Consider the following 64,983-nt stretch of genomic DNA (forward strand, 5'->3'; position numbering starts at 1 on the left):
TGCAAATTATTCAACTAGCTGATAAGTACGTATCTATTCGAAATTCACATATAAAAAGGGTTCTGGGGGTTTGAGGTCCTTTGTGATTTGTGTTCATCTGTTTTTTATAATAGGTAGTTTATTAATAATAATTAATTATAAATATTTTGTTTCAATTGAATGAAAGAATAATTTTTTTGTTAATTTTAGTAGACTAACTTTTTTTTTGTTACCATCTCACAGTAAATTTATATTAAGCTACTAGCTGACCCGCGCAACTTCGTCTGCACCAAATCGCTTTGATATCTTAAAAAAATCTAGAAACTAATTGCAGCACTACCTACGAGGGTCCAGTTTTATTTCCAAACTATGTTATTCGCGGCCCGTCGTCGCCGTACGTGTTATTCTATACCCGTCGCACCTTCTAAGCGATAGGTTCAATTCGAATAATTTAAAAATGAATTTGCAGGTATATAATGAGACTTAATATTTATATTATTTTAATTCTTTCGCATTTATAATATTAGTAGGATGATACGCATGCATTCGATCGCTGTCCCATAAGCCTTGCGACTTGCTGTTAACTGTGAAGAGTTATGTTCTTTATCTCCGACAATATTTAACAGATCTTCATTAAAATTAGGCAATACATGCTTGATAGTATACAGTTTCAAATATAAAAAGAATTATTAAAATCGGTTCAAATTTAACGGAGTTATGAAGTAAAATTGAAAAAAAAATCCATCCCATTTCCCAGAGGAAACTTATTGTTTATCGGGATAAAAAAGTATCCTATATGTTGACCCGGAATATCAACTACCACTATACCAAATTTTATTAAAATCCGTTCAGTAGTTTTCACGTGATGCCCGGACAGACAGACAGACAGACAAAAATTAAAAAAAAAATCTGTTTTGGACTCAGTATCGATTATAAAGCATCCTCCGGTCAAAATTTTTAAAATATATTAAATGTACAGAAATCTTCCAGTTACAGTTTTATTATAAGTATAGATATAGATGAAGCTAGGGCAATTCACACCTAAGCTTTTATCGTTTAAGTAATCCTTAATATTATAATAAGATTTTTCTGTTAGCTTACGATTTATTTAAACTTTGAACTTATTGAGAGACATCTCAAAGTTTTCATTTAGTAATTTGTTATAAAATATACAATTGCCCTTGAATGAATTTGCAATTTTGTGTAACCTAGTAAACTGCACAACGAGTTGATTTTTGCTTCTAATATTAATATTGTCACAGTCCCATTTTCTTTTTAAATTTTGTTATATTTTTATGGACATAAATTAAATTTTCAAATATGTTCTGACTATGCAACGTTATTATTTTAACTTCTTTAAATTTATCCCTTAAACGTTAACGCAATCACGTTTTATTATATATTAGACAATATACCTACTTAAAATTCGTTGTTTTGTGAGTTATCTTATCATTATACATGAGTGTAGATTTCTTAATAAGTCTCATGCCATCGAGAGAATCGACCATCACACGTATAACTAACAAGTTCATATAAAAAACATGTTTTCGACCAAATATTTGCAACAATAGTATAATACCATCGATCAATAAATAATACCCACCTAGATAATTGCATTGTTTTAAAATATTTGACTTTCTTGGGCCCATTTTATATATCGTACGAACAGCCCTTTTTTTCAGGACGAAAATAGAATCTATATCAGCAGCATTACCCCATAGTAAAATGCCGTAGGACATAATGATGTTAAAGTAACTAAAATTAATATATTGCGACATTAGCTTTTTGCCAAAATCATTCCAGCATTTTTTACAAAAGACACATTTATTTATATAGATTAAACCAAACCACGATTTCCGAATTTCTCACAGGAAATTCCAGAAGGTAACTCATAAAATAGATTTATGTAAATTTATGTAGTGTATTCATAAAATTCGTACATGTCTACAAAATTTTTAAATAAGTGAAATGTAGAAGCTTGCCATGTATAGATCATATACTTCTTATTCCTTTTTATATAGCAGCGAGGAAAGTATCAGAATTTTTTTACATTTTACTTGACACCAACTTAAAAATGTTGTAGAAAATATTTACTTCTAGCTTTTTAGTTTTATAACAATTTGTTCTTATTTGTTTATAATTGGTTCGTATGTGTCAAAAATTTATTTTTCACGTTTATTGAGCTAATAAACATAAAAAAAAGTTATACAAGCTTCCTAAGTGCCTGTGAAGAGGTCTACATAAATAAAAAAAATTGAATTCGAAATTTATTTCATTCGATTTTATCATCCCTTAAATTCATGTAGAAAAGAATGCAATATGTATACAATACCTTATCTGAAAACATCTTTATCAAATAAATTCTACTGCTTTCTCGGCTGCTTATTATATAATAGGATTTGTAAAACCCACAAAATATCAAATTTAAATTCATACCAATGTAAATCCATTATTCAAAGGTGGTTGCCGCAATTTACCTACGATAACACAGAAAACTTACTTGTTATTCTAAAGTAAACATTATAAAACCTCAAACAATCACAAACACACACTGATAAACACACACATACAAACATGATTTTTTACACGACACACTTAATGCATGATCCTTTATTAAAAGCTTGGTTTAGTTTATTAATTTTATATCCGTTATTTCATGTTCTGTTAATGTACAGTAACCTTTTTCATGTGAAGGGGAGAGCGCTGATGACTATAATACGAGAATATATCAATACTTAGTGTAATTTTTCTGGCATTAAATTTTTTTTTTATAACTATACAGTGACTTGATCTGAAACAAAAAGCCAAATTAAGTGATAGTTTTTAAGTTTTATGGTTTAGCATAGGCATGTATATAGTATTATGTGATCAAAGGTGAATCTGGTAGTAATAATATTACCGAATGCTTCCTTCTTCTGCTTCAAAATAAGCTCAGCAAGGTCCGCTTTTGCTGTGCTTTCCCTGAGCTGCTCTTCTAGGATCTGTACTTCCAAGTTATGTTTTTCATTTGTTCTTAATACGCTATCTTGATATTCCCTTTCCATAATAATATTTTTAAAGTTTATTTGTGATGCTGTTTGGTGTTCAAAAGGTGGTGATGTGGTTCGGAAGATGAAAGGTGAAGGAGTTCTGGTTCGAAGTGCGGAAGGTGGAGGGGTGGCACGGGTAAACAGAGATGGTGATGTCAGTGAAAGGTGCATATTGATTGATAGGTTAGAATAATCATCATCTGGTGCAATGACCACATCTGGTTCCACTGAAACTAATTCCACAGATGGACTGTTTGACTTTACAGGTACAGAGGAGCCTTCCATTGCTAAAACAAAGAAAAATAAAATTAAGTTATTTTAATAATTAACTAGTCCTACTAATTACATAAATGTATGTATTTGTTTATTATTTTCATGAATATAATTACATTGGACTGTATCTGAGTCATTCCCATATATCAAAGCTGGTGTGCCTACAGCCACATCTGGGTCAATCGCCTCAGACTTGCCTACTCGAGTAGCGAATCTCTGCCGGCGTTTCTTTGCCAATACCTCTCGCTGCCTCTGTTTTAAGTTGAACCACAAACGCCGTAGCTGCTTAGTAGATGCCTGTAATTAATAATTAAACATTTATTTAACATTAAGCCAGACTCATTTCAATATTATGGAGCTAAACTGGCGTTACAATATGTTAAAAAGCATTTTTATGTTAAGTATTAATAGCAAATGTTTTCATACTCTGAAAACATTCAACATCATATCACCCACTACAGGGCACGGGTCTCCTTCCACAATGAGAAGGGTTTAAGCCGAAGCCCACTACACTGGCCCAGTGCAGAATGGTGGACTTCATATGCCTTTGAGAACACTGTTGAAGAAACTGCACGCACGCACCTAACTTAGAAAAGTTAGTGATGAGTGCTGGTATTTGAACTCAGGCCACGTCCTAACCACTAGCCTAGCACCACTTATATTACTTTATTCCAGCAAAATAGTCAATTAATAGAGCAATATTTAATTTGCAGGCTACAAATGTTATTAAATCTCAAATTCAAAACCATGCTTGAGGGATAAAAACAAATAAACTAGCCAGACCAAGGTAAATACGCATACGCATTTTTAACAAACCTTTTCAACTAACTTACTATATAAAACATTGGAAAATGTGTTTGGTGGTTCATTCTTTGATCATGCAACAAAATGGCAATGGACTGAGGAGATTTTATCATTTGCATGATTTGAAAATCATAGTATGAGACAAGTTATTTTTATTCCAGATAATAAATTTTGATATTGAAGATGAGGTTGGCAATGATAATCCTTTTAGGACTTAATTATTTACATAATTTACCATTATGTGATGTTATTTGTAACATTAAAGACTGTAAGTAACTATATATTACATACTAGTTGTTGCTTGCTACATTTTCTGCGATTGTTATGAAATTCATGCTGTGCAAAAATGATAGTAAAGTTTTACACAACAGACAACACGCCTGTTGTAGTACTTATAAATACTTAATATATTTTAATTCTTGATACTGTCACTGCCTGATATTCAATTCTATTGAAATTATTAGTCCTGCGGGTGGGTGACGTGTTCAATGCAATATTTCCTTTTTAATGGGAAAGTATGGATCTGACTAACAATCCATTGTCTTGCAGTATCCACAAGTTCAAAGGATACAACTGGAACGTAATAGTACACACCCAGAGATCCTGTGGTCATGTCATATCATATGTTTTACTAATACATACCTGACGACACTACACCCATGGTTAATGTATTAAAAGTGTAAAATCAGCTGATGATACCATACTGTCTGGGAACGGAACCCTATTATTTTTCAAGATAACAGTCTTAACAGTTAACCCAGAGTAGCTATATATATACTTATTGCAATTAATTCAGGTCATTAGTATAACAGACAGACACATAGGGTAAAAACTAAATAATAATGGTTTTCATGAAATATTAAATGACAGGTAGCATCCAGTTACAGTTTTATTATAAGATTTAGATATTGTTTATGAAATAATTAAGTGCCTTAAGGCCAATTTACATCAAACAAGCAATCGCCACACTATTAAATTCTTTAAGTATAAACAGATGTATTCTGTTGCTGTTCTATCTGCATTCAAAAGGTTCTATGGAATATTCTAAGAATGCTCGGTTGCTGTATGTAACAACATTAGTGTGTGAACAGTTACCTAGAGCGTTCTTTCTTTTTCTTATAGTCTTGCTTCCCGGAGCAACTCTTCAAAGCATTATTATGTTTAAGCCCAAGAATTATAGTTCTTGGTTCTTATTCTAGAACGTTGTTACTTTGGTGTGAATGCTGGATACTTGTCGTTGTTTCATTCACACTTAAAGATCAAGAAAGAATGCTCATTTCTTGCTCTGGCTGTTTGTTCGTTTGGTGTAAATGCACCTTTACACAAAAATGTTTGTGACGACTGAAATGTCATAAAATTAAACTGTCAGAATTCCACCCAAAAACCTACAATGTAAATGTTCATCATTTTATAACATCCTGTAATGGTAGTAGCACCATGAAACAGGTAACTTGATATAATAGTTACCTTGCTAGTTGCTAGAGGGCTTGAGTTAAATTCTCCTGTAAGCAATGCCCAAGCATAATTTTTTTTCTTCAGGGAACCTCCATCCGTGTACCTGTTTTCAATTATGCTTCTGAACTTTTTAAATATTTCTACGAACAATTTTTTTTCAGGGGGTGTAAAAACATGCTTCTTATCCATTTTAACCTTATTTTTATTTGAAACCGGAATTTAACTTTTAATTTTCAAACTGTAGAGACCTGCGCAAACAATGCACAAAACAGGGATTAGATCATAGAATATGCATGACAATAAAAATAAAAACCATGCTATGGTTGAACATCGTACAAATATATTCGAACACTACTAACTATTGTTAATGAGGATTTCAAGCATTGGAGTCACTGACCTAATATGAAAAAGGAATCGGGACAGTGCTCAAAAACGTCCGAACGAAATCTATAATATGAAAATAATTGAAAACGCAAAAACGGTATGAATTTCGCGCCAGTCTTCATTTGTTCGACTGACAGATTACATGTACAAAATGGCATACTGTATTGTGAAACATGCAAAAGTTACTCAACTTAAGTATGAAAAGATGATGGCGTTTTTTTCAGGAAGTAAACGATTGTTTTATTATTTTAAACTATTGTTTTGCTTAGAAACACTGTGTTTAATTTTAATTTGCATTAAAGCTGAAAACCGATCACGTAACTTATCAAAATAAACGAAGATAATATATCTGTCCTTTTCGTACGCGTTGCGCTGCATAGACAAAAAGAGACCAATTATATGTTGATAATGTAGTCTAGTCGACAAGTTGAAAATGGTATAAAAAAGAGATACTGCTCTTAAAATTATGTGCTTATTGCATTCGGGACGCCTAGAAAGCACATAAAAAATGGCAAAACTTATAAACGTAATATAGAAGATGAAAAAAAATGGCATTTAATTTTTTGCCAATATTTCATAAACTATTAATATTCAAGAAATTTCAAAAAAGATTCTGGAAGAGGAGGAAATTTCCAATAAAAAACTTCCAACTCCCGGAAGTCTTTCTCCATTATTTATAATTTTAATTTAACGCTGAAAATAGGTCTGCGCTCGACCGGCGACATTTTTAGATTGCGCGCGCGACGTCAAAAGCACACGCTTTTGCAAATTAATTTATTTATTTAAAAGAAGGTATTGAATATATTTTTTTTTATTTGATTAAATTTTTCTTAACACCGGCGTCGCGTCAGTCCAGATCCAATGAGCTATCGCACATAATTTTAAGAGCAGTATGTCTATTTTGTACCATTTCCAACTTGTCGCCTAGACTAATATTCGGGTGGATTTCTAGAGTCATCGAATGATTTGAACAAAGTTAACTAAGTTCTAAATTAATTCGTTCTAAATAATAGAACTTAGTTCTATGGTATGGTATGTTTTAATTTATTTTTTTCCTCGAGATCTATACGTGGCCAGATACCAGAAGAATATTTTGATCTTAAAGAATGCCACGATATTTGCCTACGCTACTGCTAACGGTATTACAGTTTAAGTATGTTTTTATAATTTGCTAGTAAATTGATCAATGGAATAAAATATGTGTTATTAGAACATAAACTAATATTAGTAATAATATTTTGGTAACATGACATTTAAAATATGGGGTGCTCTGATGCGCCACTCCTTCTCTAAGACCCCATACCTGTTTAGAAAAAATCTAAATGCATATGGCATATATTGAGACATTAGCTTTTTGCCACTTTTGCCAAAATCAGTCCAGCTTTTTGTGAGATTAGCCAGAACAAGCAAACAGACAAATATATAAGAGATATAGACAAATAATATTTTTTTTTTGGTTTTTATATCTAATTCATTTTAAACTTTCATCATATAGTAAAAAGCTGTTATTTTGACATTAAAAAAGACACTTTTATTTATATAGATTAAACCAAACCACAATTTACGAATTTCTCACAGGAAATTCCAGAAGGTAACTCATCAAATAGATTTATGTAAATTTATGTGGTGTATTCATAAATTTTTTACATAAAAAAATGTTTTGACAAAAAAGGAACCAATCTTGTTATACAAGTAAAAAATAAATATTGTCCACAATTGTTTTAAGTAGGTGCCAAGTAGAATGTAGAAAGTTACCATGAATAGATCATATACTTCTTATTCCCTTTTATATAGTAGTGAGGAAAGTATCAGTATTTTTTTACATTTTACTTGACACTGACTTAAACGTGTTGTAGAAAATATTCAATTCTTGCTTTTTAGTTGTATAATAGGGTCGGTTCTTTTTTGTCAAAAATTTATTTTTCACGTTTGTTGAGCTAATAAACATAAAAAAAATATTTAAAATACTACCTAATTGAGAACCTCATCCTTTTTTGTAAGTCTGTTAAACTTGCACAAGATTCTAGATTAACATATAATGAGTAACATGAATAAAACATTTTTGAATTCGAAATTTATTTCATAAAATTTTATCATCCCATAAATTCATTTAGAAAAGAATGCAATATGTATACAATACCTTATCTGAAAACATCTTTATCTCATAAATTCTACTGCTTTCTCGGATGCTTATTATATAATAGGATTTGTAAAACCCACAAAATATCAAATTTAAATTCATACCAATGTAAATCCATTATAAAAAGGTAGTTGCGATAATTTACCTACGCTAACACAGAAAACTTACTCGTTATTTTAAAGTAAACCTTTTAAAACCTCAAACACACACAGACACACACTGATAAACACACACACGTACGAACATACAAAGTTTGTATGTTTGTATGTTGTTTTGTATTACAAACACGATTTTTTACACGACACACTTAATGCATGTTCCTTTATTAAAAGCTTGGTTTAGTTTATTAATTTTAAATCTGCTATTTCATGTTCTGTTAATGTACAGTAACCTTTTTCATGTGAAGGGGAGAGCGCTGATGACTATAATACGAGAATATATCAATACTTAGTTTTGGCATTAAATTTTATTTTTTTATAATTATACACTGACTTGATCTGAAACAAAAAGCCAAATTAAGTAATAGTTTTTAAGTTTTATGGTTTAGCATAGGCATGTATGTAGTATTATGTGATCAAAGGTGAATCTGGTAGTAAAAATATTACCGAATGCTTCCTTCTTCTGCTTCAAAATAAGCTCAGCAAGGTCCGCTTTCGCTGTGCTTTCCCTGAGCTGCTCTTCTAGGATCCGTACTTCCAAGTTATGTTTTTCATTTGTTCTTAATACGCTATCTTGATATTCCCTTTCCATAATACTATTTTTAAAGTTTATTTGTGATGCTGTTTGGTGTTCAAAAGGTGGGGATGTGGTTCGGAAGATGAAAGGTGAAGGCGTTCTGGTTCGAAGTGCGGAAGGTGGAGGGGTGGCACGGGTAAACAGAGATGGTGACGTCAGTGAAAGGTGCATATTGATTGATTGGTTAGAATAATCATGTTCATCTGGTGCAATGACCACATCTGGTTCCACTGAAACTAATTCCACAGATGGACTGTTTGACTTTACAGGTACGGAGGAGCCTTCCATTGCTAAAACAAAGAAAAATAAAATTAAGTTATTTTAATAATTAACTAGTCCTACTAATTACATAAATGTATGTATTTTTTTATTATTTTCATGAATATAATTACATTGGACTGTATCCGAGTCAATCCCATATATCAAAGCTGGTGAGCCTACAATCACATCTGGGTCAATCGCCTCAGACTCGCCTACTCGAGTAGCCAATCTCTGCCGGCGTTTCTTTGCCAATGCCTCTCGCTGCCTCTGTTTTAAGTTGACCCACAAACGCCGTAGCTGCTTAGTAGATGCCTGTAATTAATAATTTAATTAATCTAATTGACATTAAGCCAAAAAGAGACTTATTTCAGTATTATGGAGCTAAACTGCAGTTACAATATGTTAAAAAACATTTCTATGTTAAGTATTAAAACACACGTTTTCATACTCTGAAAACATTCAACATCATATCACCTGTGTCACTGTGGACTTCATATGCCTTTGAGAACACTGTTGAAGAAACTGCTTCAAACGCACATAACTTAGAAAAGTTAGAGATGCTGGATTCAAACTCAGGCCCCATCCTAACCACTGGCCTAGCACCACTTATATTACTTTATTCCAGCAAAATATTTAATTAAATGAGCAATATTTTATTTAAAGGCTACAAATGTTATTAAATCTCAAATTCATAACCATGCTTGAGGCATTAAAACAAATAGACTGGCCAGACCAAGGCAAATACACAAACACATTTTTAACAAACCTTTTCAACTAAAGATCACATATTATTATTATTTTCAACACTTGACTACTAAATTTTATATTGACCTTTAAATCTTGATCATTTCATTGACACATATCCTTACTATATAAAACATTGGAAAATGTGTTTGGTGGTTTGTTCTTTGATCATGCAACTAAATGGCAATGGAGTGAGGAGATTTTATCATTTGCATGATTTGAAAATCATAGTATGAGACAAGTTATTTTTATTCCAGATAATAAATTTTGATATTGAAGATGAGGTTGGCAATGATAATCCTTTTAGGACTTAATTATTTACATAATTTACCATTATGTGATGTTATTTGTAACATTAAAGACTGTAAGTAACTATATATTACATACTAGCTGTTGCTTGCTACATTTTCTGCGATTGTTATGAAATTCATGCTGTGATAAAATGATAGTAAAGTTTTACACAACAGACAACTCGCCTGTTGTAGTACTAACATGCTATGCTGTTGTTGCATACATATGCTGGTGCATATATTTATGCAACAGCATTTGGTTATATCACAAAATATACATTTCATTTCTTGATACTGTCACTGCCTGATATTCAATTATATTCAAATTCTTAGTCCTGCAGGTGGGCAACGTGTTCAATGCAATATTTCCTTTTTAATCGGAGAGTATGGATCGGACTAAGAATCCACTGTCTTGCAGTATCCACAAGTTCAAAGGATACAACTGGAACATTATTGTACGTTTTACTAATACATACCTGATGACACTACACCCATGGTTAATGTATTAAAAGTGTAAAATCAGCTGATGATACTATACCGTCTGGGAACGTGTTAAAATTGGTTTAGATATGAGAGTTCTGGTTTCTGGTTTCGTGATCTTTCCCAAAGGAACCCTATTATTTTTAAAGATAACAGCATTAACAGTTAACCCAGAGTAGCTGTATATATACTTATTGCAATTAATTCCGTTCATTAGTATAACAGACACACAGATAGGGCATAAACATATAACAGATAATTAATAATGGTTTTCAAGAAATACTAAATAACAGGAAGCATCCAGTTAACAGTTTTATTATAAGATTTAGATTTTGTTAAAGAAATAACACATTAGAGCATGTGAACAGTTACCTAGAGCGTTCTTTCTTGTTCTTATATTCTCGCTCCCCATAGCAACTCTTCAAAGCATTATTATGTTCTGGCAACGAGGATTCATTTGGTTGAGTTAAGCCATTTTATTCATGCCCAAGAATTGTAGTTCTTGGTTCTTACTTCTTGATTGTTGTTACGTTGGTGTGAATGCTGGAGACTTTTCATTGTTTCTTTCACAATTGAAGATCAAGAAAGAATGCTCATTTCTTGCTCTGCCTGTTTGTTCATTTGGTGTAAATGCACCTTTAAACAAAAATGTTTGTGACGACTGAAATGTCATAAAATTAAAACTGTCAGAATTCCACCGAAAAACCTACAATATAAATGTTTTCATTTTATAACATCTTGTAACTGCGGTGTAGTCGCACCGCAGGTAACTTGATATAATAGTTACCTTGCTAGTTGCTAGAGGGCTTGAGTTAAATTCCGCTGTAAGCAATGCCCAAGTATCATTTTTTTTCTTTAGGGAAGCTCCATCCGTGTCCCTGTTTTCAATTATGTTACCGTACTTTTTTAATATTTCTACGAACAATTTTTTTTCAGTGGGTGTAAAAACATGCTTCTTATCCATTTTTATTTTGATATGATTTAACTTTTAATTTTCAAATTGCAGGGACCTACGTAAACAATGCACAAAACAGGTATTTGATCACAGACTATGCATGACAATAACAAGATACAATCAATGAAAATATAAACCATGCTAAGGTCGTACATCGTGCAAATCGAGCTATCCGAAGTCCGAACTATATATAGTAGTGTCATCTAGTGGTTGTAGTTGAAATAACTATGTATTTATTAAATTAGTCACTGTTGCTGCAACTTAAAACTATTTAAATATTTATGATGGCCACATTGTCATTTGTCAAATTTTAAACACTATTTAGCGGTAATTCGAACTAAGCGCGCTTTTTAAGTTCCCGATATTATTTTACTAGTAAATTAAACTAATTTTGTATCTAAATACAGCAATTAACACAGCAAAATAATATGTGGCCCCAAAATGTGGTCGGATATCGACGAGGACGAGGTACGTCCTCAATGCGAAAAAGGAAGAGAGCCAGAGTGGCAAGCTAATGAAGCTAAGTACAGAATGTATTTTATATCTAATTATACGCGACTGTTTACTGTATATATATAGTCGGAAGAAAAGGAAAAATTGAGAAAACAAATACCCAATCAAACTTACGAAAATGTTCAGTGACAACGTGAAAGGCGTTTCTAGTACGGTAAGTATTAATGCCTATAAAATAGGTGTCACCTATAATTCAATAAGCGGCTTTAGCCAATAGTTTTTTGAAGCTAGAAACTTTACTTAATACTAATAAAATAAGAGCATTTATGCCAGCTCACTTAGGTAGTTGAAAAAGTGGGAATTTTAAGTTTGTACATACCAATATGTCCGATGAAGAAATTTATATGTGATGCAGACATAATTTCTATCAAAAGAATCATGAAAAGAGATTCTCAAAAATACTTTTAAATATAAAGTAATCCAAATTTCTTATTAGTTGCTATAAATGTTAAAACTAGTGTAGGTCATGTCTTTATTTAGTTCATATAGTCCGCCGAGAGGAGGTTGATTTAGATGCAGGAAGTTAAAACTAATTATTGATAATTTACCCAAGCCTTTTATGTCATGTGGTAACTTAAATTCACATTATGTTGCATTTGGATGCATGTCATCAAATTCCACAGGTAATGACATGTATAATTTGCTAGATCAATGTGATGTAAATCAAATGTGATCTTTGCCTTTTTGACATGAGTATCAACTACTGTAGGTAGAATTCATCACAATCCTTCTGTGATCAATACTATCTACTTTGTCTGAAGTCAGTAGATGAACTTTGGAGGCCTACAGGAGAATTTAGCGTTTAAGCTTCGATCAACGAGCAATAATATAATTGCTTATTTCATAGTTAATATCGTAATCTTAGTTGACTCTTCTTAAGCAGATGCTGTCTGCTGAAGAGTTTCAATATCTTTTCCTAATGATATTCACCAAGTCTACACAGCCGATTAGGCATGGCGCAGTAGGCAGCAACCTGAGTCCAAGGCCGTGGGTTCAAATCCCACACCTAGAAAAAGATTTGAATAAAATATGTAGTATTGTACCCATATTATATATATGTATATATATAATTTGGGGCTAGATGGCGATGTGTGTTGTTGTAGCATATTTATTCACAAAAGGACATTGGCAAGGTTTAAATTTTATTATGAAGAAATCTATTCGGATTTATTCATCCAGGTTTAAGAGAAATGTTTGTTTAAGTTGCTGAAATTGAGCTTATATCTTATTTTTCTGTTATTATCTATGATGTAAACCAAAACAACTTGTCGCAACCGGCTGAATGTTTATATATGGTGTTGCTAGATATAACACACTCGATTTTTGAAGTTGTATTTGTATTTAGGAAGTTTTATTATTAAATAATACCGTAATTAGTATTCATTACTGCATTATTTTTTAAGGAAAAATGATATTTGAGTCATTGTAGCTTCCTTTGATTAGAAAAAGGTTAGTAGAACGTAATTCTCAAGCAATTTTCGATTTCACGTTATTCGTTCAACCAAGTAGTTAGATAGTTTATTATTATTTGGTTGCTTCTTATCTCAGTGACAGGCCAAAGGGTTTGCATAAAAGAAATTAAGTCGCAGGGGTCGGCTACGTCAATGGGTGTCTCACAAGGTTCAATCTGGGTCCCTTTCTATTTTTGGTGTATATAAATGATCTACCACACCATGTCAGTGAAACCTGTGACATTGTACTGTTTGCAGATACATCTCTAAGTTTTGTAAAACTGATAGAGGTAGAGACAACTCTGACGATGTAAGCCGTGCTATGTCGCATGTGTCGCACTGGTTTACTGTCAATAATTTACTTTTAAATGCAAAAAAAACTAAGTGTGTGGAATTTATTTAACCAAATGTAAAGAAAGTTAATAAAAATATAATAATAAATGGAGAATCACTAAAAATGGAAGAATCCACAGTTTTTCTGGGCATGACCTTGGATTGTAAGCTTCAGTGGGGTACCCATATAGATACACTAGCAGGTAAACTAAGCTCGGCTGCCTACGCCGTCAGGAAAATTAGACAGATTACTGACGTAGAAACAGCAAGACTTGTTTACTTTGCGTACTTTCATAGTGTGATGTCTCACGGGAACTTATTATGGGGCAAAGCTGCTGATATTGAAACTATATTCATATTGCAGAAAAGAGCTGTACGTTCAATATATAAACTTAAAACACGTGAATCCCTCTGTGAAAAATTTAATGAAATAGGTATACTTACGGTAGCCTCACAATATATTTATAACAATATTATTACCGTACCGTACCGTAAGTATACCTAGTATTTGTAAGACAACATATTAGTCTTTATAAACAAAAAGTGGATATAAATAGTCGGCTTACAAGAAATGGTCATAAATTATTGACATCTGCATATTGTCTGCAAAAGGTGCAGAAGTCATTTGTGGTATACATTTTTATAATATGATTCCTAAGGTAATTTTGGACCTACCAATGCATAAGTTTGAAGAATGTGTTAAAACACATTTATTACAGCGAGGTTATTATAAAATTGATGAGCTTCTTAATGACAAGGTTGCTTCCAGCATCCAGCTCCGCTTTCATCTCTCACATGATAGAAAAACTAATGTTAAAATGTAAATTTATGATGTTGGAAAAGAGCAACTGCTGAGTTTCTTGCCGGCTTCTTCTCGGTAGAATCTGCCTTCCGAACCGGTGGTAGTCACTACACGCGTACAGGCTTGACGTTTCAAAAGTGCTTGTATTAGGCCTACTTGAAATAAATGAATTTTGAATTTTTTGTATTATTTGACATTAAAATAAATGTAGGTAATCATTTTAATCAGCCAAAGGTATCGTAATTTTTTAATCGATTTCAAATAAATAATTGATCGAAATACAGCTCCGATATCTGGCAACATTTAGGTTCTATGTAGGTTGGCGGTTGTGCCAAATAATTTAGTCAATTAATCAAATATTTATTGAGTTTTTTAATGGTAGGGTAAAAGAATTGTTAATAAAGAACAAATAACCATAAAGAAATAAGTTTTTTTTTTTTTTTGGATTAAATATACATGTGACACACAGCTACATACGGGGCCTGTCTACGGGCAATGTCCTTTGGGCACAACTAATGATAAAAGCTTTCCAATATTTTATGTGTCATATAGATTCGTATTGATATGACAAAGTTTTGGCGTAACATGGATAAATTCATCACAAAGGAACCTTTTGTTTTTGGAGTCAAAAATTGTCTAAATATTAAAACTCAATGTATCAGCTATGGTTGCATATGATATGCAAGCTTAACCCAGGTTATAATTTCCAATAATATCAATGTACTGGAATCGTCCTTCTACAGTTTTGTTACATGAATATATACATAATAAAATATTTAGAGCAAGGGGGTGTTATACATATGTTTTACCTTGGTCTGACCGGGATATTTTTCTCATGCACATTCATATTATAAATATTAAAACATGACATAAGATTTGTCATTTAAAATTAAAGTGAAGTTAATAGTTACCTATTTAATACAATCTTATACTTTTATAAAAACCTTAAAAGTCATAAACTATTTTATTATTTTATTTTTTGGGGTAATTTTTCTATTTCAGGTATAATCAAGAAATGTCAGAATTCCACAGAATTAAAAATCCACTACAAGCGCGCGAAGTTCCTGTACACGAAGTCATACAACTTCAATTTACTAAAGGGTAAAGGGGTAAAAGGCCAAATGATATGTACTATTGAATGATTAAACGTATTTTTGTATTTTACATCTAAAAGTAATATCTAAAAAAAAAATACAAGATTTTTTTTTTCTACAATATACATACAGACTGAATTATCCAAATGGGCAGAGTTACCATACGCGTTAGAAACAGGTAGATTTGTATTTAATTCCTGTTATTATTTATCTATTTCCACAAAAAAATTAACAGGCATAATCGAATTTGGGTATTAAAAACCCATGAATTGTATTAATATGTTCTATAATGAATTTAAACGGTTACGGTAGCTTCTTTACAATACTTGTCTCGCAAACTAACCCAGTGTAGAATGAATTAATACAGATAATCTTAACTATTTGTAGGTATGTGTAATAATTTTACTACAATAAAATATTATAATAGTAGTTTTGATTTTAAAACGTCGCATATCATAAAAATATAGATGGTTTAATAAGTCTACTAGATTCAATGAACTTTGAATACTTATTAGATTTAAAAAGCCTGGGGGCTAACGACCAACGCTGTAAGTAGTATTATTTTAATAATGTTAAAGTTCATGTCTCAGAATAATAGTGGCCAAACTATATTTTCGGCCAAATCTCGCATGGGCTTAGGCAGATGTTATACTGCCTTTTACATTTTCACGTAACAATATTTCTAAAATACAGTTGGTACTACTTAAAACGCCTATTTTCCTAACTCTACACACAATAACTCGAATGCTATGAAGCCTGAGTAAGGAGAGTACGCTAGTTTATAGTCTTATCAGCGATGTGCGCTTTTTTCCTCGTCTCGCTCACCCTCAATGCAAAATTATGGTTGTTTTAGTAAGCTACCCGACTTCAAACTGGTAGAGAAACGAGCTGGAAATCCGCAAAAACGTCGCATTAACACGAGTTACAGCTGCGCCACAATTCCTCAAGGCAATAAAGACGGACCTCGAGATGATGACTTCGTCACTGACATTCATCCCTGGCGTCTCTCTAGGTGGATGTTTGCCAGGGCGTACTGTTCTGTGGTACCCATAATCCTACGGATACGAGTGCAGCTTAACACGTTGGCTGCTGAAAACACAACGTTTGTGTTTGATAACTACGTAACGCGTGTGCGGCTCGAACACGCTAGGCGTGTTAAAATAAATGTACCTACAAGGATGCGGCCGAACACGCTGGGCGTGTTTTTTCGGCGTTCTGCGAGTGCGGCAAACACAAACTCTGTGTTGTTTAAATATACTGTTAGAGCGGCCTTTACGCAACAAGTGTGTTATACGTTACCGCAAGTACGTTTTATTAAATATTAGTTAAACGTTAACGCAATTACGTTTTATTATATATTAGACAGTATACCTACTTAAAATTCGTTGTTTTGTGAGTTATCTAATCATTATACATGAGTGTTTTTCTTAATAATTCCCATGCCATCGAGAGAATCGACCATCACACGTATAACTAACAAGTTCATATAAAAAACATGTTTTCGACCAAATATTTGCAACAATAGTATAATACCATCGATCACTAAATAATACCCACCTAGATAATTGCATTGTTTTAAAATATTTTATAGGGACGCGAAATAGATATTGATATCGATATAGGATCGTCGTCCTATATTTTAGCATACTCTACAATGTTTTTCTGCAATAAAGGTATCCGCAACATAAGTTTGACGTCTATTTGTATATTTTTTAATATTTGTACGCCTGAGTTCGCCTGCACTATTTTCATTGGTATCGTTATCGTCAATAATTTATTTTATAAATATCGGTTTGCATTCCATTATACCGACAGAATTACAAAACGATGCATCCGCATCCTTATTTTTTCTTATCGTCTTAAATAAACGTTATCGGTGCGGCCAGCGGTACCAATAAACTACTCAGGAATGAGTTACTATTGTTTCGAATTTAAAAGTAAATTTAACAATGGTTCTGTATATTTACTGGAAGGATTATTATATTTAAAATGCATATTATTTTAAAATTTGCTTCTTTGTCGGCAATCCGCATTCGTATGTAAGTAGGTATTTAATACTGTTTTTTTTACTTATTTATTTATCATGATTCGTAAATGACATTCACAAGTTACACACAGGTTGACGTTGCCGCGATTTTGAATATAGTAAAATAGTGTACCTACCAGATGTAAAGCCACTATATTTAAAGCTCTTTAGAAAATGATTATTTTTGAAAAAAAGAAAATCTGTGTTGACTACATTAAAGTTTTATTCTATTTTATCCAACAAAAAAATACAAATTGCTATTCAAATGCGACAAGTGTTGGGTTTTCATGTTGTTCAATAAATAAATGAGAAAATACGAGTGATGTAATAACACACCTGTTGCGTAAAGGCCGCATAGCTGTCGCGATAAGTTTAAACACGCCAGGCGTGTGGGGCCGCATGCTCGTAGCGCCTGTTTCGAATACGCTTCACCAGTGCTGAAAACACGCCTAGCGTGTAATCCTGCCGCACTCGTGTACCGTATTTGTTAATGTTAGGCAGCAGTCAACGTGTTAAGAGTCTAACACAAATCGACAACGAACTAACCTCCTCTCTCTGACATATAGTCATCCAGTAATTGAAGCTAGATACTATATTATGTTTGTTAATGTGCAGATTTCTGTTGCTACCCACCCACATCAATGTGATTTTTATGATGTTTCTTAAAAATGGTATAAACACAAATCGACAACGAACTAACCTCCTCTCTCTGACATATAGTCATCCAGTAATTGAAGCTAGATACTATATTATGTTTGTTAATGTGCAGATTTCTGTTGCTACCCACCCACATCAATGTGATTTTTATGATGTTTCTTAAAAATGGTTGAAATATTGTTAAGTCATATTTATTTTGTTTCATCCCCCCATAATATTTTTTAGCATTCAACATTTATATATATATATATTATATTCCTGGTATTGTGAGATTAGCCTGTGATAGTGAGAAATAATATAATTGCGTACTAGTGTATATGACACTTCGTACATATTGCATTGCTAGGATTTAAATAAGAGATTGTAATTCTTGATTCTAATATCTTAAAACTACTGAGCCACTGATTTGTCCCAAACATTGACTAAGACTTGTTTTATAATCATATCCATATTCACCATTCAATTCTATCACATCAGTTACTACTATACAAAAGATATTTACACGTAAATTAAAATATTACAACTACATACTGTAACAAAAAATGTACATTAATGCTTTCAATTCACTGACGAAAAATTCAAAACATCTAAAAACTACAAAACATGGAATATTTTTTATTAACCACTTGATTATAAGCATTATAATATGAAAACACATAGCAGTTTATAATCCAAAATTGTAGAACTTCCATCAGAACTTCGTGCATACATACAAACATAACATACATAAAATTAATACACAATTTTCTTTTATAGTTAAAGCCAAACTGTCACAAAATGTGCCAAATTTCTGCTGATTAAGATAATAACAGTAAGCTATCACTGTCCCCCAGCCTAAAAATATTATGAAATTTCTAGTTATAGGAGATTAATGACTTAATTTTAATTAAGTTGATTACTTGACACCTTATCTTTTGAAATATATCATTAATACTTCACTTTAATTCACCTTTTCACCGCAGTTACTCTGATGGCTAAATATTTTCTTCATGCGAATGAACTGCAAGGCAATGTGATTTGTACAGAGCATAATACAGTACAGAGCATTGATAAACTGTGAGAAAGTTCTAAATACAGCAATTAGTCCCATAGGACTAATTGCTTAGGTTACTTGTTATGTTACTAAGCCGCCAGCCCGCAGTCAAAGGCGCGTATAGTAAGTAATTCAAGTTGGTACAAGATTGCATTAGGTATGTATTTATAAAAAAAATATATATTTAATTCTGATGGAAGGCTCAAGTCCAGCTATGACGTTTGAGATTAAAATTTGCCTTATATTAACTTTATATTACATTGAGACACTGATCATTATTTCTTAACAATATTTTATAAAATTGACTACATTTTTAAAATTGTTAAGTTCATAATATAATAGCTTGTTTCCATTGCACTATACCTGCAACCAGCTGGTTTTTTTTTTTTTTTTTAATAAAAATGTTATTCTTATAGATTACTAGATTGCAATTTTATTACTTGGTCTCTAAAAATAAACTTCTTTTTATTCAAATTATATAAAATTATGATTATGTTTTTTTTGTGGAAACAACTGCACTTTGTTACAAAGGTAACAATGTGTAGAATTATAGATTACATGAGCACATAGATTCTTGCAATTCTTATATTAAAAGACCTTTGGTGCTCATAATTTTTCATTTAAAACCACTTTTCGCCATATTTTGATTGAACCCACCACCATTTCCGATTCCATTACATCAAATAATATCACTCTAATTTAAAAGAAACAATGTTTGGTGCACGCATAGTACAATGACATCTCAGAATAAAAATGTGATGTAATATTTAAGATACAAATGCACTTTTAATAATATATAAATAGTTTAAATACATTAAAATTAAAGATGTAATATATTAAAATTGTTAAACTGGCAATGTGCCTTTGGCCTCAGAGTAACAACAATCAGAGTGGACTTATAACATGAAATATCAGCAGCCTCATAATCAGTTGGTAAATTTATGTTAGTGTTTTGAAAAGCTTTGCACCAGTTTCCTAAAGTTCAGCCACATCAGTTGCTATAGTCGTAAAAAAGTAATAGGCCCGTTTTGACATTTGTCATCGCGACGTAACTAGTTATGGACCCATAAGATTCGGTACTCGATACTCACGATAAAACAATTCAAGTTTGTATCAGTACTTGATTGATATGATTATGTATTGTAAAGTGTTCGTTCGTTTAAAGTATTCCTTTAACTTCGCAACCAATTCGCGTGGCTGGCTGTTGATTATACGTCCACTTTTCAACATGTTGAAACAGAGTTCGTACTATATAACAACAAACACAAAATCGAGTCAAATCACTATGTTTAAATCAATGTCCAAAGTAGAAGAGCCAAAGTTAACGTAATAGTAAACAATATATATCAAACTGCACAGTGCGCGCGGGGACGCTTCAGTCATGTGCCGCTTGGTCAGATACATCAACTCTAGACTCATTATTTAGAACCCAGTGTCGTTAATTCAAAATTTTATTTATTGTGTGCAGTAAAGATTACTACACAATATTTAATTTCGATATTCAGTAAAAAAAATGGTTACAACTCTAGAATAATAAAAAAAAACACTGAGAACGTAACTGTTTTCGAAACGTTTCGCAACAATTATAATTGCATGCTACTATAAAGTAAGCGCAAAAAAAATACACGCGATATATTCTTTCATATTATTTAACGTCCCAAAAAAATTTACGTATTTTTTAAAATACTGTATGAAATTGAATTTTATTTTATTGTTCTTTCAGTTTCGTTCCAAGTTACATTCTATGGTCTTGCACAAATGTCAAAACGGGCCATTTTTACGACTATAGTCCAGGAAAACAGATACTTATTGGTGTAGGGTCGAGCGTCAAGATTTCCAACATGGACTATATACGTACCAATGCACACACATGTGTGACATTGAGTTAGCGTTATTTTTATGGGAATGAACTTTATGAATAAACTGAACATCATACTAAACGCTTCCCTATAGGTAACAAAGGAGGATTTTTCAAGAATGTAATTTCTGGCAATTTTCTATATGTCATATAGAAAATTGCCAACATATCTATTTAATTTAACATACCAAGAACTCAAATAGATAAATCCCCAGTACTGTCTTTATAATTCAAGATTTCACAAGCAAGTGCAAGATTCTTGTTGTGGTAATGGTTGCAAAATAGGTGTTTTAATTATCCATAGAAGACTATTTTCCTTCATTTACGGTTTAGCCTAATGCGGTCGCACACCCATACAAAGAGCATTGAAGGCATGAATGAGGCTGTTGATGTTAACAATTAGGTCTAAATCCAGCGTAAATGAGATTAAGCGTTAAATGACTTAGGTGAATAGATAAATATTCTTACGCTAGTAGTCCTAAGTGAGTTTATTGCTGCAAAGTTCAAAACACGGAGCATATTACATACAATTCAAACTCAATTCGACATTTTAAACTTGATCCATCTATGTCACATTTCTATCATATCATATCATATTCATTGAGTGTTGCTGGGATAATTTTATATCTTTGTTATTTCATTGGTCTACTAATTTGTCGCCAAATTACAATGTACCTGTTCATTGGTACCATGTATTTAGCTGTTCTTTAAAGTTAAACTTTAATCTATTTCAAGAAATGAATTGTAAAACTGAATTCTATGTGTTTTTTTTTCACTGGAAAAATAACATAGTGGAGTCACTCCAAACAGTTTCTCATATCTCTTATATAAGCAGATCTGACAAGTAAATGTTAACTTTACTTTGCAGCAAATTGTTCACATAAATATATTCTTTACCAAATAAGTGAGGTAACTAAGTCATATTATGCAATTCAACTTTATCTTTGTAATTAATTTCCACTTCTTCCTCATCACCATCGTCATCCTCCTGAAAAACCAAGAAAATATTGTTAAGTGACATGGTCAGTTTCAGATGACTTACTGAATATACTCAATATGGAGCTATTGGAATATATTATTCATAAAAACTATGCTAACTGCATAATTTAAGATATAAGATATATGATTTCTCGGAAGCGCCTCGTCCGTACGCTCGTTGACGCGACTCGTCGTAGAATTTCTGATTTCCCCTGAGATTAATTACATACTAGCTATTTTGTTTAATTACTTACTCTGAAAGTCAAAAGACCTAAATCGGAAAAAGTATTTAAACAATTCTAAAAAAATCCGCATAAATTGCTGCTAGGTCTAAGTCATACCTTACTAATATTATCATAAACTAACTGCCCACAACAAACACATATTTTTTTTTTTAATAAAAATATCATCTATACTTACATCAAAACCAAAGCAGGTATCAACATCTTTTTCAAGTTTGATTGATTTCTCCAAAGCTCTCTCATTTATTTGCTGTAAAATTTCTTTCTTATCCATTTCTTCGTCTTCTTCTTCTTCTTCTAAAACAATATTACAATTACTAAGACCAACTGACAAACATACGAGTTGAGTATTATTAAATAATTTCGCCAGACGCGACAAACTTTTTGGAAAACAATATTCCCTAACCTTGGAATGACTTCTAATACTTCGTGAAAGGTTATTGCGGAAAATTAGAAATTATTTTATAAAACATAACTTAAAAAAAAATTAAATCATATAAACGGCTACCGATAGGTAACGCTACTCTACAGGGAAGGACTACGTCAGCCAGGATCGCTAGGTAACATAAAATTTATCGTGTTTTTTCTTATCTTCGTGTCTTTTTTTTAAACATACTTCAATCAAATATAAGATTGTCTATCTAAGCTTTGTCTAATTTAGGATGATAATTTTGACAGCACACAGTAGGGAGAAGGTCGTGTATAATCGTTAATGAACCTATTTGATTATGGATTATAATTTTTATAGAACTTGGAATCGTGGTGCGTGGCAATGCAATATGGTAATAATATAATATAATAATAATAAAATATAATTATAATTTCTCTATTATGGTAAAAACACAAAAAGTTCACATAGTACAAAGGTAAATAAATTATATTATAACTCCCACTGAAAGTGGCGGTGTATTTGAATATTTTATTGTGTCAACATCCAGTGTGGCATATGCTTGGACCACGCATGTCTTGTCTGAAGGATGCTTAACATAGTATAATAATAAGTTTCATTAACTTTTGTCTTGAATAGTTTGTTTTTGTACAAATAGGTATGGATTTGAAATATAGACAAAATCTTAATATGCTTAATGAGTCATTTCTCATTACGTAACAGTTGCATAAATAACTGTTACAATATAGACAGTTTTGATAAGACAGAGTATACTAATTTCTTTACCTTCTTCCTCTTCCACGATGTATTCGTTGGAGGGGATGATGAGCTGCTGATCGTCAGTGTCGTCCGCCTGGATAACCTCCAACACAACATATTGCTGCCCATCACCGTCCGCCACCGTCAGCAATTCGCCGCGCTCCAGTTGATTGTCACCCAAATCCAATTTCATTATTTCCTCATTGTCATTATCGGATTCATCGGTCTGTAACACAGATTTAACGCGTTATCAACCAGCTTACCAGATCACCATGTCGACCTCAATATCGTAGTGGCGAGCGCGATTGTCTTATAAGCAGGAGCTCGATTCCAAGCAGGGGTATATAAGGAATATAATACCTAATCATTGCTAGTTACCACCCGACCGACAAAGATGTGACGCAGAGCGATTTAGCGTTTCGGTACGATTTCGCATAGAAACTGATTAGCTATAAAATAAATAAATAAACGGTTTAAAATAACTACCATACCCCTAACAGGTAAACTTTCTACCATCTTACATTGTTTTTAAATGGACATATAAAGTTGATGTCTATCAATTCTCAATATTTTGTAAAATATTTTTTCACTCCACTATAAATACACCGCGCAGCAGTAAATACATCGTGCAGCAGTTGCAGTTGTTTTATGGGCAATTACTATTAGTGACGTCGTGTGGCGTCGCGTCGCGTGGCGTGACATTAGCACAGCTTATACCAAATTTAATGGAGTATATATGGAAAGTGCATCGAAAATAATCCTCAGTCTTATTATCAGATGTAGAGTGTGTATAAAGTATGTAATACAAGTTCTACACGTCATTTTTATATATATATATATATATATATATATATAAGTAAAAAGTCCTAATTTGGCCATGGTGTGGGTAAGTATCTGACTCCTAACTAGTTATAACTGTATTTAGGATATCACATATTCTACCGCCAACCGCCTACCTTCAGGTCAGGTAAATTCCAAGGCAGAACTAGTGATAATGAATGACTTCGCGTGGCATGAAAATAATAGCTTAGCTAATATTTATATGATGTGTAAAAAACCGAAATATTACTTCACTAGCTTTGGAGCTACATTATTTATTGTCACTGAGACTTATCTGTGAAACCGAAAAGCTAATAGTTTTTGAGTAAACCACTGCCATAGTTTTACTGTAAGAAATCAGATACAGCCCTCACATCACATGCACAATGAAAATTACTAATAAAGTGACTATATATACTTTGCACGGTCTTTTATCTTTAGGTTGTCATAACTAAGCACTTAGAATATTTTGAATTAATTTGTATGGAAAATAAACATGCTTCTTTTGATTAAATAATTTTACCGGGTGATTCCTTATGAAATATACATATGCACCCTTCAACAGTATTTCGTAATTTGCACGTTGTATAGAGGAGTCTAAGGATTGTGTATGAAAAACTTAGCTATACCAACTTTGATCAAATAATTGCTAGATAGGCAGTCTCACACTGAAAATATTGGAAAGAAATAAACCTAATTGATTATGATATTTGCCACTAGCTAATAAGTCAAGGAGCGGCGTGGAGTATATGGCATATACTTTCGACCAATCCCAATTATTATTTTTACATAGCGGAAACTACACAGACGTCTGACGTAAGCGTTACTTCCGTCAGAGAAAAAAATCTGAGTTACTCCCTAGTCGCGCGTTTTACTTCAAATATGTTTTAACAGGTATTTTCGCAAATAAAAACAAATATTTATCACATAATTTCGCAAATGTACTTACGACTCTGAACATTCCTCATATTATTACGAGTTTTTTTTAAATAGTAATAATTGACGGACCAAGCAAATAGCACAATCGAAAAACAACGAAAAACATCGCCAATTAACAGAGCAACACTTTACAGGGCATGCAAGGGGCACGTGTCCATCAATTTAAGGCGTTATTGTATGTGCCTGTAATTACACCGGCAAACTTGCCCTTCAGACCGGAACACAGCATTGCAACAATGTTGTTTAGCGGCAGAAATAAGCATGGCGATAGTACTCCTGGACGAGCTATCACAAAAAGCTCTTCTACTACAAAAAAATATCCTCGGTGTCAACAATCAAGGTCAGGTTTCATGCACACTTCCTGATTTAGTTATTGGGTTAAATCGCAAAGCAAACATAAATCATATCTATAGGATATATAATACAAGAAAAAATATAAAAAACAAATTTAAAAAGCAAGCCATATATAAAAAGAATAGTAATTTCAGATTTTTTTTTTTAACAATTTCAATAAATCCAAATTGAATAGTTTGTAATCACGTTCGATTTGGCTAATGAAATGTTGATGAAACATTATTTATATAAATGACGAAAATAAAGGTACCCTGAACTCTGAGCTTAATTTAAAAATGGAGGGTTTAGTGAGCTTGGCTAGTAATACATAATATCAGTGGAATAAAAAAAAATAAGCACCTACACGGTAAAATCAAAAAGATAGAATGTGTTAGACAAACTTGATATGTTTTAAATAGATTGTTTTACATTGTTTTTATGTGTTGTGTGCAAATGATTGCATGTTTAAAGTGAATCAATAAAATAAATATAGAAGGGACATTTACCTTAGCATTTCCATTCACAAACTTGATTTTCTTCTGCCGCCCCAATTTAAGTGCCAGCGCCCTCTCAAGGTGGCCTGAGTCAGGATCATGTATAGCCAGATGACGGATCAGATTGCCCTTATGAGCGAATGTTCGCTGGCATTCGTGGCAAGTGTGAGTTTTCTCCTTTGGCGGCTTTGGTTCGTAGTTCGGATTGTGATACAGGTTTTGATGACGTCGCAATAGTTGCTTTTGCCTAGAATTTTTTTTTGTATAGTAAATATTTTATACACATTTAAACGTAGCATCTGAAAATTTTACAAGACAACGTTTCCTACAATAATATTAATAATTACTTATATATGATTGCAAATCAAAAATTTACCAAATTTGACTCTTATAAGACAATAACAAATCGGGAGTTATTTTTTGGTGTTTGTTTTTTTTGTTAAAACTTAAATTTTAAATAAATTTGTATATCTATGAACAACAAAAGGGATATGTATGCAAGTGCACTTGTAGTTACCGAAAGGATTGGTCACACTGGTCACAGACAAAAGGTTTTTCATCAGTGTGCTTGAGCATGTGGGATTTGAGATGACGTAGTGTAGTGGAAGCATACGGACAGAGCTCGCATTTGAAACACTTCTCACCCTCGTGGGTCTGTAAGAGAAATATGTTTCCTTGAGTAAGAAAAAGCAGAACTGTATTCATGAATTTGCAATTACCAATTATCTTGTCGCAAATGTACTCACCTTGTTATGAATTTTACATGAATAACGATCTGGGAACGATTTGCCACATCTTTTGCATTTGTGCGGTTTATTGGAAGTGTGAAGTTTTTGCACGTGGATTCGTAGATCAGTTTTTCGGCCACATTTCGTCGGACAAAGCTCACACGGGAACACAGGCTTTTCTGACACTACAAGAGAAAAATAAAGAATATATATACAACAAATACGACCTTTAAAAATGGAAAAGTAAAATAAAGTCAAAGGCAAATATTACTTTATTCAAATAGGCACATTTATGGCACTTTTGATGCAAACTTTACATGTAAAATATAACATAGAAGTGAGTTGATGGCGATAACTAAATTCGTAATTCGTAAGGGTTCTAAACGCGCCCGGGTCTAAGAAGAAGCCCACAACCAACTTTGCCGATTTTTTGTTATCACCATCTCACATTGTCATTTAAAACTATTAAATGAATGAAGGTGATGAGCTGAAAGTACCATTGTGTATTAGTTTGTGAGCCTTGAGAGAGTTCGACTGTGTGAAGCACATGTTGCAACTGTCGCACTTGTAGGGTTTTTCGCCAGTGTGCGTCCGCATGTGACGTTTCAACTTGAACGTGTCCTGGGACGCGTACGTGCAATGGGGGCACTGCAATAAAAGAAAATTAAAAAATGAGTTGAATACATCTTAAGCCGCCCGGCTTAGTAGCGAGTAGTAACATCATAAGTCCCAATCTTATGTAGGTATTCTAATGTATACAATTTTATGATATGTCTGTTGTTTTTAAGCAAACAAAAACAAACAGTAATAAGATAGATTTTACCCTCTATAATAGGCAGCTATATCGCTTTATATACGCCAAAAAGTCTGAAGAAGATCCCTATATATATATGCACATGTAGGGGTTTTATATAGAAGCAATTATCGGACCAGATGCAGGTTGCCCACCTGATCGTTAGTGGACACTTCCAAGGACATCCAAGGAATACATCCAACAAAGTGCTCTATGTGCAGGTTTTATTACACCAGGAGGATTGGGTTCAGCTTCGAACGGCAGAATTAAGCATGGCGGTAGAACTTTCATGGTATAACTAGCATGGTGCCAGCCTCATTAAAACTCTGTCATCCTTCTTTACAATTAGTCAATCTAATCGCTTCAATGGTTGGTTTATTTACCTGGTACGGTCTTTCACCAGTGTGGCAACGCAAATGGCGCCTCAGTTTGGATAACTCAACTGATGCGTAGTCACACTCGCTGCATTTGTGGGGCTTTTCGTGTGTGTGGCGGTAGCGAACGTGGCGAACTAGTTCCCCTGTCAAGTTGAAATAAATGCATTAAAAAGGGCAGTCAAGAGTAAAAATGCACTGAACACATATTTTACAGGCAAACTTTGACAGCCCCTTGAATACGGTTAGATTAAAGGGGCTGTCAATCTACAGTAACTCTAAGAAATATTCGAACTATAATTCAAGATTAGTGTAAAAATTTAAACATTGTATGGTGTTTGTGCGATATGAAACAAACGCAATTAATTGAATTGATACCGCAAACGCACCGCGCCGAAGACTAAATATAAGATGCTTCTTACACCCCTAACTAATAATTAACTTTAGGTATTTTTTTTAAATGTCTATTAGTTTTTGACATTAGAATGATTAACTGTGTCACTTATAAGACAATAAAATTACTGCGTATATCTCATACCTTCACCTTTAAAATTGACTTTTTAGTAGTAGGAGGTTACATTTAACTGGCGTCTAACAACTGTTTTAGGCACATACCCACAGACAAAACTATAATCGGTTTTTTTATTAGAGCTACAGAAATAACTCAAAAAGCTTCTGTGAAAACGCACTTACCTGATGTAGTGAACGGGCTTTTGCAGTATTTGCACACATGTGGTTTTATACCATTGTGCATGTTCACATGGTTCTGCAATGATGCCACTGTCTTAAAGCCACGTTCACAAACCCCACACTTGTGCGGACGCTCTTCCGAATGAGTCTTCATGTGGCGCAGCAAGAGGTACCTGTATATAGAACAGGAGATCATCATTACGAACTCATTAACGGCCCACTATAGGACACGGGTCTTGTTTTGGTCCTAGTTAAACAGGCTGGCCTAGTGCGGATTGATACAGCCCATGAGAACATTAAGGATTACTTAAACGATAAAAAAGCTTGGGCGTGAATTGCTCTAGCTTCATAGCTTAATATAAATTTACTGTGAAATGGTGATAAAAAAAAAATTACCCGGCTAAGTTTGTTGTGGGTTGTTCATAGACCAGGGCGCGTTTGGAACCCTCGTAGCTTTAGGTTTAAGTTGGCGAAAGGTTGGTGGAAGTTATCACCATCTCAAATTTAAACATTAAGTAAGACATTTATGTCTTACTTAATGTTTAAATTTAGCTATAATTTGCTTACCGTCTGTGACTTGTGTACGAACAAAAATTGCAAGTGAAATGCGGCCGAATATTCTTACTGCGCTTCGAAGGTGGTTTATTCTGAGAACAAAAAAAAATATAAACTATTTCAAAGTATGTAAAGCATTCAACACACAGATTCCAAAGGACGATAGGTTATTCCAGTGCATTATGTGTCAATATTCATATATTTATTCTGTTTTGACTTATAACAATATTTACCTAATGTATGTTCAAATAAACTTTTCATTTCCATTTTCTTTCAGTTCGTACAATGGACCCCAATAAAAGTAAGTATTTCTTATTTTTTTAATTTAAGTGGAATATTAAACATATGAGGATCCTCCATTATCATAACAATTCTTGCCTGAGAGGGTATTGTGGAAGTTCCTTATTTTCTATAATCAAAATCCACTGAGATATTACGGAGTGAAAAGTAATTACACCGTACAGATTTGTCTAATACTCACGAATTTTGTATCTTTTGTTTAAATTGATATTTAAAACAGTAAATAGTGTTTGTATGTCTTGTAATATTAAATAATTAATAAGGATGCTGTTTTTATTACATTTCTTAAATGTATCTATGCATTATTATAACCTTAGAGCAGATTCTTAGATAAGTAAGTTTTACGGTATAAGTCATTGGTTGATGCAGGCGAAAGTGACACTAGTCTTCTATTGAAAAGAAAGTAAAATCCAACATCACTATTTTAAAAATTATTGTCAACATGTTTTATACATTCACCAACAACTTGTTCACTACCTTTGCGTCATCTGGATCGTCGGAAATTTCGTCAGCAGCGTCATCGTCTTCTTCATCCTCAAACGTGTATACATCGCAGCTTTTATCTTCATCCTAAGTTTAAAATAGGAGTCATTTAATTTAAACTGGAGTGCAGATCTTTAAAACAGAATTTAATTTACAATCAAAATTAAATTAAAATATATTTGTTAGTTGGAATTATTATGTTTTTTTTAAAAGAAAATAAACAACCCATCAATAGGTAAATTATGATAGGGCATGGCCAGTTTGCGTTCATTGGGCATTCGTTTCGTAACTTTGCTCCATGGGTGTACGTCTCGGGTACTCTCTCATGATTTTTATTTCCAACTACTTCGCTGTACCTATATCGGATTTGTCTTTGCTTTACAATTTGGATTGTTATTATTTGGACCGACTATTTGGTATTCTTCTTGGACCACGATTTTTGTATTTATACATTTTGTTACTATACTTTTACATTTAATATTCAAGAGTATAGATTTTGTTTGTTTGTACCGAATAGGCTCCGAAGCGCGGCTCGTGCAGAAAATGCAACGAGCACATCATAAGAGGCGACATAATGCGGCTAGGTAGAATACTTAACTCCGGAATTAATAATTATCATCATTATAAGAACTTAAATTTTTAATATATTTATTTAATTAAAAATTTAAGTTCTTTATTAAATTATATAAAGATCTTTATTTCTTTTTATATTATCTATACTTTTTTATCCTACTAATATTATAAATGTGAAAGTGTGGATGTTTGTAACTCAAATCACGCAAAAACGGCTGAACGGATTTGGATGAAATTTGGCATGTAGCCTTTAACATGGAAAAGAACATAGGCTACCTTTAATCTTCATCACTTCAGTAGTTTCCAAGGGAATATTGAAAATTGTTTACGAGTTCAGGCGCGGGCTTTGTAATTTTGTATGCTATGGAATAGGACATGTACTTTCTATACCGATCTCTCATAAAACTCCCGTTGTAGTGTTAAAAGTTGTTAACGAGCGATGCTTTATGATGCGACCCAATTCTGAAGTCCACGCAGTCACGGGCAGAAGCTAGTCTATAATAAAAGACGAAAGATTTTTTTTTTGTACTAAATATAGTCCGAAAGTATTGCACAAGGGTTTAACCGTCCGTAGTTATAATATATTTTCAAAGAAGTTATATAAGAAAATTGCACTGAAAGTAGCAACATTTTGACTCTGACAAAAAGGTCTGCGAGCGAATGTACCTAACTATACTAGTTAAATCAAATTAGCAACTTTTGAATTCTAAAATTTTATTACATCGCCGGTGGAAACCAAAAAGGGTTACATTAGGACAGCTGTATTAATTATTATTACAAGAAATATATTTTCAATAAGGGCATTTATAGCAGTAATATTTTTTTATTTCATTCCAATCGGACATATTCGGGTGTATCGTTTCACCTAAATTGAATGCCACACGTCTCTCAAATAAACTGTCTCTACGGGATGCTTAAAAAACAGACAGCTAGTCCCTTACAAAATATTTGGATAATATATTGATTATTCAAATCATTACTTTGTTGAATGTTTGAAATTCAGATAGATTAAGAAATAATGTGTGTATATATATGGTTTGCAAGTAGAACGAAATTATCCTTCTTTGCTTCTAAGTTCATTCGTTCGATAGTTCAGCAATAGCACTGGAGGTCATGTTTAAATAAAGTGATCTGATCAGTGCCACCATATTTGTTATCTTTTGGCTCAATACTGTTGAAATGTACTGTAGTTTTAAAATAAGAACACTTGAGCGGTAAGTATAAGTAAATTAAATAGAGATTTCAAATAGAATAAAAATAATTAAAGTTCAGAAATCAATCCTAACGCTGGCCTCACAAAGCCATAATGTCTCTGAATTCATGTTATGATTCCAGAATGCCCACACTTCGGACTTTTTCAGATAACGAATTTCTCAGATCAATCTGTAAGAATGATACTGACGTGCTGAGTACTGGTTAGAAATATTTAAGATTATGATATTAGAACGCGCGTATTTCCATACATTTGAATAGACCAACTCACACATTCAGGAATCAGATTATGAATTATTTTATGAGCCAAGAGCATTGCGATTACTATTAATTCCTTTTCCATAAAAGTTATCCTTTCTCACGCAAGAAGAATTTAAGATTATGAATTCAGAGAGTGAACATTGTGTGGGGCCAGCCTGAAAGACAATTAAAATTGATTTACTGAATCAATTTACAATTTAAAAATTGTAGTATAAACAAATAAAAACAATTATTATTATTGTTAGATAATTTTAATAAGTATATGTTTTGCTACATCTTGATTTTTTATACTTGGATTCGCTAACGAAGAAGAATCTGGTTACTAATAACGCTTTACATTCACCGTTGGCCAAGTCCTTCGACGCTTCAACGAGCCAAAATCAATAATCACGCGGGCTTTGCGGCCACGAAACTCGCTAAATAAATTGAGACAAGTATTATTTGATAAAATTAAGGGCCTTTTAAAAAAAAAAAAAAGTAGCTTTAATAAAATGAATTACGTATAATAAAGGTGCATATTTTACAATTTGAGTTCATTTAAATTTTTAAAAAATCCATTGATCCTGATTTTTATATAATATATATGGATAATTGTATTTATGTATATTATTCATTAAAAATATTCATCAGTTAACTTAGTACCCATAACACAAGCTACGCTTACTTTGGGACTAGATGGCGATGTGTGTATTGTCGTAGTATATTTATTATTTTATTTATAACTATAACATTCAAATAGTTCATCCAGCAAAAGAAACCAACCTTATCTACCTTAATATCGACGCTTAGCACAGATTTCGTTTCTACTTCCTCAGGCATGACCAGCACGTAACTCAATTCAGCACCACCGCCTTCCGAAGGGACAAATGTCACCGTTTGATAGCCCTCTCCATCCACTAACATCTGCGCTTCCTGAGATATCTAAATTATATAAATTCAAATCATACATAAAATGTAAACGCCAGTTTCAATTCAATTTATACATAAAATGATGCCATCGCCAAATTATACATGAAAGGTATAAATTGAATTTGGCGCCTTTAAAAACATGACATTTTTATCTGTGACTTTGCTGTGTGTTCTCTTTTCTAAAAATACAGTTTCGAATCCTTTTCTTTTTATCGAAATACCTTACTGGAAATACCTTAAAATAACCATATTTATTAAATTATTCACAACTTACAGAAAGTTTTGCTACATTCGATACGAAATAATATTCATTTTTTGAGTATAATATATACATATATGTATGTGCAATTACAAATGCGATTATGAAATCGCGAAATGTAATAGCCCGTTCACACGCTTGCTGTTTGTTAAGGTGTCTCCATACGCTTGGCAAACAACTTTAAACAGCGAACATCAAACAACCAACACAAACGTGTTGATGGCCTTGTTTGTGTTTGTTAGTGTTCAGCGCGGCGTCGGGGGCGGTTTTTGTGCACAAATGAAAGGATGAAAGGCATGTTTGGTGCTTATGACAAACAGCAAGCTTGTGAACGGGCTATCACAAACACCGAACACGAGCAGTACAGCGACCACAATCAACGAACACAAACGGGGCACCCACATGCTTGGCGAACACGTTAGTTTATTAAAGATTTTAAACTAAGATTTTCGTTGTTAATCAACATTTCTTAAATATACTTCAATGGATTTATCGATATTTCGACCCAGTTCGACAAATTCAAAAATATTATCGTGGTATGTACCCGTTGAACTATATTTATGAAACGTTAGTATGTTCCGGATGGGAAAGTGGTAGGTAATTGCTGCCACTAACTCCTCCGCCATGTTGTCCCTGTTTGTGTGTATGTTCGCTGTTACCGGCTCGTGTTCGGTGTTTGTGCACACGCTTGCTGTTTGTCACAAATACCAAACACGAGCCGAACAGCGACCTTCATCCTTTCATTTGTGCACAATTTGCCACTGACACCGAACCCTGGCAAACACAAACAAAACTACAAGCAAGGCCATTCAGACGTTTGAGCTTAATGTTTGATGTTCGCTGTTTGAAGTTATTTGCCAAGCATGTGGGGACACTAACATTTTTGAATCCTAAATTCGTTGCCAGAGGGTCTTGACGGTTCGATTTGCAAGCCATGGCTTTCATTTCACCTGGAGGCGAATAGGGAATAAACTTAAACCTAACTAAATACTATAATAAATTTGATATTTCCTTCAAGTGTAGGTAAAAACACCATAAATTTAAAAAATATTAATGTGTCATCTCTTGCTTCAAAATGTCTATTGTAATATGGTCCTTCTATCTCAAGTACATTGGTTTGACTAGTTTAATCTTGACTGCAATAGAGTCCATTTTATTAAATTTGTAATTATAGCCTGGCATGTGATGTAACATGTGAAACTCAAGACAAAGCCAAAAATGCTTCATAATTCAAATGTAATGAAAATGATGGCAATGGACTGGTCATATCTCCAAATACAAAGCCTACAGGACAAAATATTAACAGTATGAGCACAACCACTAAAAGAAGGGTAGACAAAAACAAAGAAGGATGGTATATAACACTGTATGTATGACGTATACAACATACACTGTTGGGGAGTAGTTCTTCTTAATTTGGATAGAAATATATTTTATTATTGTTATTATCTTGAGAAATACAAAGGCTCAGCTGTTTAATAAAGATAACAAGAAAGATAAAACTAAGTTTACTACAAAATACATTTCTTGGTTTGGTGCTATAGAGGAATTAATTGCATATTACCTCTGCATTCTCTTCATCTCTCTCCGTGGGCAGAGAGACAAGATTCTGATCGTCTCCTGATTGCTGGTAGTAGTACCGACCCTCTTCATCCACAAAGTAAGTAACTCCTGTATCAGCTTCATCTCCACTACCATTAACTAAAACATTAATTTAAAATTAGTAACCTGCATGACAAAAAAAATGTCATATCCTTTCAAACAACTTAAGAGGTTTTTTAATCATTATATTTTGCACTAAGTTGCACCAACAAATTGCTCTTTTTGTTGTCTGTTGGCTGTGGACTAAATAGACAAAAAATTTGGTATACAATACATATCTATTGAAGTTAATAATAATAAAGGTAGTATGTGTATTAATTGCGATCACACCATGGTATATTTTACTTGAACACATCACAAAGACAAGGCACAAGGACAATTATACAAATACAAGCTGAAATACTGGCTAAATTATTTGGCTTTCCTCTTGGTTTTTTATTGTATGGCTTTTGCACACTTACCTGCAATAACTGTTGTTGGCTCCTCGTCATCCTCTTGTTCAAAAGAATCCAAATAAGTCTGCAGTATAGTTTTTGATTTTGCCGGATTTTTCTTCTCAGGAGGCGGCATATTTCTAATTTTAACATAAATTATACATATGATATGATTTCATTCATAATTTATTGTAATGATAACCAAAACTGTCTATGTAAAATGACAACGAACTGCTGGGGTCTATGTAAATAAAACAAAACTATTATAGTTGCTAAACTTTATCGACCTGATAAAAGAATTAATTATTTGCTTTATATATTTCATAAAACAGAATTAATCATGGGCTTCCCAAAATGCAATATCATGGAAATTGGAAACTAACATCTAGTTACAAGAGAGGATGCACAGGATATATTTATAAATATAAATACTGACAATATTTTTTACTAATACTTTTACCCTTCAATACATACACACACAGGCAGTATGCAGAATATTGTCAATAATATTAATGTGTGTGAAGGCCAAAAATGTTATTATTCTTTTTGAAAACAAGCTTATTGCAAAATATTGTACAGGCGTTTGAGTTATTGTAACATAAAACACAAACAATTTAAAACACTGGTTTTCAGTGAGTTATAACCAATTAAATAAAAGAATTGCATGTCAAGCTTACAGGCCCTAAAACTTTAGGTAATTGGACATGCTTGTCCAATCAATTTTTCTAATTTGTATGAATGTCAAGATAAAGTATTTTCAAATTTAAAAAGTGGTCAAATGTCATGAATATATATGAATTTCTATTTGATCAAGCAGGTTGAAGTATTCTCTGCTGTATTCAGTTGATGTAGTTGCTGCTGCGAGAGCAATATATTGCGGTGGAGTGTTGTGGTGCATGTTCTGCTGTGTATAATGTTGAACAACAATGTGTTAACAAAACAATGATGCCTTTTGCCTTTCTTAATAGCTACAACTTAAGCTCAACATTAGACCTAACATTTATATTAAAAAATGTTACACATGTGTTACTGGGCCTTCAAAGAAAATACTAAACAGACTTTAATAGCAACAAAACCATTCTTGCCCGCATGATGAAAAACTGAGGCCGCTTCGAGCTTACTTGAAGGTGTGTAGTCGCTCGAAAGATCATGCCGATTTGATAAGACTGTTTGAACATACTTGTTATTTTAACTTCGGTTTTAATTAGTTCAGCTATGTTTTTATATGAAAATACTCCAGTAAGTGAGGTAGGCTTAAACGCAAATAAATTACAAATAGTAATTATTGTATTTATATGACAATGTTAGTTATTTGAGGTTATTAAATAATTATTAACGAAAATTCAGCCTGTAAAAATGTTTAATAAACTCCCAATAAGTTATCCTATTGACAAGTTAACAACAACTCGAATGGCGTCCGCCATTTTAAAATCTACTTAATACAAACTATAAATTGGTAATTACGCTAGGTGGGTACTTACCTGGTTTTGAGAACATAGGTGCACAAGTACTTCAAAGCACTAATTTACAAACACTTCGCTATTTTACCAAACTGCCACTCGTGGAACGCAATGAAAATGATCACAGACGGCGTTGTCATCAACGATCTACGAAAAAAAATCTAGATATTGCAGTTTTTACATTAAATTAGAGCCACGTTAGCATTATCGTTAAATAATTTATATTTGCTGCTAACATAGACTCTAATTTTGTAGGAACAAATAATTATACCTGAAACTATCAAGAGGAGCTTCTGATTTTTCACAACGAGGGCGTTTCAATCAATTCTTTTAAGCGATCGTGACGCCGTAATGGCGGATGCGAGAACTATGCATGTAAGAGATGCGACTTGCGCATGCGAAATCGAACAAATCGATGATGCGATGCGAGAGCGAGAACCCTGAGTTTTGGAAAGCGATATCTAAGAGACAGACAAAGATAAAAGAAAGATGATGCTCATTATAGAGTAATTATAGGTCCTTATTCTAAGATCTGGCAAATATTTGAGCAGCGAGGTGCAGAAGAAGAAGTGTGGCGTGGTGGTAAACTTAATAAATATGTATAACTTTGAATAAGACTATCTCTCTCACTCTCTACAGTTTCTGTACTCGTATTTTACTGTAAATTTATTTTTTCTTTCTATCACAAATACAGATATATAAGGGACACAAACTAGAAACCAAGTAAGCGCATAAGTTTTAGTGATGTTCCTAATAAATAATGTTGTTCAAAACCGTAACTTTTAAAATCATACACGTAAAACTACTAAATTCTTTTTATACAAATACATTTCATGCAACATATAACGAAATACAACTCAGATTCTCTTTTAAAAAATGCCTCTCGCGTTAGCCAAGTATATTTTAATTCATATGTAATAATTTATTGTGAATTACAAGTAATTTGAAGCGGTGAAAAAAAAAATCTTATTATTCAATATCCAGTACAGTAGTGCTTGTATACTTATTTTGTAAAGTAATGAGACAAAGAGAATACAAACAACTAGGTTGGTAAAAATGTCTAGAGTCCGTCTCTAGATTATGCCCCTTTTTACTAACGAAAAAGGCAATGCCTAAGGAAGTAACGCTTAATTAAAGGCATACATTTACCTCTCACCAATAAGTGGCTAAGTGAAAATCCATTGAAAATCCCATGGATTTTCACTTAGCCACTTATATAACCTAATTGGTAAATGATTCTTGCCACAAGGTGTGGTATTTCGTGTTTGTTTTATCATATTTTTAATTTTTCGTTTAAAGTTTAAGGTTATTAAAAAGCCGAATATATATTTTTTTTCATCTGTCAAGTGTCAGGTAACTCGTTACCTAATCATTAATATGGAGGGTAGAGGTAAGGAGAGTCATCTTATATGGGAGAAAAGTTGAAAAAGTGTCCAGTTGTTGCGCTAAATAACAGTTCAAAAATCCTCCACAATGGCGCTGGTGGATGCACAGGGTATGGTATGAATGTAGCAATCGTAGATGAATTGAAGTATGCCGAGTTAAAAAATTTAATGTCATTATCGACTAAAGTAGTTAATTATTGAGGATTTCAACAACTTACGTTGTACAAAATATTGTGGTAAATATAACCGTACTTCCTTGTATCTCCATACCTCCTTGTTTATTTTTCAAGCCTACTCTAACAATATTTATATTTGGCGCTTCTTTTAAGAGTTACCCTGATGCAAATGTGGCGCCATCCTAATTTAATACATTTTGACGACACTTTTTCATATACACAGATGACTCTCCTTACCTCTACCCTCCATAATCATTAAGCACTGTCAATGTCGTTACCGGTAGCCGTAACTTTAGATGGCGCCAAACGTAATTCTAGCCATCATCTAGAGACTAGAGTTGGTGAAACATTTTACTCTCTACATCATCATCACATATCATCATTGTTCTCTACGCCTCAAATCATTAGGTATCAAATTTAAGCGTTTCCTAGCCTTGTGAAAACGGGCATTAAGAATCGTCTCGCTCGAAGGTTCGATGACTTCCAGCCTCCTGAACAAGCCGGTTAACGAGTACATACACCACATTCATACGCTGCGGCAGGTTATACAAAATACTGAAGATTATAACCGATCTCTTTGTGGAGAGAGCGGGTAAACTTGGGCTGTGCTAATGTCACTGCAGAAATACCGAATTGACTACCGGTATATCCAAGTGTTGCAGTGTTTGTACAAAAACGTCAGTATGTAGTATTAGTGAGAGACCAATACAATTGCAGCGTGGGGTGTGACAGGGAGATGTTATCTCCCCGAAACTGTTTACCGCTGCGTTGGAGGACGTCTTTAACCTTCTTGATTGGAACAGACTTGGCATCAACATCAATGTTGAGTACATCAATCAACTGCGGTTTGCCGACGATGCAGTCATACTGGTAGAGACTCTGGGAGACCTTAATACGATGCTCAATTACCTAGCAGAGTGACTGAACAGGTGGGCCTAGAAATGAACAAGAGCAAGACAAGGATTATTTTTAAGTTCCGCTTCAACCAGTCAACTCAAATCGTTGAGAGCACTGCACTCAAAATTGTCGACGAATATCCAATCCAGATCCAGTTGGACAGTTCCAATTTCGAGAAAGAGGTGAACCGCTGAATCTAACTTAGATCGTTCGGAAAACTCCGTGACATCTTCTCATCCAAAATACCTAAAGACTGACTTCGAGCAGTGGGTCTAATACAAAGGCCCAACGGGCGATTCAGAGAGCTATGTTAGGAGTGTATCTACGTGATTAAAGGAGATCTGTAGAACCGGCGCTACGGACATAGCGCAACGAGTCGCGAAGCTGAAGGGCCACATAATTTGAAGAACCGATGGAAGTTGGAGTCCCAAAGTGCTGGAATGGAGACCCCGCACCGGTAAACGCATCGCAAGGAGTCGCTGGACCCTACCACGGCACAAGACCGTATCGATTAAATAAATATTGCTCAAAAAAAGTAATTTCCCTAGTCGTTACATTCACAGTAAGAAGTAATTAACAAAATTTGAAAAAATAATAGACTCTAGCTTAAGCGTACTATAAAAATGTGCACAAAAACAACCTTATATTAAACGATCTGACTAGACTAGAATTGCATAAATATCCCAATAAGTTTTTAAACAGTTAAGCGCTTTAATATAACACCTACCTACTATTATTATTGAAAATACCGCTAGTATCACCCTTACTTTTTTAGTATTGAATAACTGTATAAATTGACCAGTTGAATAATAGTTCGTAAGTTGTCGTTGCCCGTAAGGCGGAGGGCGCCGAGCCCCGCAGGTGTGAATCGTGAGAAATCTTTCCATTCAATATCTAGGATTTGCTTTTAGCTGGCGGAGGGCGAATCGCAATATAGGGGTAACATTCCCACGGCATTGTGCATAACCTTAAGCTAAATAAATATGCATCGTACAAATAATCCTGGCGCTCCCTGATTTATAAAATTGCATAGCTTAATACCTAAGCAGTATGTGTACCTTTACTAACTTTGTTGGAACTTTTATGAACTTTATTTACACGAAAACTTAAAACCTTCTTTATCAACTTGCATTTATAATTAAAACTTTAAAAGATTAAAGTGCGCCCATTCGCTCCTGAATTTAGTAACTTTTTGATAGGTTTTCAATGAGGATCAGACAATCATCGTTGGAACCTACACAAAACAAAAACCCACAATTGGCAGTGCCTATTACATATTATATTTGTATAGATTTGACAAACCGCCACCAGTTAAGAAAACTTTGAAAAGTTACTAAATCTCATTTGAGATTTAGTCCCTCCCTCGCCATCGTCAAGACCTACACCTTTGCTTTCTTCTTTAAACTATGAAGATCTCGAATGCTCTTCCGGCTAGCTTACCACCTTCTATATGAGTACCTACGTACCTTCTTACAAAATTAAAGGCGAAGCGGCAAGCATGAATTATTATAAGTAGTTTCATTTTTACTTTTTTTTCTACCTACTGGAAACAATTAATGTATATTTTAGAAATTTCCACAAACCAGGGTCTTGCGACTTCCTGCAACTCGCTTAGTATTATCTGCTCAGCTGGGTGGGATGTGTTTTCTGGTACTAGTTTGCCGCTCTAGTACCCCTGAAGTCATCCCGTTTATTTGCCAAAACGAATTACCGCTTACCGATTCGTTGAGCATTAACGGGAACTTTAGTTCTCCTAGGGATCGCTTAATTGTTTTATGACCACCGTAGAGAAATCCGACCTTAGATCAATATCAATAACAGTATCGACAATTAGCATGCAAAGATGTTTATGAAATATAGGTACGAGTAAATACATTGAGCCTATGCAGCCGAGACTTCCGTAATAATATTTTTTTTACGGCCGTTTACCGAAGTGGGCAACGACCCTGCTTTTTAAGTCCAAGGCTGTGGGTTCTATTCCCAAAACATAATAATTATTGTGTGAAGAACATGAACATGTATATTAAAAGTTTTTATATGTATTTATTATTCATAAAAATATTTATCAGTCATCTAAGTACCCATACCACAAGCTACGCTTACTTTGGAGCTGGATGGCGATGTGTGTACTTTCGTAGTATATATTTATTTATTTATATATATACTTTATATTGCTTACGGTTTTATATGAGCTTAAGACAATCGTTATGGTGCCTATGGTATGGGTTGGATAGATATCGACCTTTCTCTTTCCTTTTCAAACATTATTCTTCACCATAATTCAGAATAAATGTGTAACCGCAATACCTACATAATTAGGAAAATTATTGTTCGAAGAATTAATAGAGTAGTAGACCGCGTAGCGTTTTAGGTCATGATTTAGTATGCAATATTATGAATTCAAATCTGGTCATGTCAATATAATAATAATTTGCAAAGAAATAATTACTTGAAAGGAGTTGGTAACAGGCATGTTTCACTCCCCCCGCATTTACACCCTTACCAGTCACTAGGCCAGGTGCCACCCGTGAGAACTACGCAGTCAAGATAATTCAAGGTGAGGGGCCATACAACTATACAGTACAACTCGCGCAATTAATCTGTTTTCCTTTATACATTTTTTTACACTTAACCATTTTGCGATGAAAAGCCACGACGGCGGATGGTTGACTTCGAAGCTCTCGGATCATCACTCAAAGTTAACCCAAATGTATAATTTTCAAGACCTGGGATTTACGTTTGGGACTTCCTGTGGAATATAATAGATCGACTTATAAAAAATATTCCTTTTATCAAAAAGTATTTTATTTTGAAGAAGTATTTAGAAAAATACGGTTTTTGTATCTTTAGTAGTAACTGTTTGTAACACTTTTTCAAAAATATCTTGTTGAAATTAAACCTGTCTTGTTCGTGTATTTCAGATACCTACTTTTAGATTAAAATGAAATTGTGTATTAGCTAAATCATTTACCGAGATTGTAGTATTGAGTACACTATTGGTACTTTGGAAAAAACAAAGCAACTTGGCTTATACTCTCCGCGTGTCTTGAACTATTCAGGAACTTTTTGTAAAGAGACCTTTATACCCGCGTGTACAATTTCTAGGCACGAATGTAAAAACCCATATATATTTCACTGCCTCAATTAACAATCTCAATATACATGAGAATAGTTACATAACATCGGAATAGTTATTAATACCTACAGTGTTTTGTCAAACATTAACAGGCTGCTTATCTAATCCGAAAACAATTACACTGCCACTTTACTAAAACAAATTATTATTATTATTCTAACTGCTCTAGCATCAAAAACAAGAATTTTATAACTCTTTAACTGTCGATCTGGCGAAGTAGTGAGCGCTGTGGTATTACAAGTCGGTGGTCCCGGGATCTATTGGGAATATATAATCTAAATTTTATTTTGCCTGGTGGTAGGCTTTGCTTACCACCATTCCGTCATGCAATTTAACATTCCCGTACGAAGTCGCGTAAAAACCGATTAAGGATTCTCGGTTTAACATAGACACAGCAATAACAGCTTAGCCCGCAACCATCTAAGACTGAATCATTGCTTACTACGGGCTGATATTGCGTGACTTGTAGTGGAATAAAAAAATTAAGACACTGTCCACCATTGTAAGTTTTCATGGACTTACCTAAACTAACGTTACGTCCACGTTAGTGGTATTCAATAAGGACCTAACGACAACATCTTCCCATGCATACAAATTTGCCGGATTTACACCAAAGTAAAGTTTGTTGACTTGATTAGTTACACTATTATGATACGATAAATGTATAAGCGAAAGCAGAACGTTTATAAATAAGTACTTACTTAGTTCCAGTAAAAGCAACGTGCTCGCGCGAATGTGTTAAGCTCTTAAGCATAAGCATAGAAATATGCTTGATAAAGGATTAGGAGTATATTTCTACGTTTGCGAACCATAATATTAAACCTTATAGTCCTTAGTAGGATGGTTTGAAAGCTGTAAGATTCATTTACAAAATAACTACTTAGTGTGATTTAAAAAATTGCTTGGAAAATCTCAGACTGTATATCTTTGTGATACGCCATGTCGAAGAAATCTCTACAGTCCGGACTCTTAAATTGCGGTATTCTGTGAAAATGGATCTTTCTAGTTCTACGGTTATGGTTACCTATCACCCCGACAAATGCTATATCTAATAGTTAATTATATAGACCACGCATCGATATATACTTTAGTAAAAAGACCGAGTTCGTACTAGGTAGGTTTCATACCATATGAAGGCGGAGGAAAACCAATGTTTATTTGGGTAAATATAAAAAGCGATCGTAGCCCAGTAAAGCGGTGGCCGAGTTCGAATCCCAGCACGCTAACATTTCTATGTTATGTGCGTTTGAAGTAATTAAAATGTCACTCGCTTCAACGGTGAAGGAAAACATCGTAAAGAAACCTGAATGCCAGAGAGTTTACCATAATGATGTTCTCAAAGGGGCGCGAAGGTCACCAATCCGCACTTGGCCAAATGAACGGCCTAAATCATTCTCATCGTGGGAGGAGACCCGTAGCCTGTAGTGGGCCAGTAAGGGGTCGATATGATGATGATAACTTATCATCAATGGTTACATTACATGATTCAAATATCATGAATATCGAAAAACAACAAGGAAAAACGGTCCCCGTGGTTGCCCTGGCGTAGTCACGGCCTGCAAGTAGTTATTTTCTATATATATATATATATATAAAATAACTACATATATATATATATATATATATATATATAGGCTACTACGACAATACACACTTCGCCATTTACCCCCAGAGTAAGCGTAGCTTGTGTTATGGGTAATAAGATGGCTGATGAATATTTTTATGAATATAATACTCACTTACTATTATGATTTTTACAAGATTTTTTCCGATGGATCAAAGTGTAAATCTGGTGAGGGTGCCGCTATATACGATCCAAATCTTAATAATCATAGAATATTTAAAGTTAGCAATGAGCATATCTTAATATTAACAGCTAAATTAATAGCAATTTTAGAAGCCTTAAAATATATTTTAGGTATTTCCGTCAGGAAAGTAGTTATATTAACGTTAAGGAATTTCTTTAAAGTTTCAGTGGATTCTATCCCATATCGGTCTGAAAGGTAATGAGGAGGCGGATAGACTAGCAAACTTGGCTCACACAAACGGAAAAGATTTTAATATTAAATCTCACTATACCGAAATGTTGCCCAAATACAACAGTATTTGTTTTGAACATTTGAATGAATAATTTAATGAGAGATCGCTTGATAAAGGTATATGGTACAGGACCATTCAATCTGAGCCTCCTCATATACCCTGGTTTATGAATAGTAACATTAGTAGGAATAAGTTAGTTCTAGCATTTAGACTTTGATCTGGGGACATGCCTTTAGGCAAGTTCAAATATCTAATGAGGAAAGTTGATTCTCCCAATTGTGATTTATGTGGTGAGGTAGATGATGTTTTGCACCTACTAATGGCGTGTGTTCGGAATCACAGCTTGCGAGAAACACTAACCTACGAACTGATTATTAATTTTATGAACATTGGCATTTTTAACTCTATTATTAGCGAACCTTTGAGCATTTCGGCAATAAAACTTTATAGATTCGTTGGTGATTCTCTCAAATTGTTGTAGTTTAAGATATATGTTTATTTAGGATTCATATTGTGCGTAACTATGGGCTGACCTGTAGGTAACCTATAAAAGTCCCTTAAATAAATGGATTAAAAAAAAAAATAATTATACTCACTTTTCTGATGCACATGAATGTTTATCAGACACTGATAAACATTCATGTTCATCACATAAACATTTTTCCAGTTGTGGGAATCGAACCCACCGCCTTGGACGCAGAAAGCAGATATATAGAGATATATATATAGATATATCTAAGAACAATAGATTATTTATTGATAACGTTACAATAAAACTTATCATTGAACGGTTTACTGTAAATGCCCGCGTGTAATGGTGCCGAGAATGCTGGCTATACTAGATTATTATAATCATATTTTAATGGGTGTCGAATTAAACTACATTATTTAATTTTTGATACAAATAATAAAACTTAAACTGGACTGATATAGGTACCTAGTTATGCATGTTTGTTGCCTTCTAACAGATAAACCAATGAACTAATTTTGGAAAAATAAGAATAAAAAATTCGCGATAATTTTTTTAATTCTGAAATTCTACGTGATCAAGGTACGTGCCCTTAAATCTACAGGTATAATTATTTTTAAAATATAAGTGGATGAACCGAATAACAATAACAGCAAATGGCCGCAACCTCTTCCCTGATAAGCCATTAGACAAGCTACAGGAATATTCAAAATATGAACTTAGTATTTACTCTTAAAACAATCAACTTTAGAGGAAATATTGTAAAAACATTTATGCAGTCACCTTAAAAACTAAAGTATAGGTAGTTCGTTCGCTCAAGTAGCTTGCGTGCTTTGAAAAGCACCGGCTGATGCTGAAAGGCCGCCAAGGTTGCGCCGCAATTCTTCGTATTTTGACGTTTCGTTTTTTTACCTAATACTTCATTAATAAGATTAATTTTTGTACCTCCTACGTTGCTTTTCAAGGTGTACCTCCTCCAGTGTCTTACGCGTTTTACCTGTATGCAGTAGCATGCACTTCATACATTTGTAAAAGCACTGGCTACCCTAAATTATTGATACAACTCGCATAGTAGGAGGATTTTCCTCTTTATGCCATCTTTCTGCTTTATGTTTAACCTGGTCAAAAACTATATGCACGCCACTATAAAAACTACGCCCAGAATAGAATAAATTAATAAAACTCCTTCACAGTTAAAACGCAATCTTTCAAAATGGAATTAATTAACTAAAAATAAAAACTCCTACTTAGAAGTAGGTATATCTATATACAAAGGTATCAATGTAAATAATATAAACTAATATTATAAATGTGAATGTAAGTTTGTTTGTTACGCTTTCACGCGAAAACTACTGAACAGATCTTCATGAAACTTGTTATACATATTTTTGGAGGTATTAGAAATAATATAGTTAACTTTTCATTGAAAAAAAAATTACTTAAGATAAAAAATGTTTGTGAAAAAATCAAAAAATCTCATATATGACTATATGTGTAGACTAATATGTAGCAGTACGCTGCCTCCTAAAATTACGCGGGCGAAGCCACAGGGCACATCTAGTATTTTATATAAAACTACTATAAACCTTTTAGTTTACAGAATCTATTTCTTTCAGAACAGATTCTGTAAACTAAAAGGTTTATAGTAGTTAGACTATTACAAATTTACTTTAATAATAATACGTTATTATACAGCCAGGCCCACAAACGCACCCCCTCCAATCAATCTCGACGATAAGACCTATCCGAGTGCTTCGCCTACCAACCTTTTATCTAAGTAGTGCTTAAGATACCTAGCAGCCAAGACAGCTGCTAAAGTCACTAGCCGCCCCCGATTCTCACGCAAACCCTCCATCTGCTTAAAGTTCGGACCCTTCTTAGACTTCATTACACAACAATAAAACTTGGCCTTATTATTTTCCACCCTAGCGCTGATTTCTTATAACGGGACTCATTCGTTAAGAGGACATCGCGCGTGCTACATCACCACAGTACCCGGTTATTTTTCTTACTCAAGTTACATACGCGTTGAAGTTTTTAAGTGTTTGTTTAGGAAAATTTATCGAATAGTTTTGTACGTTTTCCTGAAATGCAAGCTTTTATGGGTGGCACTCAAAAGTCTGAAGTTGGAAATTTGAAAATGTCCGGTAAGTTTTCTTTTAAAAAAATGGGACTTTCTTATATTTTGGCGTGTTTCTGTTTCCATTATACGAATGAAAATAAATTATTTTTATGTGTCATTTAGTGCCTCATATCGAAAGAGACGCAAAACGGCTATCGTGAAAACTAGCAATAGTAAAGTCTGAGATTAAAGTATTTGCGTAAAGTAACACGAGTGTAAGCGCTAGATATTTAGGCAATTTAGATGGGACCGCTACCTATTAGTATAAAGCAAATTTTGCTAAAAAGTTTGTTAACGCCGAAAATGTAGGAAGAATGTGAAAATTAAGAATGTTCTGAATTATTAAGGTACCCAAATTTAAAGCCTGTTATAACCTTATAAATCTTATAATATATCCAAGGATGTAATGCAAAACTTAAAAATAGAAATAGTTACCTAAATATCGACTTAGTAATAATTTAGTGGTGAGTTGTTTGAAAGTTAAAATAAGCGGTCAAACTTATAATACCTTCTTTTCTTGCGTCAAAGGTTAAACAATGGTAATTATATATATAATAATAATTATTATTGCAAGTTGTACGAAAGTAGGTTTCTTAGGCTCAACCACTGTATTGATTTTGATAAATTTTGGCTCAAACAGCTTGTATCCTATAAATACACTTCACAGTTACAGATACAGTTGATTTTCCGGAATTTTAAAAAACAAAGTAAACACGTTGAAGTGGCTAAGGTTTTAATACAGGTTTAGTCAAATTTATCAACTGTCCATAATAATAACCAATAAAGCTTTAGATAACAATGATTTTTGAAAAAAGTGGAACTATTTTCTTATACTACTACTTATACTTCTTTTCTTATTCATCACGTGACTAAACGTACCTAATTTTAAAGAATTCTTTAATACCTTTAACCGTAAACGATTTTTACTGACAAGTTGATCTAGCGTTCGTTAAAGAATTACTAGATCGGTTTTGGGCGCGAGTACCAGGTCGGGCTAGTAAAAATTATCGAGCTATCACTAACCTGTAAATAAGCAATAAAGCCCGCCAATCTGCATTAGTCGACGCTATGATTCCCCCTCTGCTATGGGAGAAGAGGCCTGTGTCCAGCAATAGTACCTACCTTACTCGAAAATGAATATTATGAACTTCGGAAGCCAGCAAAATCTTTACAACGTAATCTATGTATATTTTTTTGCTAAACCGCGCGTATATTATCTGAAAGTATCAGTTCGATTTGAAAAGCATTACTTTATAATATTTGATGTTTCAAATAAACACATACCTACTTAACCGAATTAAATGCAAAGAAAAAAACAGTAATTGTTACGTATTCTACATTGTCTGGGCTCTTGGATCTACGTCTATAAGTGAAGTGTCCACGTGGCCAATACAAAAATACGTAAACGACCCTTAGTCAACGTGAGTGAACGGGAAAACGGGTATAACACGGGAAACCGATGGAGTAAAATAAAATTAGAAATAAATAGAAAAAGAAACCTCAATAAATGAAACAAATGACGCGCGAATGACATATGCTATTTTGCCCTTGAATTTTTGCCGCGTGCCTCCGTGGCTGTGGAGTGAGACCTAAAGTGAGACGCATGACTTAAAGAAATGGAGACAGCGGTTTACGTTAACTTCATCATTTACTTTTGTAGACACACCTATGTAGCCATCCGAATTATGCTAAATAGACCATTTGGAATATTATTTGTTTTAATACTAATAATAAGATTGTACACACAAATTGTTGTATTAGTGTGACGTTGTGGCAAATTAAATAGATAAAAAAAGTACTCATATGCATTTCAAATTAATAAAATTGATAATTCCTCCAAGTGTACGTGAAATCACCAATGAAAATTATAAAATTTCTATCCATACTTAGATATATATATGTACTTTTTATATAGATATACGGTTTATTTTATTATAGTTTCTCTCAATGAAAGTACCTTGTAATTTTCTAAGTACATTTTACTTGAATTCGATTTTAAAATGTTGTAGAAAATGTTTATTTCTTCATTTCTAGTCGTTTAACAAAGCCAGATCTTATACACATATCTAAGTACATAATAGCCAAATTTCAACTGCTCATAAACCTTTATATTGCTTTTCCCATGTCAGGGGTGTTAATGGTTGAGGAGTTCTCCCAGCACTTCACCATCAGCTTTTTATTGTGACGAGCGTATTTATTTTAGAGCATTACTTAGCAGCGATATACCATAATCGAAGCGCAAACCGTGTAATACTAATTATTGTATATTTGGTGGTCATCCAAGGTCTTCACCATCATTTCCACTTGACCGTATGGTTCTTTTCGAAAGAAGATGCACAAATTTCTTTAAAAAAAACTCAAATTGGTGTGCCTATAGTATTTGAAGAGTTCCCTTGATTTCTCCAGGATCGATATCCAGGATATAGCGAGGAATAACGTACCAAAAAAAAGAAGAATTATCAAACTCAGTTTATAATTGGCCGAGTAATCGAGTAACAACTTTATAAAAAATAAATGAACCGTCGCGTCGACCGCGAAACTTGAATTGCTATTTGCTAAGAAAAATGGCGGGGATTTTAATAACCTAAGTTGGTACCTCTTACCTTCTTTTGACAGCGCACGGCGTTCAGTCCGGCAATCGCGTGAATGTCAATGTTCTCCATACATTATAGACTTTTTTTTCATTATTCTTTCCATAGGGAAAATCCAAAGGTAGGTAAGTATATCATACACATACCACTCATCGAGCAGTAAGAAATTGGCTGTCTGTGTTAAACACTTTGCGCAAAAGGAATCGAAATAAAACAATTGAGTGAGAATGGAAAGCATATTGAAATTAATTACAAAATTATATCTTCCAAACGCATGTTGGTATTATGACATTGGGTTGGTTAAATTATATATAAACTGGGCCTACTTGAAATAAAGGAAAGCCCTGTAAAAATATTAAATCACAAGAAGCATATTTATTTTTCCATACAAACGAATTCAAATTCAAAATTCAAAATTCATTTATTTCAAGTAGGCCTAATTAATAAGCACTTTTGAAACGTCAAGTCACTCTGTTTATAGTGACTCCACCACCGGTTCGGAAGGCAGATTCCACTGAGAAGAGCCGGCAAGAAACTCAGCAGATTGCTCTTTTCCAACATCATTTTAAAGTTTAACAATCTTTAGAATTTTTCTGTTTTGTGAGAGATGAGAGCGGAGTGGCCTGCTTCCAAGCAGCCTTGTCGTTTAGGAATTCATAAACTAGTAACCACGATTTATTAAATGTGTTTTAATATATTGTTTAAACTTAGGTAAAGGTAGATCTAATATTACCTTCGGTATCATTCAAAACATTCTATATGTTTAATTATGACAACCCTATCGAAGATAAAAGGCCAACACGCGCATGTTGCCTACGCTACGCGACGCGTACGCGTAATAAGTTGACAGGAAATAGGTACATGATTTTAATATCGCATGTGATTTTAGGAGCTGTATCGGATTTCTTTCAGTAAAAACTATAACAGTGGTTTACTCAAAAACTATAAGGTTTACGGTTTCACAGATAAGTCTTAGAGACAGTACATTATGTACCTCTAAAGCATGTGAAGTATTATTTTCGTATTATTAAAATTGTATGAACAATATGTATTACACGAAAAACAAAGTACAAGTTTTTAAAAACAGCTTTGATCTTTCTCAACAGGGCAATAAGTAGGAGATACTTCAGTTCAAGCAACGCAATTGTTCGTTAAATGAATTATAATAAAGGATACCTATTTTAACATTTAGAATTTCATTCAAATATTTTGAACTAATAATAGAGCTCAAGTGAAGCTTATATTTTGTCTATCTACCTACTGAAAGGAAAGATTACGCTAGTACAAGGTAAGTATTTATTTTCGAACTTATACCCACGTATCAACCGAGAAGCTTGGTTTTTTTGAAGAAGGTAGCTTTGGTTTGAAGAAGGTAGGAAGCTTTTGTAATTAAAGTTATTTTGCTGGGAAAGAAGTAACACATTTTGGCGGCCGAATGGAGCAGTGGGCAGCGGCCCTGCTTTCTGAGTCCAAAGTCGTGGGTTCGATTCCCACAACTGGAAAGTATTTGTGTGATGAACATGAATTTTTTTCAGTGTCTGGGTGTTTATCTGTATATTATAAGTATTTATGTGTATTATATTCATAAAAAATATTCATCAGCTATCTCAGTACCCATAACACAAGCTACGCTTACTTTGGGGCTAGATGGCGATGTGTGTACTATCGTAGTATATGTATTATTTATTATTATTTATTTATCTTTTTCTGTCTATCTTTATCGATCAGTAGTAGCAGAGCTCTTTGTAACAAAGCGCGTCCATGTTCGTTTGCTATGCTTTTCTGCTGCATAGCAGCATTGCTACGTTCGGGGCGTCAAAAGGGCGTAGTTGCATTACAAACACGTCATGAGGTCTAGCACAGGAAATATATAAGCTAAAGTTAAGCATATTTACTGTGGTCTTAGGTTACTGGGCATGAGTAAACACTTTCTAGAACGAATTCCTTGCATGCCCTGCGAAGTGTTGGTGTTTATAACCGAAAAAAAGAAAAATAATCAAGAGTTATTAACTTTGAATCAATCTATCTTCTATCTATATATATAAAAGAGAAAGTGTGTGGGTATGTTTCGTATAGGCTGCGCAACGGCTGGACCGATTTCAATGAAACTTTCAGGGAATCTCCGGATTGACCTGGCGAGTAATCCTGTAAAGTTTGGTGACGATCGGAGCACCCCTTTTTTGAAATGTCAAACTGTCAATTTACTATGACGATATTCTATTGTTGGGTGGACATGGGTGTAGATAATGATCTTCACCCGCTCGAGAAGAGAATAGAAGAGATTGAAAACGGAGAGATAAAAATGATTTAATATATTATGAGACTTAAATTAAAAATTTAATGATGGAAGTTTATTGTTTAAATAAAATAAAGCAAAATCTAGCCTGGCGAAGCGGGCTGGGTACGCTAGTAAGATCATATATGACTCATTAAAAAATCATTGTCGCATTTGATAGCCCAATACTTACCTACTAGGCAAGCTACGAATAGTGCAGGCGGGCGATGCTACGCGATAGGTTAGGTCATATTGTTTAGAATAGCGAAAAAAAAATATATGGAAATCCTATGAGAAGTTCGGTTAAATTAAGTTAGGTGTTTATAATATTTTTAATACTATATAATATACATTAATACCATATTTTTAGTAAGATAACGTTGCAGGCTTTTGTCACAGTAACTTTTTTATATTCACCTACTGTTTTTTTCGGGCGAATAACTTCTCTAGTTAAGTAGGGATACATAACTAATTTAAAAATTATTGGCCTCCATTTTACGTGCCCTCATCAGTTCAACGAATCTCCCATAGTACAAACATTTAGGTTGGTACGTAACATATGCCAATTTAAATTAAAACTTAACCCAATGCCACGCTTGCATTTTGCAAGTTCGCGGTAAGAACCGCGCCGCGCCGTTGCGCGCGCAGAGCGTTGGGCTTTTCTGTCAGATGTTACCTGCTATTTGTTTACCTTTTATGTATAAGGAAAAATAAACTGTGAAGATGTAGGTACCTACAGGTGCGCACGCGCAGATCTTCAAGTTACAAACCGCCGCTATAGTATATCGGCGTGTGTGGGACGTGTTCTTATCGGATCTGCGCGTGCGCCGGCATACTTTGCAAATAGGCATGCATGTGGCAGGTAAAATGTGGAGAAGGCGGCACGGGCGCGGCGCTCCGCCTGTCCTGTCAAGTCACTACTCGGCACTCACACTTAGCCAGTCGACCGCGATGCGTATTGTGCGATGAACGTGTTCAGTGTGCATATGGAACCATAGATGCTCCGTGTGTGAATGTCCAATGTTTCCTTGCAAGGCGCGGGGGCAGAGGGACCGGTCGACGGTCGCACGCCCGACCCGCCGACCTTACGTACCGTTCACTGTACGCAACACGGTTCTTGTGTGTCTAAGTGCATCTCCCAATCAAGAATGCAAGAGGGACAACTGTTGTGCTGAAATATCAGAATTTTGTGCAAGATATGATACCTATTTAACAACTGTGCTTGACTGGATCGTGTGAGACATGTACGTTTTTTTGCTAAACTAAAATAACATGGGTACAGTAAGATACAATTATGTTAAATGGAGGTATGTGAGGCAGCGAACCTGCTTTGGGGCAGCGTGGTGGGTTTAAGCTCTATGAGAGTAATTTAAGATCTGTGTCCCGCAGCACCATGTTCGTTAGGCTGGTGATTACTATCGGTTAATTATAGTTCGGGATTCAATTAACAAATAAGAGAAAAGATAAGTGAGACCTACCTTGCTTCTTGCTTTCATGTATCAAGTGTGTATCAATGCCTATCAGGCAAATAGTGTTAGAAGGCTAAACTTTGATCTAAATAGGTAGTTGTTTATGAATCTACCTGTAGCAGAAAAAGACAGACATAATGTAAGAGGGCTTTAATGTAAGCCAAAAACCAAATAAACCAAAATCAAATTATTGATCGAAACTATTTTATAATTAGGTACCTACCTACTATACGTAGAAAAAAAGAGAAATTATATATAAATAATATATCAATCCAATAATGGCTTATCAGAGTTTATTTTTAATTTTAACTAATTCGCCTTAAAAACTTATAAACTTTTTTTTTAATATTGTCTCTCTTTATTAAATAGTTAGATTTTACTGCAATTATGAAACCAGAATATACTTTTGACTAGGTATTTGGCTAAGAGTAATGGTGTTTATTGGGCGGCCATAGTAATAGTTTCCCAGCTGGGCTGTTTCGAATTTATATGGCTTATTTTGGCCTGCAAACACTTTATCAGTTTAGCCATATCGTAGCTAACCTTCCTACCGGAATTCCCCTTCAGTTATAAGGGTTCCCTACAACACAACGGAAAATTAAACTCATAAGGAGATCATGGACGGAGAAATTCCTCGCTTGCATCACGTGTGGCCATAATAATACCCCCTAGCAGTGGCGTGCGCTGGGTTACTTACAAGGGTACATACAGCAGGACAATTGCATAAAATGGCTAAAATCGTCGCCCCATACGAGCTATATTTTAATTTTAGGGTATGCAGTGCTTTTGTGTTTGTATGAATTGCACGCCACTGTCTCCTAGTTCCTACATCGCAAGCGGTTTCGAATGCTATCTGACGCATTTCCACACTCGAGTAAGCCTTGCACGATTTTCTGACTATTTGCCCGTTGACATATATTATCACTGGTACAAGTTACTTGCACAAGTTACTGGTGCAAGCAATGGTTGTTTCGGATGCAATCTTGGGCGTTTTCACATGCAAGCACACTCACGTAAGCCTTGCAAGAGTTTCTTACTATTTGCCCGTTAACATACTTATTATCACTGGCACAAGCTACTTGCACAAGTTACTGGTGCAAGTGAGATGCTAATACTTACTTTTTGCACATGTTACTAACTGGGGCATTCATCTTGCATGAGCTTTCTGTTAATGTCACGTCCAGATGTAAAAGAGGCATGCGATCGATCGCAGCAACCAATTGCATTAGTGTCGGCGACCGTTTTTGAACTATGGATTGCAGCGAACTATCGTTCCAAAACTGCCGTTTCATGAATGCAAAATTGTCTGTTTGTATGTTTCTAACGTATGTTGCACGCAACGATACATCACCCTTAATGAAATTAATAGAGTCCAGAAGTAGCTGGCATCGAAAATGATACGGTATTATACTTATTTCTTGATGTTTTTTTCCCGTTTCTTGTATATATTCTTGATAAGTAAAGAACAAGTGTTTTAATAATAATAAATAATTTTTATCCCGGAAAAAGCACCCGGGAGTCGTTCCCGTGGTATTCCTTAGCACTGCTACACCGCTAAACCAATCTTGTCAAAGTATAGATATAGACCTTTAGGGCTTAGGATACGCGCCACGAGAGAGTTACGTGTACGAGAGAGGAGAGAGAGAGAGTATTCATTTCAACTGTTATGTATTAAGTGGTGCAAACGTCTATGACATTTTTACATCAATCACAAAGGTACATAACAGGAACTTGTAAAACTTCAACGTTCAAAATCCTTAATGTTTACGTTTAAAAACGTATAGCTCCTTATAACTAGGTATAAACTCACGCAATAATGAATAAATATTAATGAAAAATGTCTGTAAACATGCCGATTTGAATGATGACTTTTTGAACTTTGAACTTTTTGAATGCCTTTCTTACTTGAGATTATTTCATAATTTATTACCATTCACCTACTCACCATCTTAAATATGTCTACAAAATACTTTGACAGCGATATAAGTCTAATTTACTAAGTATCTGAGGTATGAGATTATATCTATGAAATTGATATCATGGTTCTTACTGTAAGATCGAATCGCATATTGACGCTGAATTTAACACCACTCCAACCTTCATAGGTATTTTTGAGGTCTCTCACGTATACCTACTCACATAAATTTCCTATATCTTTGAATCTACATGTGCTATAGTTTCAAATCACAAATTGCAGACAGTCAGACAGCTAATGAGGGTAGGGACGCCGGTAAATAAAAACAATTGCAATTTCCATGAATCATAATCACAAGATCGATGCTGAAGTTATAAGTGCAGGCTAGTTGACAAAGAAAAGTAACTTAGTAGGACACAACTCAGTTCCTAGATAAGTAAAAAGCAAAATAAAGGCTGGAGGTAAGTAAGTAGATAGTATTAGTAGAAATACCTTTCCATTAAAATATATTTAGGATAAATCGAAGTATATATTGAGTTGGCTAGTCAAACTAGCCAAGTTAAATATTGTCCTACAATATATCCTAAATCATCTGCTTTTTGTAAATAAGTCTTCTGTTTATATATTTTAAGAAGTTATATTTTTAAATGCCAAACATTGTTGTTGCAGAAAGAACAAAATATTGAGTTTTTGAATCTAATTTTAGAATGTTTTGTTCTTGTTTTAAAATTTCAGGATTATCTACAGAACTTGGCACTCGTTTATATCTCAATTCTTTCATTTAGCCTCCCCCTTCAATTTTTTCTGTTTATTGCGTATAATTTAATTTCCATCGATCATATAATGGTATAATATTAATGCTATTAAATTTTGAAAGGCGTCAATAAAAATCAATTGCTAGAAAATATTGATACCAAATCGCAAAAATCCTTGATTTCTGATGTTTTCATTTGTATACACCTAATTATCAACCTGGATGCCAAATTTAAACTTTCTGGGTCATCTGAAAGTAGGTAAGGTGTATGCTTGTGAAATATGTCAGTCAATAGAAAAGATATCGATTTTTAGACGTTATAATATCTCAATAACCGTGTGAGCCGTATTTATGAAGGGGTCTAATTAATCGAAGGAGTTTTAATAAAAATGCTAAATTTCATGTGTTTATGTTTTATAGAAATTGGCCTAGAATTGGGCACATTGTGGCTCTAAATGGTTCTAGAACATTGTCTGAAATGCACCCACGTTTTTAGATTGTCGACACGGTCTCGCATTTTTCGAATAATGCATATGTAATAACGACAATATAGGTAGTATACTTCAAACGCGCACCTGTATTTTGTTTAACGGGCGTCTGTATACCTGAATACTATGAATGTAAAAATGCACTTTTTTATATCACGGCGACCGGCGGCGCCTAGTAACTTCATCTGCGAATACATAATAATATATGTGCATGAGTACGTTTGTAGTTCTTTACTTATCATGTAATTATTAACAACATCGGTCTAGATGGAAAAGTCACAACGCTACAACGTTAGATAGCTTCATCTATTTCAATATTCAAAGATTACATATAAGGCCTGCCCACACTGTAAACATAAAACCAATACATCACGTCTTCAATTGGTCAATAATATAATCGTGTGTGCGGGCGGCCTAAGGCTTATGTAAACCAACAATGAAATTTAAGTCTCTATAGAACACTTTTCCTGAGTGCCTTATATTTGAATGCAGATTATTTGGCCACAAACACCACAGGCTGTTGTTGGACTAATCATGGGACATAATCCACATACCTACGTAGGTAATCGATAAAATGGTTTTTTCGTCGCTTTACGTCTGGAGTAAGTATTTTATTAGATATATAGGAAAAATAACGATTTCGGTAGGTTGCAGGTTTTCAGTAAAGTAGTGGTTTCACTTTGCAAGTGGTATCCGTGGTACCGTGAGAAACAGCAGTGTGCAAATTCTGTTTGTAAGTTGCGTAAAATTAGGTAAATTATAAAAGTGATTTCACCAGCTTTAATGTAATTTATAATACCTATTATAGTTTAGAATTGCGGGTACCTACTCGTAGACGTAAACTTACCACTCGATCTCAGTGACGCCTAGTGCAAATTGCGACTTTTCTACATATCTAACTAAACTGTTCATAAAAAAACCATGCGCCAAAGGGCCTAAAAATAGGTTGATAGCGAATCGGGCTTGCACACAAAGGGTTCCGTCGTATAAGATATAAATACTTTGTACTTTTTAAATACTTTGTAAAAGAAAGAGATACAATAGGTATATGTAAAAATTATTGTCAAGTAATATTTTTCTAGTTTCACTAGATCCGTTCACAAGGTTGACATTTTAAAATTCGCCATCTTGTTTTTATTCATTTTCCTTCATTCTCATTATTGTGTTTCGATCTCCTGTGTAAATTTCAATCTCTACAAATACCCATTTCAGCTCATGAGGCACAGCTTGCTGACAGACAGACTAACGGACACACGCTCGGAAGAAAGCGGAGGCTTTGTAATACAATACCGCTGGCACTCTCCGGGTATAGAACCCTAAAAACATCCAATCCACTTTCAAACTACAATCTTAAGCTACGCCTTTCAATGAAAAAGTTTGACCCAGTATTCAAACCTATTTCGTAAACTTTAGGGGATCGCTTTTGTGCTACCGCGGAGACGTCCTATTGGATAGCCAATATTTTCGTTATACCAATGGTGTTCTTAGGATAAGGGTCGCGCCCATCACACTCTACGAACAGATGCGCTAAAGGTGCAATGAATTATATCGCTGTTTGTGGTTTTGTCATCTCGCTAAATAAATAAATGAAAAAAACATCACCTGCCTTCAAGATATTCGATATAAGTATATCGTCAACGCCTCCCTTAAAATTGATTTGTCTCACGATCAAAAAAAGGTACTTACAACAATATTAAAAAACAAAGAATATCTACCTATTTATCCCTTTCTAAGTGTATCCCCTCCCTTTCTAGGTATCATTTCCTACAGTTGTTTTCTTATTTTTTTTTTTAATTTCTCTTTTTTATTCTTTTTGACTGCTTTTAGGACTAAATAATCCAATAAATATACTTAAATAAGTAAATCAAAGATACATACGCAAGGATATATATTATAGTATCTAATATTTAGACCGTCCGCACACGATCAACAATCCCTGGTGCTATTCAATCTATGAATATACAATACAGAAATATTTGCAGTACCTACTGACCAAACACGACGCAAAAGTTTGTCGCCATAAATATCCGCAGTAGGTACACTATAGCAGATCAGGTCGCACCGTCCTGCATCTGCAAGATGCAACCATTTCTTCAGCAAGCGGACGGTAGTTGTTTATCAAGTACGTACGATAACTAGAAATGAATGTTCCTACCGAACGAGAATAATTAAAGAAACAAATATTATCTATACTTACTTATAATAAAACTGTAACTAGAAGATTTCTGTACATTTAATATATTTTGAAAATTTTGATCGGGGAATGCTTTACAATCGATATTGAGTCCAAAACATTTTTTTATTTATTATTTAATTTTTGTTTGTCTGTCTGTCTGCCGGAATGCCTGTCTGTCTGTATGTCTGTCTGTCTGTCTGTCTGTCTGTCTATCTATCCGGGCATCACGTGAAAACTACTGAACGGATTTAAATAAAATTTGGTATAGTGGTAGCTGGTATTCCGGGTCAACAAATAGGATACTTTTTATCCCGATAAACAATAAGTGTCCTCCGGGAAACGGAATGTAAATTTTTATCAATTTTACTACATAGCTCCTTTAAATTAGAATCGATTTTAATATTTCTTTTATTTGAAAGTGTATACTATCAAGCATGTATTTTAATGAAGATCTGATAAATATTGTCGGAGATAAAGGACATAACTCTTCGCAGATACCACCAAGTCGCAATGCATATGGTACAACGATCGAATGCGTGCGTACTATCTTACTAATATTATAAATGCGAAAATTTGTGAGGATGAATGTATGCATGGATGGATGGTTTAAGTGTATATTTTGCCACGATTTTCTGTAAACTGGCTGAAAAATAACGATGTTTTCTAAAGATGTCATACTGACTTTAAGTTTTACTGATGAAAATGATTGATGATACATTAAAATAATGTACTACATGTTTAGAGTAATCCTGATTATCTACAATAGAATATATAACTGCTTTATCTATAATTTTTCGTTCAAAACACGGGTACCTACCAATAGGTATTCGTAAGATGTTGACATTTCTATCATGATATTAATCCTTATTCAAATAAATAGTTTTATAAATATGAATTATGTACCTGCAAATTTATTTTTAAATTATTCAAATTGAATCTATCGCTTAGAAGTTGCGACGGGTATCGAAACGCAGAAAGCAAGAAAAATGCAGCGGGCCGCCTTCCGGCCGCGAATAACAGAGTTTAGAAATAAAATTGGACCTGGTAGATAGCGCTGCAATTCGTTTCTAGGTTATTTTAAGATATTAAAACCTCTAATAACTGATTCGGTGCAGACGAAGTTGCGCGGGTCAGCTAGTCATTTAATATATTTGTAAATATTTTTTACATTATATTGTTTATATTTATTTTTCTACCGAAATTATTGTAGGTACTGGAGTCTACTTGGTATGTACAGTACGTTAACAGACTGCCACCACCAACTAAGCACTAAAAAAAACATAAAAAATTTAATAATAGTATACGTTGTATATAGCTCATGTTGAAACTAAGCATCTTAACATCGTGTAGTCCCGTGTCCGAATGTCCTACATTATGACACAATAGATTAAACAAATAGTCTGTATCTGTAATTTAGGTATGTAATAAGATATCTTCCTGCTGCACGCTGAATTGACTTATGAAATCTATTTTGTTTTCAGGTTGGCACGCGTCACTCCGGCCGGCAGGGCTCGGAGAAGGAAGCAGCAACTTTGCGTCTAGCATGGCGGAAACCGCCTCTTTATCGCAAAGTCCAAAATACATGTGCAAACGAAGAAGACTGTCACAGTTGCTTGATAAACTCGCTGTTCAAATACGTCATAACAATAATCATTACCCACCGCCACATTGGCTCATGCTGGACTCCCCTTGTTTCGAGACGAAACCGCCTGAAGACGCACCTCTCGACTTGTCTTTAAAGTCGGAAACACCGAAAGCGGTTCAAGAAACATCCGGGTACATGTGTGATACTTGCGGCCAAACTTTCGCCGTCCACGATCGTTTGACCAAACATGTTGCTTCTCGTCATAGGGATAAGGCAACGGATGTCGTGCGTGCTTACGAGTGTGAGATATGTCGGCGACGTTTCGCGCGCTCCGACATGTTGACGCGGCATGCTCGTTTGCACAGTGGTGTAAAGCCCTACTCTTGCTCTGCCTGTGGTCAAGTATTTTCTCGCTCCGACCACCTGGCGACACATCAACGGACACATACAGGTGAGAAGCCATATCGATGTCCATCTTGTCCGTATGCTGCATGTCGTCGTGATATGATCACCCGACATATGAGAACGCACACGCGGCGACCGGCGCCTACTGAGATTTAATGCCATTACAAACATAATCGAGAAGCGGTGCGCTGCAGTTGAAAAAATATTTTGTGCCGTTATAGTTATCGTGAATGTGTTATTGTAGTTACTTAGTTATGTAGGTACCTATATTTGTAAGAAGTTTTTTGTTTACTTTCTTTTTAATTATTATTATTATTTAATTGTAATTTATTATAAGTATTGAAAGTTTACTGAGGTAGGTATTAGTCGATTAACTAGATAAATAAATACAGCCTATATTGCAAAAAATAGATAGGCACAACGAATAAAAATTAATCATTTAAATCCCGCAGTTTAGTTTCCCTTGTCATCTACGCGTCTTCTAACGCATAGGCCTCCTCCCGGCGTTTCCAGGTGTAACAGTTTCCAGCTTTCTGTATAGTCCAGCCATCTGTTTGATATCATCAACGCAGACATCGCTTGCAGACACTGTTATTTTTTTGTTTCTTCTTGACTGAGATAATTACTTACTTAGGTACCGTAATATCATACAATAGTATTATAGCATTACTACTCGTACTTATTGGAACCGATCCTGTGGTACCAAATCTCTAAACTTAAACTGAATTAGCAGCACAGATATACCTAATTAGGTACGTCGTAAATTCAATTTAATTTAGAGATTTGTGTTCAACTGAATTGGCAAATCTTGTTATTGAGTGCTTGGTATATTAATATGTTGTTATTTCGTTGCATCTAAGTATAGGGAGGTCCAAAGTTTTCGCAAATTAGTTTATATTTTCTTTTTATTTAATATAGGTACTTTTCCACCTTAATTTAATATCCAACTGATCCGAAAAAAACCCTTTGGTTCTAATATTTATTAGTAGATGTATAGAATAATAACTTGTTTTCTGCTTTCGTTTTTCTTGTGGTTATATACCTAGATATTCCTAAATACATTTAAGAACTGTCTATTTAATACAATCTATTAACCCGTTTATGCTGTTGATCGTACCTATAATAGGTACCAAATAAGTAGTTGTTATTAGTGGTGATCGTCCATCAAATTGCATTTATTGTGAGCTCAAATGCCCATTGTCACATCCAGTGACGCTTCTATGGCAGCCCGCACACACACGTCAATATTATTGACAATATTATGCATATTGTCAATAATATTGCCTAGAATGAAAGTATTCGTTGACCGTGTGTGGGCAGCCTAAGGATAATACACAATCAATAATATTGTAACTAGTTATATTGACCGTTTGAGGGCAGTCTAAAAATAACGAACAATCAATATTTGCAAAGCTGAAAGCTGAATCTAACGACATAATACACCACAATCAGATCATTACTTCGTGTTGCAATTACTTAATACAGTATCATATTATCTAGCTACCAAAATTACGATCATGTGTTTTGCCTCCATGGTTTATATTAGGTAAGTCGGTAGGTACTTTTTTAGCGTTGTCCGAAATCCGTCTATTCAAATTTGCTTTTGTTTTGTATTGTAGGAATGCTTAACCGTGTGTTTAAGAGTAAGACATATCACATTGCTTTTAGTTTCGTAAAAACAAAATTGCGACTGTTTTTGCTTGAGTGCGAATTTATTTGATGGAAAAATATTTTTTAGTTTACTTTGCGCTATGCGATGTGTCTTATGCTATTTTTAAGACTTTGATATTCTTAAATTGTTTTACCTCATTGTTAATCATGCGTTAATTTTGTGTTTTATGTTAGTGATTTGATCTTTTTGTTTTATTGATTACTTAATTAAGTTATGGTCATCTGTGAATATCTAATGCTTGTGTATAAACTAGGAAGATTTAAATGTAGGTACCTTTCGCACGATTAACGCTGGTTCGTAAACAGATAAACACTTTTGAGTATGTCCTACCATGCTTGGCTAAGTCAGTCTACGATAGTGTGGAATTTAGATCCGAAGTAGGTCTAAATTTTACATCCCACTGTCCTGGCTCAATTGCGGGTAGGGTAGGCATACTTGTACGTACCGTGCGTAGGTATATTTGCTGTAGAGGAACCGTCAAATCTATAGTTTTAGTAACGAACTTGCGATTACTGTTATAATTGTAATTGGCTAAATATTACTTACTAGTAAAAGAGGGTCAATATTGGAAAGTGTTGCAATCATCATATTGTTAACCTTCAAAGGTTGCTTAATATCTTTGGTTTTTTCAAGGTGGTGAAGTTTATATGAAATTGTTTGTTTTTGACCTGATCGGATTATTTATCAATGGCATTTACCCCTTAGTATTTCTGTGGAGTAAACGTAATTTTAAGAATTATTGTTTTATGTTTATTCTGTGATAACTTATAGTGGTTCATACTTAAATAACTATAGGTACACTGTGTTTGGTTAATAATAGTGAGAAAACTTTTGTTTATGATGCTTGAATAAAGGATTTAAAATATATACAATTTTATATTTTATTTTCATCGTTATATCTATTTATTTTCTAAATCTGATTTCTTGAATAGGAATAACTTGCTTGCGATATTGGTACGTACCTACCTACGTAAATATTCAAATATGCATCGAACATACACGAAGTATTTTCATATACGTAGGTACTTAAATATGTTCCGTCCATGTTAGGTGACAATTTTGTAGTTATATGTATAATCATAATATGAAAATTTGAGAATATTTGAATCATAATATGATACGTTATATTCGTTAATTTAAAAAGCAAAGCTACAGCACTCTGTTCGCGCGCATAAATCTTTCAGGGGGACCGAGTTTGAAAACCGTAAGAAATATCTTGGGAAAACCTACATGATTTTCAGAGTTCTTTGTAATGTAGGTAGGCGAAAGGCGTACCTACCCAAAGGCGTGCGATGTCTAGTGTCTGACAATCCGTACTTGAGAATGACTACGACCTCCCTCTCCTCCCTCCCACATTCTCCCCTCGCTCAGGGTCGGTAATGGGTTGATAATGTTGATGACTAATTTTAAATGTTAGTCCTCCGGTCGAAGAAAAAGGGTAACAGTGCAGCTTTCATCAATACTAGTAAAAATTCAAATTAGATAAGGACCTAAGCATAACTTACCTTATCACAACTTACCTATATAACCAAAAACAATAAAAAGTTCTGCAAAAAAACTATGCAGGAAATATTTTAAAAAGAACATTCGAACGTTCTTAGTTCAAGTTTAAATATCGGTAACAAAACTGATTTTATTGATATAATATATAACTAATTTTTATTTACCTATTTGTGTCATTTAAAGATAAGTTAAAGTACGTTTACGTAAGTACTTACGTATTGTGTCCCGCAGGCCCTTAATAGAATTCCAATTTAGTGCGCCTAAGTATACAGAATCTATTAATGAACCGCGAGACACTAGGGTTCCAGCCAGACAATTATTCCGATCTAAAATTATATTCTAAGTGTTACGTCAAAAAGGAACGTTATTAATCCTTCATTTCATGCGGTTAATTAATAACGGGCCGGTAACAGATTGACATGATGATGATTATGATAATTTTATTAATCTTCACACGAATAAAAAAAACGTGGTAAAACGTCGTTATAGCTATGCAGTGTTTCGTCTCACATGTAAGAGCGTGATAAAACCCTTAATAACTAAGTATTCCAGACGTAATTCTATGTTTATCTATGTGAAAGGCCTATTTAGTCAATCAAACTAAATGAGTATCCTTCGATTTTTTATCTGTCTTCTTAAAAGAAGTGATATAACGATGAATTTAATTATGTTGTTCGAAATACTTTATTGATTTGGTAAGTGCCTGGTGGAAGTACTTAATTGGATACAAAGAATAAAGTTTTCAAGAGGTTAACATAGTTTTCCTTCGTGCCAAAATGAAAGAAATAGGTATACTTACGGTAGCCTCGCAATATATTAATAATAATACAATCTTTATTAAACAAAACATACACAACTGACTTACTAGAAACTGACATAAATTAGTGATATCTGCATATCGTCTGAGAAAAATACAGTGTACTTTGTGGAGATGGGTACCTATATGCTTTTATAACATGATACCGAAAGTAATATTAGATCTACCTTAACCTAAGTTAAAACAATATATTAAAACACATTTAACCAATCATGGTTAGTATACGA

General features: G+C 33.9%; 4 protein-coding genes across 10 annotated transcripts; 1 reads left to right on the top strand and 3 right to left on the bottom strand.

The window, feature by feature from the left end:
• Window positions 1-2,233: 2,233 nt before the first annotated feature.
• Window positions 2,234-6,264, bottom strand: LOC120636086. 4 transcript variants are annotated; one of them, XM_039907379.1, is made up of 5 exons: window positions 6,116-6,264; window positions 5,553-5,788; window positions 3,398-3,578; window positions 2,879-3,295; window positions 2,234-2,770 (listed from the first exon to the last, which is right to left on the bottom strand). In XM_039907379.1, exons 2-5 carry the CDS (start codon window positions 5,727-5,729, stop codon window positions 2,754-2,756), a joined length of 792 nt encoding a protein of 263 aa, XP_039763313.1. In that variant the 5' UTR covers window positions 5,730-5,788; window positions 6,116-6,264; the 3' UTR covers window positions 2,234-2,753. The 4 variants fall into 4 exon arrangements, with proteins under 4 accessions (XP_039763313.1, XP_039763312.1, XP_039763310.1 ...); XM_039907378.1 differs by lacking the exon at window positions 6,116-6,264 and adding an exon at window positions 5,938-6,069; XM_039907376.1 differs by lacking the exon at window positions 6,116-6,264 and adding an exon at window positions 5,900-6,069.
• A 1,727-nt stretch (window positions 6,265-7,991) lies between these two features.
• On the bottom strand, window positions 7,992-11,682 carry LOC120636088. The gene is made up of 4 exons (XM_039907380.1): window positions 11,362-11,682; window positions 9,192-9,372; window positions 8,670-9,089; window positions 7,992-8,561 (listed from the first exon to the last, which is right to left on the bottom strand). Exons 1-4 carry the CDS (start codon window positions 11,536-11,538, stop codon window positions 8,545-8,547), a joined length of 795 nt encoding a protein of 264 aa, XP_039763314.1. The 5' UTR covers window positions 11,539-11,682; the 3' UTR covers window positions 7,992-8,544.
• Window positions 11,683-21,160: 9,478 nt separating this feature from the next.
• LOC120636177 (transcriptional repressor CTCF-like) lies at window positions 21,161-37,409 on the bottom strand. Of its 3 annotated transcripts, none has more exons than XM_039907521.1 (16): window positions 37,153-37,409; window positions 36,903-37,028; window positions 35,449-35,561; window positions 34,950-35,086; window positions 32,980-33,138; window positions 30,166-30,258; window positions 29,401-29,480; window positions 28,837-29,006; window positions 28,153-28,289; window positions 27,474-27,624; window positions 26,995-27,161; window positions 26,766-26,902; window positions 26,261-26,495; window positions 23,691-23,889; window positions 22,695-22,810; window positions 21,161-22,284 (listed from the first exon to the last, which is right to left on the bottom strand). In XM_039907521.1, exons 3-16 carry the CDS (start codon window positions 35,555-35,557, stop codon window positions 22,210-22,212), a joined length of 1,965 nt encoding a protein of 654 aa, XP_039763455.1. In that variant the 5' UTR covers window positions 35,558-35,561; window positions 36,903-37,028; window positions 37,153-37,409; the 3' UTR covers window positions 21,161-22,209. The 3 variants fall into 3 exon arrangements, with proteins under 3 accessions (XP_039763455.1, XP_039763457.1, XP_039763454.1); XM_039907523.1 differs by having other exon boundaries at window positions 22,695-22,813; window positions 32,989-33,138; window positions 37,153-37,408; XM_039907520.1 differs by having other exon boundaries at window positions 22,695-22,813; window positions 37,153-37,407.
• A 9,582-nt stretch (window positions 37,410-46,991) lies between these two features.
• Window positions 46,992-63,308, top strand: LOC120636590 (zinc finger protein 391-like). 2 transcript variants are annotated; one of them, XM_039908135.1, is made up of 2 exons: window positions 46,992-47,131; window positions 60,256-63,308. In XM_039908135.1, the coding sequence occupies exons 1-2, from the start codon at window positions 47,074-47,076 to the stop codon at window positions 60,918-60,920; spliced, it is 723 nt and encodes a 240-aa protein (XP_039764069.1). In that variant the 5' UTR covers window positions 46,992-47,073; the 3' UTR covers window positions 60,921-63,308. The 2 variants fall into 2 exon arrangements, with proteins under 2 accessions (XP_039764069.1, XP_039764070.1); XM_039908136.1 differs by lacking the exon at window positions 46,992-47,131 and adding an exon at window positions 52,929-53,216.
• Window positions 63,309-64,983: the final 1,675 nt, after the last annotated feature.

Source organism: Pararge aegeria, chromosome Z (assembly GCF_905163445.1).
Source record: "Pararge aegeria chromosome Z, ilParAegt1.1, whole genome shotgun sequence".
Lineage (NCBI taxonomy): Eukaryota > Metazoa > Arthropoda > Insecta > Lepidoptera > Nymphalidae > Pararge > Pararge aegeria.

Excerpts from the sequence above, each read along its gene's own strand:
- LOC120636177 (XM_039907520.1), bottom strand. The coding sequence starts at position 35,557 with ATGCCGCCTCCTGAGAAGAAAAATCCGGCAAAATCAAAAACTATACTG. Across the intron at positions 29,007-29,400 it reads TCGTACACAAGTCACAGACG|GTACCTCTTGCTGCGCCACA; the intron begins GTAAGCAAATTA and ends TTCTATATACAG. Across the intron at positions 26,496-26,765 it reads CAGTGTGACCAATCCTTTCG|GCAAAAGCAACTATTGCGAC; the intron begins GTAACTACAAGT and ends AAAAAATTCTAG.
- LOC120636086 (XM_039907379.1), bottom strand. The coding sequence starts at position 5,729 with ATGGATAAGAAGCATGTTTTTACACCCCCTGAAAAAAAATTGTTCGTA. Across the intron at positions 3,579-5,552 it reads GCCCTCTAGCAACTAGCAAG|GCATCTACTAAGCAGCTACG; the intron begins GTAACTATTATA and ends TATTAATTACAG. Across the intron at positions 3,296-3,397 it reads TGACTCAGATACAGTCCAAT|CAATGGAAGGCTCCTCTGTA; the intron begins GTAATTATATTC and ends TCTTTGTTTTAG.
- LOC120636088 (XM_039907380.1), bottom strand. The coding sequence starts at position 11,538 with ATGGATAAGAAGCATGTTTTTACACCCACTGAAAAAAAATTGTTCGTA. Across the intron at positions 9,373-11,361 it reads GCCCTCTAGCAACTAGCAAG|GCATCTACTAAGCAGCTACG; the intron begins GTAACTATTATA and ends TATTAATTACAG. Across the intron at positions 9,090-9,191 it reads TGACTCGGATACAGTCCAAT|CAATGGAAGGCTCCTCCGTA; the intron begins GTAATTATATTC and ends TCTTTGTTTTAG.
- LOC120636590 (XM_039908135.1), top strand. The coding sequence starts at position 47,074 with ATGCAAGCTTTTATGGGTGGCACTCAAAAGTCTGAAGTTGGAAATTTG. Across the intron at positions 47,132-60,255 it reads TGGAAATTTGAAAATGTCCG|GTTGGCACGCGTCACTCCGG; the intron begins GTAAGTTTTCTT and ends TTTTGTTTTCAG.